This window comes from Rhinatrema bivittatum, unplaced genomic scaffold, assembly GCF_901001135.1.
Source record: "Rhinatrema bivittatum unplaced genomic scaffold, aRhiBiv1.1, whole genome shotgun sequence".
In the NCBI taxonomy this organism is placed as follows: domain Eukaryota; kingdom Metazoa; phylum Chordata; class Amphibia; order Gymnophiona; family Rhinatrematidae; genus Rhinatrema; species Rhinatrema bivittatum.
In genome coordinates, this window is record NW_021820775.1 from 30,002 (window position 1) to 102,090 (window position 72,089).

Sequence of the window (72,089 nt, forward strand, 5' to 3'; positions counted from 1 at the left end):
TTCTGCTATAAATGACACGAATAAAGTTGCTCTATTTTCTATTAAATCTATTGATTCCTCTAGAAAAGTTGTTATACCCAAAGTTGGATCCTTTGTATTATCCCTATGCTGTTCAGAATTTTTTTAAGCCTTTTTGGGAAAATAATATCTCTTTGATAATTTAGAAATGTCTTCCTTTTTATATCCTAATATTTCCTTTAAGAATTTTTTTAACATCTCAATAGGGGATAATAACCGAGTTAAAGGGAAATTAAGTATTCTCAAATTCTTCACTCTTAATAAATTTTCAGTAAGTTCAATTTCCCTATGGATAATTAAATTATCTCTCATAAACACATCTCCAGAATTAGATATTAATTGTACTTTTGTACTTAATCCCTTTATTTCTTTTTCACATTTATCTATCTTTTCTACTTGTTCTAGCAAGGCAGTTCTGTTATCATTAATCACAGATGACAAGGTACTATTCATCATAGTTATACTTCTGTCAAGCTTAGAGATCATTTGCCATAAATCAAGTAAAGTAATATTATCCGGAATAATTCCAGACTTAATACCACTTTCTAAAGATTCCTGAGGTAGGCCAGTAAATTGATTTCCTAGAGGTAAAACATTTAACACACTGGGAACTTCTGTCTGAATACACAGGCCTAAGTCCCGTCGATCTGGTCCTACCATATCTGTAGCCTTCTCAGTCGATGGGTAACTGCTTGGCTGAGGTGGAGATGTCGGACCTTCGCCTGGACTTAGGGAGGCCTGAGATATTCCTCCCAAACTGTCCGTTGTAGGCGTTTCCATCTGTCGTACAACATGATGGTTCATCGGGCTGGTCCTTTGATGTAATAATGGAGAAGAAGTGAAGATCTTCGCCTTTCTTTTCCTCCCCATCAGAGAACTTGATGGTGAAGAAAAGGTTCTGTCCAGACTCCAGACTACTCCGGACTAAGCCGGTCTAAGCCGGACCAAGCTACATGCGCCCCTTCGGCGCGCGCGGCAGCTGCAGTGTGCCACTGCCCCCACCGAGGTTAAAGGGAGTAACCCCGCCTCCTCGACGTCCCCAGCCGGCACCAATCTTCGTCTCACCTGTAAGGTATCACAAACACGGTCTCCACAGCTTGGTAAGCTTGGTTTTGGACAAGCAGCCCTCTCCACTTCCTTCCCTCGTCCCCAAGTATGCGTTGCTGCCTCCGCCGAAGTTAAATGGAGTAATCCCGCCTCCTCGATGTCACCAGCCGGCGCCGATCTTCGTCCCACCTGTAAGATATCACAAACAGGGTCTCCACAGCTGGGTAAGCTTGGTTTTGGACAAGCAGCCCTCTCCACTTCCTTCCCTCATTCCCCTTTATCTACCATTTTGATGCCCAATTTTCCAGTCTCACAAGGTCTTCCTGCAATTTATCACAATCTGCTTGTGATTTAACTACTCCGAACAATTTTGTATCATCTGCAAATTTTATTACCTCATGCGTTGTATCCCTTTCCAGATCATACATAGTTCATCTCAGTTTTCAGTTTTCTGTCCGCTTCCTGCCTTTATCTCCTCTGCAGCCTATGCTATTTCCCCTTCCAACACCCCTGTTCATTGTATTTCCTTTCCTCCTTTTTTAGTTCCAATGTAAACCGGCATGATGTTTGCATACTAATGCCGGTATATAAAAGCCTTAAATAAATAAATAAATCATTTATATAAAGATTGAAAAGTAAGGGTCCCAATACAGATCCCTGAGGCACTCTACTGTCCACTCCCTTCCACTGAGAAAATTGTCCATGTAATCCTACTCTCGGTTTCCTGTCTTTTAACCAGTTTGTAATCCACGAAAGGACATCGCCACCTATCCCATGACTTTTTATTATTCCTCAAAGCCTCTCATGAGGAACTTTGTCAAACGCCTTCTGAAAATCCAAGTATACTACATCTACCGGTTCACCTTTATCCACATGTTTATTAACTCCTTCAAAAAAGTGAAGCAGATTTGTGAGGCAAGACCTGCCTTGGGTAAAGCCAAGCTGACTTTGTTCCATTAAACCATGTCTTTCTATATGTTCTGTGATTTTGATACTTAGAACACTTTCCACTATTTTTCCTGCCACTGAAGTCAGGCTAACTGGTCTGTAGTTTCCCGGATCACCCCTGGAGCCCTTTTTAAATATTGGGGTTACATTAGCCACCGTCAAGTCTTCAGGTACAATGGACGATTTTAATGATAGGTTACACATTTTTTCTAATAGGTCTGAAATTTTATTTTTTAGTTCCTTAAGAACCCTGGGGTGTATACCATCTGGTCCAGGTGATTTACTACTCTTCAGTTTGTCAATAAGGCTACCACATCTTCTAGGTTCACCGTGATTTGTTTCAGTCCATCTGAAAAGTTTTTACTGTGAGGAGTTTTTGCCTCTACGGCCAACTTCTTTTCAAATTATCTCTTAGCCTGTCTTATCAATGTCTTACATTTAACTTGCCAATGCTTATGCATTATCCTATTTTCTTCTGTTGGATCCTTCTTCCAATTTTTGAATGAAGATCTTTTGGCTAAAATAGCTTCTTTCACACTGTGATCCCCATAGAGGAGGCTGTGCAGGAATACAAGGTGTGTGTCAGTATCTTTATTATCACAGTGTGTCCCGGGGTCACAGATCTCACACCGTGACCCCCATACAGGAGGCTGTGCAGGAATACAAGGTGTGTGTCAGTATCTTTATTATCACAGTGTGTCCCGGGGTCACAGATCTCACACTGTGATCCCCATACAGGAGGCAGTGCAGGAATACAAGGTGTGTGTCAGTATCTTTATTATCACAGTGTGTCCCAGGGTCACAGATCTCACACTGTGATCCCCATACAGGAGGCAGTGCAGGAATACAAGGTGTGTGTCAGTATCTTTATTATCACAGTGTGTCCCGGGGTCACAGATCTCACATTGTGATCCCCATACAGGAGGCAGTGCAGGAATACAAGGTGTGTGTCAGTATCTTTATTATCACAGTGTGTCCCGGGGTCACAGATCTCACACCGTGACCCCCATACAGGAGGCTGTTGTTGCGACCGTCGCTGCTCAACACCCTCACTCCGCCCTCTTTACCTCTGTGGCGACTCCCTCCGGGTGTGATGGACATCTGGCTGCTGCGGTGTCTCCATGCCGTCTCCCTCCGGCGTTCCCGGACCGGCTCGACGTTTCTGATCCACCATGTTGCCTGACGACCTAGGGAGCGTGCTCTGATTGAAGTACCAGCAACGGTGCGAACCTCAGGGGCGTCCCCCTGAGATGACATCATCTGCTTCCAATATTTAAAGGTCTCTAATTCACTATCTAGCTGAGTTAGCAAGGAGAGGATTTGGTTCCAGTTAGGATTCCTCCAAGCTACTCTGCCTCCTTGGACTTACCAGAGGTACCCGCTCTCAGGGGCCTCGCTCTTTTCTTTACTTTCAGATTACAGGTAGGAACCGGTACTCGCTCCTCGAGGGCCCATATTCCTGGACACTCTGAAAATTCTCTACTGCCTGGAAGCTATCGCTGCTGCAAACAATTGTGAGTTACCATCGCGCTCTCAGAGCTTTCCCTGGAACCAGGTACTCGCTCCTTGAGGGCCTAACCCTTTCCAGCTCCTGAGCTTCCTCGAGACCTTATGTGAGTTTTGTCATTTAGTTCTATTCATGAACTTTGTCTACTCTGCCTACTCACTTTTCTACAGTTTCTGAACAGCTCAGCCATCCTGGATTGCGGTTCCAGTACCTGAGGGACTACAGCCCTGCCGGGCATATCAGCTCACTACTGCCACCTCTGGTGGTTTCAAAAACCTGTTTAATAAAAGAACTAATGTGTGTCTGACTCCATACTCAAGCCTAGCCGGTGGTCCCTCTCAGGACATCCTCTCGGGGGTGTGGTCAACTGCCACCGGCCTAGGGATTTACCTACAACTATCTCAGATTCATTACAGATTGCTACTCCTTAGCAAGACGATATCTGAGACATTACAAGATCGCTGACTCCTCCTTCTTAGGATCCATTCATACAGATTTCTCCTCCCAGCTTTCTTACAGATCCTGAACAGCTGTGCAGGAATACAAGGTGAGTGTCAGTATCTTTATTATCACAGTGTGTCCCGGGGTCACAGATCTCACACCCTGATCCCCATACAGGAGGCTGTGCAGGAATACAAGGTGTGTGTCAGTATCTTTATTATCACAGTGTGTCCCGGGGTCACAGATCTCACACCGTGACCCCCATACAGGAGGCTGTGCAGGAATACAAGGTGTGTGTCAGTATCTTTATTATCACAGTGTGTCCCGGGGTCACAGATCTCACACCGTGACCCCCATACAGGAGGCTGTGCAGGAATACAAGGTGTGTGTCAGTATCTTTATTATCACAGTGTGTCCCGGGGTCACAGATCTCACACCGTGATCCCCATACAGGAGGCTGTGCAGGAATACAAGGTGTGTGTCAGTATCTTTATTATCACAGTGTGTCCCGGGGTCACAGATCTCACACCGTGACCCCCATACAGGAGGCTGTGCAGGAATACAAGGTGTGTGTCAGTATCTTTATTATCACAGTGTGTCCCGGGGTCACAGATCTCACACCGTGATCCCCATACAGGAGGCTGTGCAGGAATACAAGGTGTGTGTCAGTATCTTTATAATCACAGTGTGTCCCGGGGTCACAGATCTCACACTGTGATCCCCATACAGGAGGCAGTGCAGGAATACAAGGTGTGTGTCAGTATCTTTATTATCACAGTGTGTCCCGGGGTCACAGATCTCACACTGTGATCTCCCATACAGGAGGCTGTGCAGGAATACAAGGTGTGTGTCAGTATCTTTATTATCACAGTGTGTCCCGGGGTCACAGATCTCACACCGTGATCCCCATACAGGAGGCTGTGCAGGAATACAAGGTGTGTGTCAGTATCTTTATTATCACAGTGTGTACCGGGGTCACAGATCTCACACCGTGATCCCCATACAGGAGGCTGTGCAGGAATATAAGGTGTGTGTCAGTATCTTTATTATCACAGTGTGTCCCGGGGTCACAGATCTCACACCGTGATCCCCATACAGGAGGCTGTGCAGGAATACAAGGTGTGTGTCAGTATCTTTATTATCACAGTGTGTCCCGGGGTCACAGATCTCACACCGTGATCCCCATACAGGAGGCTGTGCAGGAATATAAGGTGTGTGTCAGTATCTTTATTATCACAGTGTGTCCCGGGGTCACAGATCTCACACTGTGATCCCCATACAGGAGGCTGTGCAGGAATACAAGGTGTGTGTCAGTATCTTTATTATCACAGTGTGTCCCAGGGGTCACAGATCTCACACTGTGACCCCCATACAGGAGACTGTGCAGGAATACAAGGTGTGTGTCAGTATCTTTATTATCACAGTGTGTCCCGGGGTCACAGATCTCACACTGTGACCCCCATACAGGAGGACTGTGCAGGAATACAAGGTGTGTGTCAGTATCTTTATTATCACAGTGTGTCCCGGGGTCACAGATCTCACACTGTGATCCCCATACAGGAGGCAGTGCAGGAATACAAGGTGTGTGTCAGTATCTTTATTATCACAGTGTGTCCCGGGGTCACAGATCTCACACCGTGATCCCCATACAGGAGGCTGTGCAGGAATACAAGGTGTGTGTCAGTATCTTTATTATCACAGTGTGTCCCAGGGTCACAGATCTCACACTGTGATCTCCATACAGGAGGCTGTGCAGGAATACAAGGTGTGTGTCAGTATATTTATTATCACAGTGTGTCCCGGGGTCACAGATCTCACACCCTGATCTCCATACAGGAGGCTGTGCAGGAATACAAGGTGTGTGTCAGTATCTTTATTATCACAGTGTGTACCAGGGGTCACAGATCTCACACTGTGACCCCCATACAGGAGGCTGTGCAGGAATACAAGGTGTGTGTCAGTATCTTTATTATCACAGTGTGTCCTGGGGTCACAGATCTCACACTGTGATCTCCATACAGGACACTGTGCAGGAATACAAGGTGTGTGTCAGTATCTTTATTATCACAGTGTGTCCCGGGGTCACAGATCTCACACTGTGATCCCCATACAGGAGGCTGTGCAGGAATACAAGGTGTGTGTCAGTATCTTTATTATCACAGTGTGTCCCGGGGTCACAGATCTCACACTGTGACCCCCATACAGGAGGCAGTGCAGGAATACAAGGTGTGTGTCAGTATCTTTATTATCACAGTGTGTCCCGGGGTCATACATCTCACACTGTGACCCCCATACAGGAGGCTGTGCAGGAATACAAGGTGTGTGTCAGTATCTTTATTATCACAGTGTGTCCCGGGGTCACAGATCTCACACCGTGACCCCCATACAGGAGGCTGTGCAGGAATACAAGGTGAGTGTCAGTATCTTTATTATCACAGTGTGTCCCAGGGTCACAGATCTCACACTGTGATCCCCATACAGGAGGCTGTGCAGGAATACAAGGTGTGTGTCAGTATCTTTATTATCACAGTGTGTCCCGGGGTCACAGATCTCACACTGTGATCCCCATACAGGAGGCTGTGCAGGAATACAAGGTGTGTGTCAGTATCTTTATTATCACAGTGTGTCCCGGGGTCACAGATCTCACACTGTGATCCCCATACAGGAGGCAGTGCAGGAATACAAGGTGTGTGTCAGTATCTTTATTATCACAGTGTGTCCCGGGGTCATACATCTCACACTGTGACCCCCATACAGGAGGCTGTGCAGGAATACAAGGTGTGTGTCAGTATCTTTATTATCACAGTGTGTCCCGGGGTCACAGATCTCACACCGTGACCCCCATACAGGAGGCTGTGCAGGAATACAAGGTGAGTGTCAGTATCTTTATTATCACAGTGTGTCCCAGGGTCACAGATCTCACACTGTGATCCCCATACAGGAGGCTGTGCAGGAATACAAGGTGTGTGTCAGTATCTTTATTATCACAGTGTGTCCCGGGGTCACAGATCTCACACTGTGATCTCCATACAGGAGGCAGTGCAGGAATACAAGGTGAGTGTCAGTAACTTTATTATCACAGTGTGTCCCGGGGTCACAGATCTCACACCCTGATCCCCATACAGGAGGCAGTGCAGGAATACAAGGTGTGTGTCAGTATCTTTATTATCACAGTGTGTCCCGGGGTCACAGATCTCACACCCTGATCCCCATACAGGAGATAGTGCAGGAATACAAGGTGTGTGTCAGTATCTTTATTATCACAGTGTGTCCCGGGGTCACAGATCTCACACCGTGATCCCCATACAGGAGGCTGTGCAGGAATACAAGGTGTGTGTCAGTATCTTTATTATCACAGTGTGTCCCGGGGTCACAGATCTCACACTGTGATCTCCATACAGGAAGCAGTGCAGGAATACAAGGTGTGTGTCAGTATCTTTATTATCACAGTGTGTCCCGGGGTCACAGATCTCACACTGTGATCCCCATACAGGAGGCTGTGCAGGAATACAAGGTGAGTGTCAGTATCTTTATTATCACAGTGTGTCCCGGGGTCACAGATCTCACACCCTGATCCCCATACAGGAGGCTGTGCAGGAATACAAGGTGTGTGTCAGTATCTTTATTATCACAGTGTGTCCCGGGGTCACAGATCTCACACCGTGACCCCCATACAGGAGGCTGTGCAGGAATACAAGGTGTGTGTCAGTATCTTTATTATCAAAGTGTGTCCCAGGGTCACAGATCTCACACCGTGACCCCCATACAGGAGGCTGAGCAGGAATACAAGGTGTGTGTCAGTATCTTTATTATCAAAGTGTGTCCCAGGGTCACAGATCTCACACCGTGACCACCATACAGGAGGCTGTGCAGGAATACAAGGTGTGTGTCAGTATCTTTATTATCACAGTGTGTCCCGGGGTCACAGATCTCTCACTGTGACCCCCATACAGGAGGCTGTGCAGGAATACAAGGTGAGTGTCAGTATCTTTATTATCACAGTGTGTCCCGGGGTCACAGATCTCTCACTGTGACCCCCATACAGGAGGCTGTGCAAGAATACAAGGTGTGTGTCAGTATCTTTATTATCACAGTGTGTCCCGGGGTCACAGATCTCTCACTGTGACCCCCATACAGGAGCCTGTGCAGGAATACAAGGTGTGTGTCAGTATCTTTATTATCACAGTGTGTCCCGGGGTCACAGATCTCTCACTGTGATCTCCATACAGGAGGCAGTGCAGGAATACAAGGTGAGTGTCAGTAACTTTATTATCACAGTGTGTCCCGGGGTCACAGATCTCACACCCTGATCCCCATACAGGAGGCAGTGCAGGAATACAAGGTGTGTGTCAGTATCTTTATTATCACAGTGTGTCCCGGGGTCACAGATCTCACACCCTGATCCCCATACAGGAGGTAGTGCAGGAATACAAGGTGTGTGTCAGTATCTTTATTATCACAGTGTGTCCCGGGGTCACAGATCTCACACCGTGATCCCCATACAGGAGGCTGTGCAGGAATACAAGGTGTGTGTCAGTATCTTTATTATCACAGTGTGTCCCGGGGTCACAGATCTCACACTGTGATCTCCATACAGGAGGCAGTGCAGGAATACAAGGTGTGTGTCAGTATCTTTATTATCACAGTGTGTCCCGGGGTCACAGATCTCACACTGTGATCCCCATACAGGAGGCTGTGCAGGAATACAAGGTGAGTGTCAGTATCTTTATTATCACAGTGTGTCCCGGGGTCACAGATCTCACACCCTGATCCCCATACAGGAGGCTGTGCAGGAATACAAGGTGTGTGTCAGTATCTTTATTATCACAGTGTGTCCCGGGGTCACAGATCTCACACCGTGACCCCCATACAGGAGGCTGTGCAGGAATACAAGGTGTGTGTCAGTATCTTTATTATCAAAGTGTGTCCCAGGGTCACAGATCTCACACCGTGACCCCCATACAGGAGGCTGAGCAGGAATACAAGGTGTGTGTCAGTATCTTTATTATCAAAGTGTGTCCCAGGGTCACAGATCTCACACCGTGACCACCATACAGGAGGCTGTGCAGGAATACAAGGTGTGTGTCAGTATCTTTATTATCACAGTGTGTCCCGGGGTCACAGATCTCTCACTGTGACCCCCATACAGGAGGCTGTGCAGGAATACAAGGTGAGTGTCAGTATCTTTATTATCACAGTGTGTCCCGGGGTCACAGATCTCTCACTGTGACCCCCATACAGGAGGCTGTGCAGGAATACAAGGTGTGTGTCAGTATCTTTATTATCACAGTGTGTCCCGGGGTCACAGATCTCTCACTGTGACCCCCATACAGGAGCCTGTGCAGGAATACAAGGTGTGTGTCAGTATCTTTATTATCACAGTGTGTCCCGGGGTCACAGATCTCTCACTGTGATCCCCATACAGGAGGCTGTGCAGGAATACAAGGTGTGTGTCAGTATCTTTATTATCACAGTGTGTCCCAGGGTCACAGATCTCACACTGTGATCCCCATACAGGAGGCAGTGCAGGAATACAAGGTGTGTGTCAGTATCTTTATTATCACAGTGTGTCCCGGGGTCACAGATCTCGCACCGTGACCCCCATACAGGAGGCAGTGCAGGAATACAAGGTGAGTGTCAGTATCTTTATTATCACAGTGTGTCCCGGGGTCACAGATCTCGCACCGTGACCCCCATACAGGAGGCAGTGCAGGAATACAAGGTGAGTGTCAGTATCTTTATTATCACAGTGTGTCCCGGGGTCACAGATCTCTCACTGTGATCCCCATACAGGAGGCTGTGCAGGAATACAAGGTGTGTGTCAGTATCTTTATTATCACAGTGTGTCCCGGGGTCACAGATCTCTCACTGTGATCCCCATACAGGAGGCAGTGCAGGAATACAAGGTGTGTGTCAGTATCTTTATTATCACAGTGTGTCCCAGGGTCACAGATCTCACACTGTGATCCCCATACAGGAGGCAGTGCAGGAATACAAGGTGTGTGTCAGTATCTTTATTATCACAGTGTGTCCCGGGGTCACAGATCTCGCACCGTGACCCCCATACAGGAGGCAGTGCAGGAATACAAGGTGAGTGTCAGTATCTTTATTATCACAGTGTGTCCCGGGGTCACAGATCTCTCACTGTGATCCCCATACAGGAGGCTGTGCAGGAATACAAGGTGTGTGTCAGTATCTTTATTATCACAGTGTGTCCCGGGGTCACAGATCTCACACCCTGATCCCCATACAGGAGGCTGTGCAGGAATACAAGGTGTGTGTCAGTATCTTTATTATCACAGTGTGTCCCGGGGTCACAGATCTCACACTGTGATCCCCATACAGGAGGCAGTGCAGGAATACAAGGTGTGTGTCAGTATCTTTATTATCACAGTGTGTCCCGGGGTCACAGGTCTCACACTGTGATCCCCATACAGGAGGCAGTGCAGGAATACAAGGCGAGTGTCAGTATCTTTATTATCACAGTGTGTCCCGGGGTCACAGATCTCTCACTGTGATCCCCATACAGGAGGCAGTGCAGGAATACAAGGTATGTGTCAGTATCTTTATTATCACAGTGTGTCCCGGGGTCACAGATCTCACACTGTGACCCCCATACAGGAGGCTGTGCAGGAATACAACGTGTGTGTCAGTATCTTTATTATCACAGTGTGTCCCGGGGTCACAGATCTCTCACTGTGACCCCCATACAGGAGGCTGTGCAGGAATACAAGGTGTGTGTCAGTATCTTTATTATCACAGTGTGTCCCGGGGTCACAGATCTCACACTGTGACCCCCATACAGGAGGCAGTGCAGGAATACAAGGTGTGTGTCAGTATCTTTATTATCACAGTGTGTCCCGGGGTCACAGATCTCACACCGTGATCCCCATACAGGAGGCTGTGCAGGAATACAAGGTGTGTGTCAGTATCTTTATTATCACAGTGTGTCCCGGGGTCACAGATCTCACACTGTGATCCCCATACAGGAGGCTGTGCAGGAATACAAGGTGTCTGTCAGTATCTTTATTATCACAGTGTGTCCCGGAGTCACAGATCTCTCACTGTGACCCCCATACAGGAGGCTGTGCAGGAATACAAGGTGTGTGTCAGTATCTTTATTATCACAGTGTGTCCCGGGGTCACAGATCTCTCACTGTGATCCCCATACAGGAGGCTGTGCAGGAATACAAGGTGTGTGTCAGTATCTTTATTATCACAGTGTGTCCCGGGGTCACAGATCTCACACCGTGATCCCCATACAGGAGGCTGTGCAGGAATACAAGGTGAGTGTCAGTATCTTTATTATCACAGTGTGTCCCGGGGTCACAGATCTCACACCGTGATCCCCATACAGGAGGCAGTGCAGGAATACAAGGTGTGTGTCAGTATCTTTATTATCACAGTGTGTCCCGGGGTCACAGATCTCACACTGTGATCCCCATACAGGAGGCTGTGCAGGAATACAAGGTGTGTGTCAGTATCTTTATTATCACAGTGTGTCCCGGGGTCACAGATCTCACACCGTGATCCCCATACAGGAGGCTGTGCAGGAATACAAGGTGTGTGTCAGTATCTTTATTATCACAGTGTGTCCCGGGGTCACAGATCTCACACTGTGATCCCCATACAGGAGGCTGTGCAGGAATACAAGGTGTGTGTCAGTATCTTTATTATCACAGTGTGTCCCGGGGTCACAGATCTCACACCGTGATCCCCATACAGGAGGCTGTGCAGGAATACAAGGTGTGTGTCAGTATCTTTATTATCACAGTGTGTCCCAGGGTCACAGATCTCACACCCTGATCCCCATACAGGAGGCTGTGCAGGAATACAAGGTGTGTGTCAGTATCTTTATTATCACAGTGTGTCCCGGGGTCACAGATCTCACACCGTGATCCCCATAGAGGAGGCTGTGCATGAATACAAGGTGTGTGTCAGTATCTTTATTATCACAGTGTGTCCCGGGGTCACAGATCTCACACTGTGACCCCCATACAGGAGGCTGTGCAGGAATACAAGGTGTGTGTCAGTATCTTTATTATCACAGTGTGTCCCGGGGTCACAGATCTCTCACTGTGACCCCCATACAGGAGGCTGTGCAGGAATACAAGGTGTGTGTCAGTATCTTTATTATCACAGTGTGTCCCGGGGTCACAGATCTCTCACTGTGATCCCCATACAGGAGGCTGTGCAGGAATACAAGGTGTGTGTCAGTATCTTTATTATCACAGTGTGTCCCAGGGTCACAGATCTCACACCCTGATCCCCATACAGGAGGCTGTGCAGGAATACAAGGTGTGTGTCAGTATCTTTATTATCACAGTGTGTCCCGGGGTCACAGATCTCACACCCTGATCCCCATAGAGGATGCAGTGCAGGAATACAAGGTGTGTGTCAGTATCTTTATTATCACAGTGTGTCCCGGGGTCACAGATCTCACACTGTGACCTCCATACAGGAGGCAGTGCAGGAATACAAGGTGTGTGTCAGTATCTTTATTATCACAGTGTGTCCCAGGGTCACAGATCTCACACTGTGACCCCCATACAGGAGGCTGTGCAGGAATACAAGGTGTGTGTCAGTATCTTTATTATCACAGTGTGTCCCGGGGTCACAGATCTCACACTGTGATCCCCATACAGGAGGCTGTGCAGGAATACAAGGTGTGTGTCAGTATCTTTATTATCACAGTGTGTCCCGGGGTCACAGATCTCACACTGTGATCCCCATACAGGAGGCTGTGCAGGAATACAAGGTGTGTGTCAGTATCTTTATTATCACAGTGTGTCCCGGGGTCACAGATCTCTCACTGTGACCCCCATACAGGAGCCTGTGCAGGAATACAAGGTGTGTGTCAGTATCTTTATTATCACAGTGTGTCCCGGGGTCACAGATCTCTCACTGTGATCCCCATACAGGAGGCTGTGCAGGAATACAAGGTGTGTGTCAGTATCTTTATTATCACAGTGTGTCCCAGGGTCACAGATCTCACACTGTGATCCCCATACAGGAGGCAGTGCAGGAATACAAGGTGTGTGTCAGTATCTTTATTATCACAGTGTGTCCCGGGGTCACAGATCTCTCACTGTGATCCCCATACAGGAGGCTGTGCAGGAATACAAGGTGTGTGTCAGTATCTTTATTATCACAGTGTGTCCCGGGGTCACAGATCTCACACCCTGATCCCCATACAGGAGGCTGTGCAGGAATACAAGGTGTGTGTCAGTATCTTTATTATCACAGTGTGTCCCGGGGTCACAGATCTCACACTGTGATCCCCATACAGGAGGCAGTGCAGGAATACAAGGTGTGTGTCAGTATCTTTATTATCACAGTGTGTCCCGGGGTCACAGGTCTCACACTGTGATCCCCATACAGGAGGCAGTGCAGGAATACAAGGCGAGTGTCAGTATCTTTATTATCACAGTGTGTCCCGGGGTCACAGATCTCTCACTGTGATCCCCATACAGGAGGCAGTGCAGGAATACAAGGTATGTGTCAGTATCTTTATTATCACAGTGTGTCCCAGGGTCACAGATCTCACACTGTGATCCCCATACAGGAGGCTGTGCAGGAATACAAGGTGTGTGTCAGTATCTTTATTATCACAGTGAGTCCCGGTGTCACAGCTCTCACACTGTGACCCCCATACAGGAGGCTGTGCAGGAATACAACGTGTGTGTCAGTATCTTTATTATCACAGTGTGTCCCGGGGTCACAGATCTCTCACTGTGACCCCCATACAGGAGGCTGTGCAGGAATACAAGGTGTGTGTCAGTATCTTTATTATCACAGTGTGTCCCGGGGTCACAGATCTCACACTGTGACCCCCATACAGGAGGCAGTGCAGGAATACAAGGTGTGTGTCAGTATCTTTATTATCACAGTGTGTCCCGGGGTCACAGATCTCACACCGTGATCCCCATACAGGAGGCTGTGCAGGAATACAAGGTGTGTGTCAGTATCTTTATTATCACAGTGTGTCCCGGAGTCACAGATCTCTCACTGTGACCCCCATACAGGAGGCTGTGCAGGAATACAAGGTGTGTGTCAGTATCTTTATTATCACAGTGTGTCCCGGGGTCACAGATCTCTCACTGTGATCCCCATACAGGAGGCTGTGCAGGAATACAAGGTGTGTGTCAGTATCTTTATTATCACAGTGTGTCCCAGGGTCACAGATCTCACACCCTGATCCCCATACAGGAAGCTGTGCAGGAATACAAGGTGTGTGTCAGTATCTTTATTATCACAGTGTGTCCCGGGGTCACAGATCTCACACTGTGATCCCCATACAGGAGGCAGTGCAGGAATACAAGGTGTGTGTCAGTATCTTTATTATCACAGTGTGTCCCGGGGTCACAGATCTCACACCGTGATCCCCATACAGGAGGCTGTGCAGGAATACAAGGTGTGTGTCAGTATCTTTATTATCACAGTGTGTCCCGGGGTCACAGATCTCACACCGTGATCCCCATACAGGAGGCTGTGCAGGAATACAAGGTGTGTGTCAGTATCTTTATTATCACAGTGTGTCCCGGGGTCACAGATCTCACACTGTGATCCCCATACAGGAGGCAGTGCAGGAATACAAGGTGTGTGTCAGTATCTTTATTATCACAGTGTGTCCCGGGGTCACAGATCTCACACCGTGACCCCCATACAGGAGGCTGTTGTTGCGACCGTCGCTGCTCAACACCCTCACTCCGCCCTCTTTACCTCTGTGGCGACTCCCTCCGGGTGTGATGGACATCTGGCTGCTGCGGTGTCTCCATGCCGTCTCCCTCCGGCGTTCCCGGACCGGCTCGACGTTTCTGATCCACCATGTTGCCTGACGACCTAGGGAGCGTGCTCTGATTGAAGTACCAGCAACGGTGCGAACCTCAGGGGCGTCCCCCTGAGATGACATCATCTGCTTCCAATATTTAAAGGTCTCTAATTCACTATCTAGCTGAGTTAGCAAGGAGAGGATTTGGTTCCAGTTAGGATTCCTCCAAGCTACTCTGCCTCCTTGGACTTACCAGAGGTACCCGCTCTCAGGGGCCTCGCTCTTTTCTTTACTTTCAGATTACAGGTAGGAACCGGTACTCGCTCCTCGAGGGCCCATATTCCTGGACACTCTGAAAATTCTCTACTGCCTGGAAGCTATCGCTGCTGCAAACAATTGTGAGTTACCATCGCGCTCTCAGAGCTTTCCCTGGAACCAGGTACTCGCTCCTTGAGGGCCTAACCCTTTCCAGCTCCTGAGCTTCCTCGAGACCTTATGTGAGTTTTGTCATTTAGTTCTATTCATGAACTTTGTCTACTCTGCCTACTCACTTTTCTACAGTTTCTGAACAGCTCAGCCATCCTGGATTGCGGTTCCAGTACCTGAGGGACTACAGCCCTGCCGGGCATATCAGCTCACTACTGCCACCTCTGGTGGTTTCAAAAACCTGTTTAATAAAAGAACTAATGTGTGTCTGACTCCATACTCAAGCCTAGCCGGTGGTCCCTCTCAGGACATCCTCTCGGGGGTGTGGTCAACTGCCACCGGCCTAGGGATTTACCTACAACTATCTCAGATTCATTACAGATTGCTACTCCTTAGCAAGACGATATCTGAGACATTACAAGATCGCTGACTCCTCCTTCTTAGGATCCATTCATACAGATTTCTCCTCCCAGCTTTCTTACAGATCCTGAACAGCTGTGCAGGAATACAAGGTGAGTGTCAGTATCTTTATTATCACAGTGTGTCCCGGGGTCACAGATCTCACACCCTGATCCCCATACAGGAGGCTGTGCAGGAATACAAGGTGTGTGTCAGTATCTTTATTATCACAGTGTGTCCCGGGGTCACAGATCTCACACCGTGACCCCCATACAGGAGGCTGTGCAGGAATACAAGGTGTGTGTCAGTATCTTTATTATCACAGTGTGTCCCGGGGTCACAGATCTCACACCGTGACCCCCATACAGGAGGCTGTGCAGGAATACAAGGTGTGTGTCAGTATCTTTATTATCACAGTGTGTCCCGGGGTCACAGATCTCACACCGTGACCCCCATACAGGAGGCTGTGCAGGAATACAAGGTGTGTGTCAGTATCTTTATTATCACAGTGTGTCCCGGGGTCACAGATCTCACACCGTGACCCCCATACAGGAGGCTGTGCAGGAATACAAGGTGTGTGTCAGTATCTTTATTATCACAGTGTGTCCCGGGGTCACAGATCTCACACCGTGACCCCCATACAGGAGGCAGTGCAGGAATACAAGGTGTGTGTCAGTATCTTTATTATCACAGTGTGTCCCGGGGTCACAGATCTCACACCGTGATCCCCATACAGGAGGCAGTGCAGGAATACAAGGTGTGTGTCAGTATCTTTATTATCACAGTGTGTCCCGGGGTCACAGATCTCACACTGTGATCTCCATACAGGAGGCTGTGCAGGAATACAAGGTGTGTGTCAGTATCTTTATTATCACAGTGTGTCCCGGGGTCACAGATCTCACACCGTGATCCCCATACAGGAGGCTGTGCAGGAATACAAGGTGTGTGTCAGTATCTTTATTATCACAGTGTGTACCGGGGTCACAGATCTCACACCGTGATCCCCATACAGGAGGCTGTACAGGAATATAAGGTGTGTGTCAGTATCTTTATTATCACAGTGTGTCCCGGGGTCACAGATCTCACACCGTGATCCCCATACAGGAGGCTGTGCAGGAATACAAGGTGTGTGTCAGTATCTTTATTATCACAGTGTGTACCGGGGTCACAGATCTCACACCGTGATCCCCATACAGGAGGCTGTGCAGGAATATAAGGTGTGTGTCAGTATCTTTATTATCACAGTGTGTCCCGGGGTCACAGATCTCACACTGTGATCCCCATACAGGAGGCTGTGCAGGAATACAAGGTGTGTGTCAGTATCTTTATTATCACAGTGTGTCCCAGGGTCACAGATCTCACACTGTGACCCCCATACAGGAGACTGTGCAGGAATACAAGGTGTGTGTCAGTATCTTTATTATCACAGTGTGTCCCGGGGTCACAGATCTCACACTGTGACCCCCATACAGGAGACTGTGCAGGAATACAAGGTGTGTGTCAGTATCTTTATTATCACAGTGTGTCCCGGGGTCACAGATCTCACACTGTGATCCCCATACAGGAGGCAGTGCAGGAATACAAGGTGTGTGTCAGTATCTTTATTATCACAGTGTGTCCCGGGGTCACAGATCTCACACCGTGATCCCCATACAGGAGGCTGTGCAGGAATACAAGGTGTGTGTCAGTATCTTTATTATCACAGTGTGTCCCAGGGTCACAGATCTCACACTGTGATCTCCATACAGGAGGCTGTGCAGGAATACAAGGTGTGTGTCAGTATATTTATTATCACAGTGTGTCCCGGGGTCACAGATCTCACACCCTGATCTCCATACAGGAGGCTGTGCAGGAATACAAGGTGTGTGTCAGTATCTTTATTATCACAGTGTGTCCCAGGGTCACAGATCTCACACTGTGATCTCCCATACAGGAGGCTGTGCAGGAATACAAGGTGTGTGTCAGTATATTTATTATCACAGTGTGTCCCGGGGTCACAGATCTCACACCCTGATCTCCATACAGGAGGCTGTGCAGGAATACAAGGTGTGTGTCAGTATCTTTATTATCACAGTGTGTACCAGGGTCACAGATCTCACACTGTGACCCCCATACAGGAGGCTGTGCAGGAATACAAGGTGTGTGTCAGTATCTTTATTATCACAGTGTGTCCTGGGGTCACAGATCTCACACTGTGATCTCCATACAGGACACTGTGCAGGAATACAAGGTGTGTGTCAGTATCTTTATTATCACAGTGTGTCCCAGGGTCACAGATCTCACACTGTGATCCCCATACAGGAGGCTGTGCAGGAATACAAGGTGTGTGTCAGTATCTTTATTATCACAGTGTGTCCCGGGGTCACAGATCTCACACCGTGATCCCCATACAGGAGGCAGTGCAGGAATACAAGGTGTGTGTCAGTATCTTTATTATCACAGTGTGTACCAGGGTCACAGATCTCACACTGTGACCCCCATACAGGAGGCTGTGCAGGAATACAAGGTGTGTGTCAGTATCTTTATTATCACAGTGTGTCCCGGGGTCACAGATCTCTCACTGTGATCCCCATACAGGAGGCTGTGCAGGAATACAAGGTGTGTGTCAGTATCTTTATTATCACAGTGTGTCCCGGGGTCACAGATCTCACACTGTGATCCCCATACAGGAGGCAGTGCAGGAATACAAGGTGTGTGTCAGTATCTTTATTATCACAGTGTGTCCCGGGGTCACAGATCTCACACTGTGATCCCCATACAGGAGGCTGTGCAGGAATACAAGGTGTGTGTCAGTATCTTTATAATCACAGTGTGTCTCGGGGTCACAGATCTCACACTGTGATCCCCATACAGGAGGCTGTGCAGGAATACAAGGTGTGTGTCAGTATCTTTATTATCACAGTGTGTCTCGGGGTCACAGATCTCACACTGTGATCCCCATACAGGAGGCTGTGCAGGAATACAAGGTGTGTGTCAGTATCTTTATTATCACAGTGTGTCCTGGGGTCACAGATCTCACACTGTGACCCCCATACAGGAGGCAGTGCAGGAATACAAGGTGTGTGTCAGTATCTTTATTATCACAGTGTGTCCCGGGGTCATACATCTCACACTGTGACCCCCATACAGGAGGCTGTGCAGGAATACAAGGTGTGTGTCAGTATCTTTATTATCACAGTGTGTCCCGGGGTCACAGATCTCACACCGTGACCCCCATACAGGAGGCTGTGCAGGAATACAAGGTGAGTGTCAGTATCTTTATTATCACAGTGTGTCCCAGGGTCACAGATCTCACACTGTGATCCCCATACAGGAGGCTGTGCAGGAATACAAGGTGTGTGTCAGTATCTTTATTATCACAGTGTGTCCCGGGGTCACAGATCTCACACTGTGATCCCCATACAGGAGGCTGTGCAGGAATACAAGGTGTGTGTCAGTATCTTTATTATCACAGTGTGTCCCGGGGTCACAGATCTCACACTGTGATCCCCATACAGGAGGCAGTGCAGGAATACAAGGTGTGTGTCAGTATCTTTATTATCACAGTGTGTCCCGGGGTCATACATCTCACACTGTGACCCCCATACAGGAGGCTGTGCAGGAATACAAGGTGTGTGTCAGTATCTTTATTATCACAGTGTGTCCCGGGGTCACAGATCTCACACCGTGACCCCCATACAGGAGGCTGTGCAGGAATACAAGGTGAGTGTCAGTATCTTTATTATCACAGTGTGTCCCAGGGTCACAGATCTCACACTGTGATCCCCATACAGGAGGCTGTGCAGGAATACAAGGTGTGTGTCAGTATCTTTATTATCACAGTGTGTCCCGGGGTCACAGATCTCACACTGTGATCTCCATACAGGAGGCAGTGCAGGAATACAAGGTGAGTGTCAGTAACTTTATTATCACAGTGTGTCCCGGGGTCACAGATCTCACACCCTGATCCCCATACAGGAGGCAGTGCAGGAATACAAGGTGTGTGTCAGTATCTTTATTATCACAGTGTGTCCCGGGGTCACAGATCTCACACCCTGATCCCCATACAGGAGGTAGTGCAGGAATACAAGGTGTGTGTCAGTATCTTTATTATCACAGTGTGTCCCGGGGTCACAGATCTCACACCGTGATCCCCATACAGGAGGCTGTGCAGGAATACAAGGTGTGTGTCAGTATCTTTATTATCACAGTGTGTCCCGGGGTCACAGATCTCACACTGTGATCTCCATACAGGAAGCAGTGCAGGAATACAAGGTGTGTGTCAGTATCTTTATTATCACAGTGTGTCCCGGGGTCACAGATCTCACACTGTGATCCCCATACAGGAGGCTGTGCAGGAATACAAGGTGAGTGTCAGTATCTTTATTATCACAGTGTGTCCCGGGGTCACAGATCTCACACCCTGATCCCCATACAGGAGGCTGTGCAGGAATACAAGGTGTGTGTCAGTATCTTTATTATCACAGTGTGTCCCGGGGTCACAGATCTCACACCGTGACCCCCATACAGGAGGCTGTGCAGGAATACAAGGTGTGTGTCAGTATCTTTATTATCAAAGTGTGTCCCAGGGTCACAGATCTCACACCGTGACCCCCATACAGGAGGCTGAGCAGGAATACAAGGTGTGTGTCAGTATCTTTATTATCAAAGTGTGTCCCAGGGTCACAGATCTCACACCGTGACCACCATACAGGAGGCAGTGCAGGAATACAAGGTGAGTGTCAGTAACTTTATTATCACAGTGTGTCCCGGGGTCACAGATCTCACACCCTGATCCCCATACAGGAGGCAGTGCAGGAATACAAGGTGTGTGTCAGTATCTTTATTATCACAGTGTGTCCCGGGGTCACAGATCTCACACCCTGATCCCCATACAGGAGGTAGTGCAGGAATACAAGGTGTGTGTCAGTATCTTTATTATCACAGTGTGTCCCGGGGTCACAGATCTCACACCGTGATCCCCATACAGGAGGCTGTGCAGGAATACAAGGTGTGTGTCAGTATCTTTATTATCACAGTGTGTCCCGGGGTCACAGATCTCACACTGTGATCTCCATACAGGAGGCAGTGCAGGAATACAAGGTGTGTGTCAGTATCTTTATTATCACAGTGTGTCCCGGGGTCACAGATCTCACACTGTGATCCCCATACAGGAGGCTGTGCAGGAATACAAGGTGAGTGTCAGTATCTTTATTATCACAGTGTGTCCCGGGGTCACAGATCTCACACCCTGATCCCCATACAGGAGGCTGTGCAGGAATACAAGGTGTGTGTCAGTATCTTTATTATCACAGTGTGTCCCGGGGTCACAGATCTCACACCGTGACCCCCATACAGGAGGCTGTGCAGGAATACAAGGTGTGTGTCAGTATCTTTATTATCAAAGTGTGTCCCAGGGTCACAGATCTCACACCGTGACCCCCATACAGGAGGCTGAGCAGGAATACAAGGTGTGTGTCAGTATCTTTATTATCAAAGTGTGTCCCAGGGTCACAGATCTCACACCGTGATCCCCATACAGGAGGCTGTGCAGGAATACAAGGTGTGTGTCAGTATCTTTATTATCACAGTGTGTCCCGGGGTCACAGATCTCACACTGTGACCCCCATACAGGAGGCAGTGCAGGAATACAAGGTGAGTGTCAGTATCTTTATTATCACAGTGTGTCCCGGGGTCACAGATCTCGCACCGTGACCCCCATACAGGAGGCATGTGCAGGAATACAAGGTGAGTGTCAGTATCTTTATTATCACAGTGTGTCCCGGGGTCACAGATCTCTCACTGTGATCCCCATACAGGAGGCTGTGCAGGAATACAAGGTGTGTGTCAGTATCTTTATTATCACAGTGTGTCCCGGGGTCACAGATCTCTCACTGTGATCCCCATACAGGAGGCATGTGCAGGAATACAAGGTGTGTGTCAGTATCTTTATTATCACAGTGTGTCCCAGGGTCACAGATCTCACACTGTGATCCCCATACAGGAGGCAGTGCAGGAATACAAGGTGTGTGTCAGTATCTTTATTATCACAGTGTGTCCCGGGGTCACAGATCTCGCACCGTGATCCCCATACAGGAGGCAGTGCAGGAATACAAGGTGAGTGTCAGTATCTTTATTATCACAGTGTGTCCCGGGGTCACAGATCTCACACTGTGATCCCCATACAGGAGGCTGTGCAGGAATACAAGGTGTGTGTCAGTATCTTTATTATCACAGTGTGTCCCGGGGTCACAGATCTCACACCTGTGATCCCCATACAGGAGGCTGTGCAGGAATACAAGGTGTGTGTCAGTATCTTTATTATCACAGTGTGTCCCGGGGTCACAGATCTCACACTGTGATCCCCATACAGGAGGCAGTGCAGGAATACAAGGTGTGTGTCAGTATCTTTATTATCACAGTGTGTCCCGGGGTCACAGATCTCACACTGTGATCCCCATACAGGAGGCAGTGCAGGAATACAAGGTGATGTGTCAGTATCTTTATTATCACAGTGTGTCCCGGGGTCACAGATCTCACACTGTGATCCCCATACAGGAGGCAGTGCAGGAATACAAGGTGATGTGTCAGTATCTTTATTATCACAGTGTGTCCCGGGGTCACAGATCTCACACTGTGATCCCCATACAGGAGGCTGTGCAGGAATACAAGGTGTGTGTCAGTATCTTTATTATCACAGTGTGTCCCGGGGTCACAGATCTCACACTGTGACCCCCATACAGGAGGCTGTGCAGGAATACAAGGTGTGTGTCAGTATCTTTATTATCACAGTGTGTCCCGGGGTCACAGATCTCACACTGTGATCCCCCATACAGGAGGCTAGTGCAGGAATACAAGGTGTGTGTCAGTATCTTTATTATCACAGTGTGTCCCGGGGTCACAGATCTCACACCGTGATCCCCATACAGGAGGCTGTGCAGGAATACAAGGTGTGTGTCAGTATCTTTATTATCACAGTGTGTCCCGGGGTCACAGATCTCACACTGTGATCCCCATACAGGAGGCTGTGCAGGAATACAAGGTGTGTGTCAGTATCTTTATTATCACAGTGTGTCCCGGGGTCACAGATCTCACACTGTGACCCCCATACAGGAGGCTGTGCAGGAATACAAGGTGTGTGTCAGTATCTTTATTATCACAGTGTGTCCCGGGGTCACAGATCTCACACTGTGATCCCCATACAGGAGGCTGTGCAGGAATACAAGGTGTGTGTCAGTATCTTTATTATCACAGTGTGTCCCGGGGTCACAGATCTCACACCGTGATCCCCATACAGGAGGCTGTGCAGGAATACAAGGTGTGTGTCAGTATCTTTATTATCACAGTGTGTCCCGGGGTCACAGATCTCACACCTGTGATCCCCATACAGGAGGCTGTGCAGGAATACAAGGTGTGTGTCAGTATCTTTATTATCACAGTGTGTCCCGGGGTCACAGATCTCACACTGTGATCCCCATACAGGAGGCTGTGCAGGAATACAAGGTGTGTGTCAGTATCTTTATTATCACAGTGTGTCCCGGGGTCACAGATCTCACACTGTGATCCCCATACAGGAGGCTGTGCAGGAATACAAGGTGTGTGTCAGTATCTTTATTATCACAGTGTGTCCCGGGGTCACAGATCTCACACTGTGATCCCCATACAGGAGGCTGTGCAGGAATACAAGGTGTGTGTCAGTATCTTTATTATCACAGTGTGTCCCGGGGTCACAGATCTCACACCCTGATCCCCATACAGGAGGCTGTGCAGGAATACAAGGTGTGTGTCAGTATCTTTATTATCACAGTGTGTCCCGGGGTCACAGATCTCACACCGTGATCCCCATACAGGAGGCTGTGCAGGAATACAAGGTGTGTGTCAGTATCTTTATTATCACAGTGTGTCCCGGGGTCACAGATCTCACACTGTGATCCCCATACAGGAGGCAGTGCAGGAATACAAGGTGTGTGTCAGTATCTTTATTATCACAGTGTGTCCCGGGGTCACAGATCTCACACTGTGACCCCATACAGGAGGCTGTGCAGGAATACAAGGTGTGTGTCAGTATCTTTATTATCACAGTGTGTCCCGGGGTCACAGATCTCACACTGTGATCCCCATACAGGAGGCTGTGCAGGAATACAAGGTGTGTGTCAGTATCTTTATTATCACAGTGTGTCCCGGGGTCACAGATCTCACACTGTGATCCCCATACAGGAGGCTGTGCAGGAATACAAGGTGTGTGTCAGTATCTTTATTATCACAGTGTGTCCCGGGGTCACAGATCTCACACTGTGATCCCCATACAGGAGGCTGTGCAGGAATACAAGGTGTGTGTCAGTATCTTTATTATCACAGTGTGTCCCGGGGTCACAGATCTCACACTGTGATCCCCATACAGGAGGCTGTGCAGGAATACAAGGTGTGTGTCAGTATCTTTATTATCACAGTGTGTCCCAGGGTCACAGATCTCACACTGTGATCCCCATACAGGAGGCAGTGCAGGAATACAAGGTGTGTGTCAGTATCTTTATTATCACAGTGTGTCCCGGGGTCACAGATCTCGCACCGTGACCCCCATACAGGAGGCAGTGCAGGAATACAAGGTGAGTGTCAGTATCTTTATTATCACAGTGTGTCCCGGGGTCACAGATCTCTCACTGTGATCCCCATACAGGAGGCTGTGCAGGAATACAAGGTGTGTGTCAGTATCTTTATTATCACAGTGTGTCCCGGGGTCACAGATCTCACACCCTGATCCCCATACAGGAGGCTGTGCAGGAATACAAGGTGTGTGTCAGTATCTTTATTATCACAGTGTGTCCCGGGGTCACAGATCTCACACTGTGATCCCCATACAGGAGGCAGTGCAGGAATACAAGGTGTGTGTCAGTATCTTTATTATCACAGTGTGTCCCGGGGTCACAGATCTCACACTGTGATCCCCATACAGGAGGCTGTGCAGGAATACAAGGTGTGTGTCAGTATCTTTATTATCACAGTGTGTCCCGGGGTCACAGATCTCACACTGTGATCCCCCATACAGGAGGCTGTGCAGGAATACAAGGTGTGTGTCAGTATCTTTATTATCACAGTGTGTCCCGGGGTCACAGATCTCACACTGTGATCCCCATACAGGAGGCTGTGCAGGAATACAAGGTGTGTGTCAGTATCTTTATTATCACAGTGTGTCCCGGGGTCACAGATCTCACACTGTGATCCCCCATACAGGAGGCAGTGCAGGAATACAAGGTGTGTGTCAGTATCTTTATTATCACAGTGTGTCCCGGGGTCACAGATCTCACACTGTGATCCCCATACAGGAGGCTCGTGCAGGAATACAAGGTGTGTGTCAGTATCTTTATTATCACAGTGTGTCCCGGGGTCACAGATCTCACACCTGTGATCCCCATACAGGAGGCTGTGCAGGAATACAAGGTGTGTGTCAGTATCTTTATTATCACAGTGTGTCCCGGGGTCACAGATCTCACACTGTGATCCCCATACAGGAGGCTGTGCAGGAATACAAGGTGTGTGTCAGTATCTTTATTATCACAGTGTGTCCCGGGGTCACAGATCTCACACCTGTGATCCCCATACAGGAGGCTGTGCAGGAATACAAGGTGTGTGTCAGTATCTTTATTATCACAGTGTGTCCCGGGGTCACAGATCTCACACTGTGATCCCCATACAGGAGGCTGTGCAGGAATACAAGGTGTGTGTCAGTATCTTTATTATCACAGTGTGTCCCGGGGTCACAGATCTCACACTGTGATCCCCCATACAGGAGGCTGTGCAGGAATACAAGGTGTGTGTCAGTATCTTTATTATCACAGTGTGTCCCGGGGTCACAGATCTCACACTGTGATCCCCATACAGGAGGCTGTGCAGGAATACAAGGTGTGTGTCAGTATCTTTATTATCACAGTGTGTCCCGGGGTCACAGATCTCACACTGTGATCCCCCATACAGGAGGCATGTGCAGGAATACAAGGTGTGTGTCAGTATCTTTATTATCACAGTGTGTCCCGGGGTCACAGATCTCACACTGTGACCCCCATACAGGAGGCTGTGCAGGAATACAAGGTGTGTGTCAGTATCTTTATTATCACAGTGTGTCCCGGGGTCACAGATCTCACACTGTGATCCCCATACAGGAGGCTGTGCAGGAATACAAGGTGTGTGTCAGTATCTTTATTATCACAGTGTGTCCCGGGGTCACAGATCTCACACTGTGATCCCCATACAGGAGGCTGTGCAGGAATACAAGGTGTAGTGTCAGTATCTTTATTATCACAGTGTGTCCCGGGGTCACAGATCTCACACCTGTGATCCCCATACAGGAGGCCTGTGCAGGAATACAAGGTGTGTGTCAGTATCTTTATTATCACAGTGTGTCCCGGGGTCACAGATCTCACACTGTGATCCCCATACAGGAGGCTGTGCAGGAATACAAGGTGTGTGTCAGTATCTTTATTATCACAGTGTGTCCCAGGGGTCACAGATCTCACACCCTGATCCCCATACAGGAGGCTGTGCAGGAATACAAGGTGTGTGTCAGTATCTTTATTATCACAGTGTGTCCCGGGGTCACAGATCTCACACTGTGATCCCCATACAGGAGGCAGTGCAGGAATACAAGGTGTGTGTCAGTATCTTTATTATCACAGTGTGTCCCGGGGTCACAGATCTCACACCGTGATCCCCATACAGGAGGCTGTGCAGGAATACAAGGTGCGTGTCAGTATCTTTATTATCACAGTGTGTCCCGGGGTCACAGATCTCACACCGTGATCCCCATACAGGAAGCTGTGCAGGAATACAAGGTGTGTGTCAGTATCTTTATTATCACAGTGTGTCCCGGGGTCACAGATCTCACACTGTGATCCCCATACAGGAGGCTGTGCAGGAATACAAGGTGTGTGTCAGTATCTTTATTAGCACAGTGTGTCCCGGGGTCACAGATCTCACACCGTGATCCCCATACAGGAAGGCTGTGCAGGAATACAAGGTGTGTGTCAGTATCTTTATTATCACAGTGTGTCCCGGGGTCACAGATCTCACACCGTGATCCCCATACAGGAGGCTGTGCAGGAATACAAGGTGTGTGTCAGTATCTTTATTATCACAGTGTATCCCGGGGTCACAGATCTCACACTGTAACCCCCATACAGGAGGGTGTGCATGAATACATGGTGTGTGTCAGTATCTTTATTATCACAGTGTGTCCCGGGGTCACAGATCTCACACTGTAACCCCCATACAGGAGGGTGTGCATGAATACATGGTGTGTGTCAGTATCATTATTGTTACATTCCCCGCCTGCGGCCGGCCTCTACACGGTGTCTCTCACCCTTCAGATTCCGGGAAGCCTTCCCCTGCTGCCGCTGCTAGCTCATCTAGGACCCGACGCTCTGCTATAACTAAGGCTACTCTCTTGGGAGACCGGAAGATTCGCGGCAGACTTACCCAAACGCCTGTTCCAGCAGTGAATATTGAGTGATGTGGGCAGGCGTAGACTGTAAGTGACCAGACCCAGCTGGTGAAGTACAGGAAAAGGCCCAATGTATCTGGGAGTGAAACGGGTTGAAGGCAGTTTCAAGCGAATAAAGCGAGTGCTGAACCACACCTTGTCTCCAGGGATAAACTATGGAGCTGCCCGATGATGGGCATCGTAGAACTTCTTTGACTTCTGGGCGGCTTGCTGTAGAAGTTGTTTGGTGTGATCCCAAAGTTGATGTAACTCTTGTGCAGTAGCCTGTGCTGCTGGAGAAGACACAGACAGAGGTAGTGGAAGAGGAGGCAGAGGCTGGCGTCTGTATACTACTTGAAAGGGTGATGACCCGGTAGATGCAGACTGGTAGGAGTTTAAGGCGAACTCAGCCTAGGGTAGTAAGTCGGACCAGTCATTCTGCCGAGAGTTTACATACGCTCGAAGAAATTGTTTCAGGGTTCGGTTCGTCTCTTTGTCCATTGGCCTGCAGGTGATAGGCCGATGTGAGGTCCAAGGCAATATCTAATTTTTTGCATAGTGACCTCCAAAACCTGGCCATAAATTGTACACCTCAATCAGAGAGTATGTGTTTCGGGAGTCCGTGGAGGCAAAAGATGTGGCAAATGAACAATTTTGATAATTCCGGGGCTGAAGGAAGACCAGGTAATCCCACAAAGTGAGCCATCTTCGAAAATCGGTCCAAGGTAACCCAATGGTGGTGTTGCCACTGGAAGAAGGGAGGTCCACAATGAAATCTGTGGCTATAGTGTCCACAGCTCACTGGGTGCAGGAAGAGATTGTAGGAGACCCCAAGCATGGCCCACAGGCGGCTTCTGATGAGTGCAAGTGGGACATGATTCCACATACGATTAAGCATCTTTCTTCATAGTTGGCCACCAATAGAATCTCTTTAGAATGGAAAGAGTTTTAGCTTGTCCGAGGTGGCCTGCCAGCAAGGAATCATGTGCACAGTGGAGGATTTTCTTCCGAAGTGGTTGGGGAACCACCGTCTTCCCAGATGGCACTGTGAGTGAGGTGGAGAGGAGTACATTAGTTGGATCAATGATGTGCTGTGGAACATCTTCCATGGTGAATAAACAAGAGAGTGCATTGGCTCGAGCATTCTTATTGGCTGGCCGCTGGATGCCGTGAAGGAGGAGCAGGACGGCTCCCCCTGCAGCAAGCAGCTCTCGAGGCCGCGCAGGAGCGACGGCCCGAATCGGAGCCCTCCCCCGGGGCTCCCGCGGCGAAGGAACGCCGCAGCCAAGGTAGGAGACGCGGTCTTGGGGCGCCACGGCCGTGGAACACAACAGTACCCCCCTCTTTAGGGCATCTCCCCGGAGGCCTGGGTTTAGCTGGATGGTCCTTGTGGAACTGCTCCAGCAAATTCCAGTCCAGAATATTAGCCAGTGGTTCCCAGGAGTTCTCTTCAGGGCCGAAGCCTTCCCACGCTATCAGGATCTCCCATTTCCTCCTGTGTTTCCTCACATCTAGAACCTCTCGGACTTGATAGGTGAGGTCATCTTCAGAGGCAACAGGTTGCGGGGTCGGAGGCGTGCTGGAAGGCCATGACAGTACCAGAGGCTTCAGTAGGGAGATGTGGAGCGTGTTGTGAATCTTGAGAGACAGAGGGAAACGAAGTTGGTACAAGACAGCACCCACCTGCCGGATGATGGAAAACGGTCTGATGAATCGCGGGGCCAGTCGCACTGAGGGCAGCTTCAACCAGATGAACTGCGTGCTCAACCAAACCTTTTGGCTCGGCTTGAGAGGCGGGTACGGCCTTCTGTGCTGGTCCGCATACCTCTTAGCTGCCTGGCCAGCCCTGATCAGGGCGCGTTGCATGGATATCCACAGACGATGCAACTCATCGGCGGAGAGTTGAGCTGTCGGAGATGCAACCGTGATGGGGACCGGCAGTGGTGGGCGTGGCTGCTTCCCATACACTATCTGAAACGGGGAAGACCCTGTAGCTGCTGAGATATGGGAATTCAGCGCAAATTCGGCCCAGGGTAGCAGGCCGGCCCAGTCATCTTGTTTTTCATTAACGTACAGATGAAGGAATTGCTTTAAGGTCTGGTTTGTTCTCTCTGCGAGGCCGTTGGTTTGTGGATGGTAAGCAGACATGTAATCTAGGGTGATGTCGAACTTCTGGCAAAGGGCCTTCCAGAATTTGGCGGTAAATTGAGGCCCTCGATCAGACAGGATGCCTTTAGGTAGGCCATGTAGCCGGAAGATGTGCTGGATGAATAGCTGAGCCAGCTGTGATGTGGACGCATAGTGAAGGATAAAAGACCGGTAATAGTTTGCGAAACACAGAAACCTTTGGAGTGCCTTGAGCCCGGACGGCTGTGGCCATTCCCGAATGGCACTTAGCTTTTGCGGATCCATGCAGAATCCCTGATTGGAGACTATGTATCCCAGGAAGGGAAGAGACTCCTGCTCAAACAGGCACTTTTCGAGCTTCGCATACAGCTTATGTTCCCTGAGATATTGTAAGACTTGGACGACGTGCTGGCGGTGGGCGGTCAAAGAATCGGAGAAAATCAAGATGTCGTCCAAATATATTACCACACATTGGTACAGGAGGTCGCAGAATATTTCATTCATGGTATTCTGGAATACTGCGGGGGCATTCCAAAGCCCGAACGGCATCACCAAATACTCATAGTGGCCATCCCGGGTATTGAAGGCCTTCTTCCACTCATCACCCTCCTTAATTCGAATGAGGTTGTAAGCCCCTCGAAGGTCCAACTTGGAAAAGATCCTCGCCCCTTGCAAGCGGTCAAAGAGTTCAGAGATGAGGGGCAAGGGATAGCGATCCTTGACCGTTATAGCATTCAAGCCCCGATAGTCTATGCAGGGGTGGAGTGTTCCATCCTTCTTCCCGACGAAGAAGAATCCAGCCCCTGCAGGGGAGTTTGACTTCCAGATGAAGCCCCTCTCCAGGTTTTCCTTGATATATTCATTCATGGCCTGCGTTTCTGCAGGCGACAGGGCGTAGGTGCGACCACAAGGAGGCTCAGTGCCAGGAAGTAGATTGATGGCGCAATCAAAGGATTGATGAGGAGGAAGAATCTCGGCCTTTTGCTTCGAGAACACATCCGCGTATGAAGCATAGGGTGCTGGCAAGCCTGGAAGACCGGTGGAGGCCACAGAGTAGGAGACTGGGATTACTGATTGGAGACATTTACCATGACAGCTCGGGCCCCAACAGGTCAGCTGTAAAGTCTTCCACTCGAACTGGGGACCGAGTTCTTGGAGCCACGGGAGGCCCAAGACTACTGGGTGCATCGAGTGCTCCAAGACGTGGAACGACATCTCTTCACGATGAAGGAGCCCGACCCTTAGTGGGGTAGGTGTTGCAGTCTGGGAAGCTGCAGTCCAGGTGTGAACCCTTGAGCCGAACTACCCTGAAGGCAGAGTAGGTCGGGAGGCGGAGCCACAGGCAAAGGTCTTCACCCGGGAACCAGGAACCCCCCAGGAGGAGCCCGTAGGGTCCTAGAACCTTGGGACTTAGGAGCACAGTAACAGTCTCTATAGAAAGAAGGCCTGGGCAAGGAGTAAACCACAGAGTCCAGTAAACAGGGAGCTGGAAGGCCCGGCGAGAGCGGGGCGGTAGAAGACCAGATAGAGTCTCTAGCTTGCTGAATAGAAGCAGTCTGTGAGCAGGCCCGGGGTCTGTGGTATGCCGTGGAGCGGAGCAGATAGATAACAGGAACAGAGTCTGTAGCGCATTGTGGGCTGTAACCAGCTGAAAGCAGGACTGGAGTCTGTAGCGTGCAATAGCGCTGGAACGGGTGGTGAGAAGGAACGGAGACGAACCCAAGTCAGGCTGGCAGCCAGTAGAAGCAGTCTCAGGAACAGGCAAAGGTCGGAGGCTGGCGGCAAGCAGGAGCGGAATCGGGCACAAGCTGAGGTCAATGGAAGGCGGCAGGCAGAAGCGGAGTCAGGAACAAGCTGAGGTCAATGGCAGGCGGCAGGCAGAAGCGGAGTCAGGAACAAGCTGTGGTCAACCGGAATGCAGAACAGAAGAAGCGCAACTAAGAACTACAAACAGTAGCGACCCTCGTTGCAAGGCAATGAGAAGGTAGGCGAACGCCGGTTAAATCAGGCTTGGGGCGTGGCGTCGTTAACCCAGGCGGGGCCAGACTTCCGGCAGCCGTGCGTCCATAATGCGCGTCGCAGCAGAGAGATGATCTGGCAATGGCGGACGCCCTGAAGGCCTAGCGGAGCCGCGGGAGCGGCGTTCCCACCACTGGAGGTGAGCACCAAGCACAGCAGATAGGGGGGAAGCGGTGGAGACCGCAACAGTAGGTTCTGTCATATGGGTCACGCGACCTTGGAGGGGACTCCCTTGGATGGAAGAGATGACCAGTGGAGCAGGGATGCGGACCAGAGGAATCTCCAGGTGCTCCACCAATTTCTGCATTATGAAATTGCCGCCGGCACCTGAGTCAACCAGGGCTAACGTATGGAACTCACCCACGGGTGACGTTAGCGCCACTGGAACAGTTAGTGGAGGTGCAGATGAAGTTGAGCCTAGGAAGAGACCTCCCCCTGGTCCTAGGCACGGGAGTTTTCTGATCACGCAGGGCATGCAGCTATACGGTGACCCGCTGCACCGCAATAAAAACAGAGGTCCTTCTTTATTCGCCGACGGTGTTCGCAGGAGGACAACTTCCCATGTCCTACATCCATGGGTTCATCGGGTAGCGACCTGGGGGTTCCCGACCTACCCTTGGGTGAGGGCGAATGTCGAGGGCGTCTGGACGGAGTTGCGGCCTTAGATGTCATCTGGGTCTCTTGGCGGCGCTCCTGGTGGTGCCGATCTTTGCGGCCTGCCAAGTTGATCAAGGTGTTTAAGGACCTCAGTATCTCTCGCCCTTAATTCGGGGGCTCAGCCCCTGATAGAAAATGGTGTGGAGGCAGTCGGAGCCCCAGCCAAGCTCAGAGGAGAGGGCCCGAAAGTCGATGGCGTATTCCGCCAATGTCCTCGAGCCTTGATGTAACTGCAGTAGTCTCAGACCTGCCGAAACTTCTTGAGCCGGATCCCCGAAGTTTATTCGGAACAACTCCCAAAACTCCCTGAGGTTCCTTAGAACGGGATCGTCCCGCTCCCATAGGGGAGAAGCCCATTCTAGGGCCTTCCCTTCAAGAAGAGCCAGGATGAAGGTGGTCTTGGTGGCGTCATCTGGAAAGAGTGCAGCCTGCAGGCGGAAGTGCATGTTGCACTGGTTCATAAAACCCCTGCAGGCCCGAGGTTCCCCGGAGAACCGTGGCGGTGTGGGCAGGCGGATGACCGGCCGACCCCTAGAAGCCATATGCGGGGAAGGCAGTGTAGGGTTCATCAGACCCAACGCATCAAAGCGCTGGTTTAAACTCTGCACTGAGGAAACCAGGTCGTCCAGGGTTTTCTGCTGGTCCACCAGTCGTTGGGCCATTTCTGGAATGGCCTGGCGGGTGGAGGCCTCTGCCGGGTCCATGGACTTGGCAATCTGTTATGCTCAGGCTTCTGAACCCTTGGCCAACGAGAGGATGGTATACTTTTTGGATGATCCGTAGGTTCTCTCGTCGGGTGGCGAGACAAAGCAGGAGACGGGACAGGCTGACCCTGGGCACTAGAGGCTGATGCAACTGTGGAGGCGGATGAAGAAGCGGGAAGCAGAGCTGCGTCTTCACCCCTGGAAGTCTGTGGTCCCCCCAGGAGGAGCCCGTAGGGACCCAGACCGCTGGGACTTAGGCAGACCTTTGAGAGGTCAGGGTGACGGTGCAAGGGCTGACTGGAGCTTCGCCCTGGAAGCCCACGGTCCCCCCGGGAGGAGCCCATAGGGACCCAGGCCGCTGGGACTTAGGCGGGCCCTTGGAGTCGGTGGTCTGGAAGGAGACCTAAGTCAAGTGCCAGAGGGTCGTCGCTCACCAGTCCGAGGTCACACACCGAAGGATCACCACTTGCCAGTCCGAAGTCACACACCAGAGAATCACCGCTTGCCAATCCGAAGTCGTACACCAGAGAATCACCGTAGGCCAATCCGAAGTCAGGAACCGGGAACATCAAGACGAAACAGGAACAAGATCCAAAGCTCAAGGAACTCACCGAAGAAAAGACTAGACTACATAGAAACATAGAAACATAGAAATGACGGCAGAAGAAGACCAAACGGCCCATCCAGTCTGCCCAGCAAGCTTCACATTTTTTTCTCATACTTATCTGTTTCTCTTAGCTCTTTGGTTCTATTTCCCTTCCACCCCCACCATTAATGTAGAGAGCAGTGATGGAGCTGCAACCAAGTGAAATATCAAGCTTGATTAGTTATGGGTAGTAGGGGAAGTAACCGCCGCAATAAGCAAGCTACACCCATGCTTATTTGTTTCACCCAGACTGTGTTATTCAGCCCTTATTGGTTGTTTTTCTTCTCCCCTGCCGTTGAAGCACTACGTGGAACGGTGCCAAGTCACTGGATGAGCAGAGGAAGCTGCCTTTATACTTCCCCTGCTCTAGCTGATAGAGAACAGGTGAAGCCATTTAAAGGGATTAGGTCCCTTTAAATTTGTAAAGGAGGCGTGGCCTCATGCCTAACGATGGCAGCGGCCATTTTTAATTTTGCCCCACGAGGGGGGAGCAGGTCGGCCCGAATCGGAGCCCTCTCCCGGGGCTCCTGCGGCGAAGGAACGCCGTGGCCAAGGTAGGGGGCTGCGGTTGTGGGGCGCCATGGCCACGGAACACAACAACTGTTGCTAGTAATAGTGGCTATTTTATAAGCCAACTTAATTAATAGCAAGTAATGGACTTCTCCTCCAAGAACTTATCCAATCCTTTTTTAAACCCAGCTACACTAACTGCACTAACCACATCCTCTGGCAACAAATTCCAGAGTTTATTTGTGCGTTGAGTGAAAAAGAACTTTCTCTGATTAGTTTTAAATGTGCCACATGCTAACTTCATGGAGTGCCCCCTAGTCCTTCTACTATCCGAAAGAGTAAATAACCGATTCACATCTACCCGTTCTAGACCTCTCATGATTTTAAACACCTCTATCATATCCCCCCTCAGTCGTCTCTTCTCCAAGCTGAACAGACCTAACCTCTTCAGCCTTTCCTCATAGAGGAGTTGTTCCATTCCCCTTATCATTTTGGTTGCCCTTCTCTGTACCTTCTCCATCACAATTATATCTTTTTTGAGATGCGACGACCAGAATTGTACACAGTATTCAAGGTGCGGTCTCACCATGGAGCGATACAGAGGCATTATGACATTTTCCATTTTATTCACCATTCCCTGCCTAATAATTCCCCACATTCTGTTTGCTTTTTTGACTGCCGCAGCACACTGCACCTCAATACAAATATATATGGCCTTTATTATTATTTATTTGCTCATGAAATTGGCTCCCTAAAATATAGGATATAAATATAATATCAGTTTGCAACCTCGAGAGCATAAATGCCAACACCACTTGCTTCTCAGAAAAAAAAGATATGGACAGGAAGCCTAATAAAGTGTCTTCATTGAAAGAATAATTTTACAAAAGCAAAATGTGCCTTTTTTTCACATAAGAAGAGGTGAAAACCAAACTCACAGAAAACAAAGTTTAGATTTAAGATGAGTTAAATCAGAGATTCCTCTTCTATTGGTGTCTTACCCCCTGGCGCAATTATTGAGCGCTTCGAATGCCCACAGCTGTATGAAATGGGGCTTAAGCAGAGATCGTGAGTACCAACCTCTCCTGAAGAGCTTTCTCAACAAGCTGCCTGCCTTAGGGGGTCATTTATCAAAATGTGCTAAGGCGTTTTCGCTTACATTAAGCGCCGTTAATGCATGCGAAGAGGGCCGTACCGCAGATTGCGATGCAAATTTTTAAAACGGGAGGAATAGAGGAGGAGTTGGGGGAGGTCTAATGTAAAGTAGGAGTTGCTGTCGCTGTTTGCGATAGATTTTGGGCCTGATTTACTAAGGCTTTTCTCCCATTCTGTGTCTATGGCAAAACTGCTTAGTAAATGGAGCCCTTTGTCCATTATCGCAGGCCATTAAAGCTGAAAATAACTTCACCTTTTTTATTTGCGCTAAGGACAGATTGCATGCGATATCGCGTACCGTGCTATTTATCACGGCGTATACCGCGTGCGATAAAAACTCTAAACAGCTACCTAGCCTTCCTGGACCAATAAAACTGCTTGGTTTTTGTAGGTGAGCCTTCCTGAGACCATTTGCTTACTGTCAAATGTATTTATACACCACCACCTCATGCCTCGCCAGTCCCATCGCAGACCACAGCATGTGGAAGCAGGAGAACCTGAACAACAGGCCAGGCAACATCCAAGATGTCACAGGGAGTTACCAGTAGCGCAGGCAGAGGCTGCACTCCTGCAGGATCACAGGCCTGGTCAGCGCCGGGCACATGCCTGGGCCCAGCCGAGGATAAATAGGGACCGTATATTCCCTCCACGTACTTCCTTGGAGGGCAAGCCTGAGGACTTAGTGGTGAGCAGGTATCGTCTCAGCTCTCAGGCTGTACATGAGTTATATGAAGACCTGCGAGTTGATCTGGATCCTGCGACCACCAGGTCCCACGCCGTCCCTGGCATGATCAAGCTGTTGGCTGCAGTCCATTTCACTGCCAGCGGCTCCTTCCAAACCACAGTAGGAGTTGTGGGAGGAATGTCTCAGAGCACATTTCCACGCTGCCTGGATCAGGTCATTGAAGCAGTCATGGCCCGCATTCATCGCTACATATACTTTCCTCACAATAGGCAGGACTTGAGGGACTTGAAGAGAGCTTTTTATGCCTTTGCACACTCCCCCAATGTAATTGGAGCTATTGACTGCACCCATGTGGCCATCATTCCCCCACGTGAACGGGAGGCAGCGAACCGCAACAGGAAGCTCTTCCACTCCCTCAATGTGCGAATGGTCCGTGATGCAGGAATGCACATTCTGGAGGTGGTGGCCAGGTACCCGGGAGGAGCGCATGACTCCTTTATACTAAGGCAGGCGGGCCTTTTTGACAACTTTGAGGCTGGCCTGACGGTGATGCTTGGCTTGTAGGTAACAGACTTTATCTTTTCTCTATTCCGTATCATGCATTGTGGATGTGTGCAATATCACCCAGAAGGGGGGTAATAGTTGTGGGCTTGCCATGGTCTTGTCAGGGGTCCTAAGTAAGTGATAAAGTTAATGTATGGCTTTTGAACAGCCTTGTTCACTGTCCTGCTGCAGTTCTGTGGGCAAAGGAGTCAGTAATGTAGTGAAATAGTAAGATGTATCTAGGTTCCTAGTATGTTTTATACATATGTATCTTGTCCTTTTATTGCCTGTGGTGCCTGCACACTGCAGCCACACTAGCTGTATGTGTGATTATATACCAAGCCATTTAGCACCTTGGCAGCTAGTGTAAATGTGTACCCTTGCCCTCCTGTACTCCAGGGATTGTGCCCTGCATGTTGCTGGCCTCTGGTCTTGCCTCTATAGGCTATTGTGCCACAACCTGTGAGACAGCACAGCCTGCACTCCTGCAACGCACAATCACCATAACAACATAAGCAACGGTCAATCCTTTCACTGCAGGTCTCACAGCTGTAATGTTGGTCTGTACAGTTGTCTGGCAGCTACACCTCAGTATGATGAGAAGGGCCAGTTAGGCCACCCGTGCCACATGCACATCCAATGCTGTACTGATGAACATATCAGATGGTTAGCGCAATAGGTGACAACTCCTAACTCTACTGCAGTCACGCGACACTAATGAGCTGTGTTTTCTGCTGGTATTCGGAAAGCACCTTCAGACAGCTTTATGATCTAAAAGGCAAATTTATTGATAGCAATACAAAGACAATATAGACAATTTAGAAAGAGGAACAAGGAAAGAGGAAGTCGTTGTTTCTCTGGAGACGCAGGTCAGTGGCAACTGGGCATCAGGCTTGCTTCTCAGCGCTGGACTGCTCGGGTTGAGACTTTTAAACTTTTTTCATTGTCCAATAGAAATACATTGATGCACATCCTGGGTGTATTAATTTCTTCTAATATCCAATTATGAACGTAGCTTTATTGTCCAATCAGGCACCGTCTCTGGGGTGTTGCCTTCTTCCGGTAATGAGCTTTGCCAAAGCACATGGTGGTGAAATATGTTGCCAGCAGAATCAGGAAATACACATTCAGGCTTAAGGCCTATGTACATTCCCCCCTTGAATCGTTTGGGAACGATTCACAAATGAAAGGCTGAGATTGTATTTCCTGGAATGAAATGGTCATAGCATCAATTTAGTATGACCCACCTTTTGGACTGTTAAAAATGGCTTCCATATTCTTTATGGTGTTGAATCATTCTTTTTATACAACTCACACTCACAATCACAATCACAATTGTTCAGGCATACTCATTTTGTACTTTGTTTTATTGGCATTCAATCTCATATTCATTCTTCATTCAGGTAATGTTCTGGCCTTCTTCCAGTTGATCCAAGATTCTGTAATGTGGTCCTATTAGCAGCATATAAATCAATAAATCTACTTAATGATTGATTATTGATTGTAAACGAATGGTTAGAATAGTTGAAGCAATAATCCATCATTCTACTCAGGGTTAATGCCACTGTCTTAGGTTGCCCAGGGTACGCAATCCTAATGATTTGCTACCTGGTGCTTACCCGTCATCGTTAAGCATAACAGCCTGAGGAAGTAACATTGCTGCTGGTAAATGAAAGGCTTCCTTTAATATGGTATAGGAGTTCATAGTTGTCTTCACAGTAATGCAGGATGATGTCGTAGGCCATTAAAATAACAAACTTCATCCATTCTCACAATTAACCATTGCAAACTCACTTAGAAATGTAAGCCACTTTAAACTGTGTTTCCCATCAATTAAACCAAATTCTGTGGAAATGCAATCTTTTCCCTTGGAAAATCTCATTCATTAGTTTCAGAAAGGGATTCAATCATGCTCATCATTAGATGTTGACTAACTGCGGTGACTTGAGAGTAACTTGAGAGTATTTGAGACATAGCAGAAGCAATAGTTATAATTAATTAATAGGAGCAAAACCATGCTTGGGAGTACTATTGCTTATGTCTTAGCCTATCATACATTTGAACATTTTGGGAATATAAACAAATGCTTCAAATCTGAATTAGGAGTAGGATGTCGAAGGAAACATCCATATGGATGAGGGATAAGAAATCTCTGTAACCAATGGGATGGTATCTGCAAACTCTACTAAATGTGATGTTTAAGAATAGGGAAATCAAATGAATGTCATAATTCTGTCTTCAATCACCAAGAATAACTATATAAACATTTGGGACTACATTAAACCTTTAAACTTACTAAACATACTTGAATTGAAGAGGACATACTTGTCTGCACAGCCTATCCACATGAGCTGCCCAAGAACGGTGTGAAGGCTGAAATGACAAACCATGTTGCGGCACACCGCGCCGGTCTTTCACTGACACGCAGATGTCTGAACAAGTCTGGACTAAAAAGGGCAGAGTATATCAACTGGAGATGAATATAACGTGGAAAGCAATAATGAAATCATAGATGGTAAGTCAAACCAGTTATCTATGGGACCTAGAGATAATCATATAATGGATATGAGAGAACTGGGAATAGCAGCAAAACTTTAGTATTTTAAATTAATGTGGTGTGTAACATGTTGGTGTATGTAGATGTATGTAGATATCCAAATCATGGCATTTGCAAAATGGCATATGGGCTTGGAGTATATGGCAATCAATTATCATTGACATTTGACAAAGCATATTGTGGTGTAATGTATAACAATTAGTCTTTGTGTAAAGAGCTGACAATAATTGGGAATGGATCTAATCTGATCAGGGCAATAAGATTCACACAATCATGAGAACTGCATTAATGTAGAGTACAACAGCATAAAGGCAAAATATAATCAAGCAAGAGTAGTAAAGTTCAATGATGAGTGGAAGATGAATTCTGTGTTAAGGCTGAGACTTCCATAGAAGGGATGGGAAGAATGGAGTGAGTCCCATAAATGTTGTTTTCACGCTTTCAGTGAGATGTATCAACTTTTCATTCATCACGGCCTAATGAGGATATGTGCTTCTTTAATAGTTTCAGATACCTAATATGGTAAAGTAGCATAAAAGCAAATTAAGCATTTAAAGAAAAGTAATCTGTGGTAAGCTGAACCACAAATAACGAATATTTCAGACATTACATTAAACATATGTCACGCTGGACTGACATACACTCATCCATCCAACAAATGTACATTCCTTGTCTTCATCACAGAGGACGAACAACAGATAACATATAATTTGAGCTCAAAATTCATATCAAAAAATGTATCAAAGGAAAGTGAATTAAAAATCAAAAATTCAAAAATGTGTATGAAAAATAAAAGTTCAGAATTCTGTCAAAAAGGTAGAAGTCCTATCCAAAAGGTAGAAGTCCTTGAAGACCTGAAAAGTAAATACTAGCATACAATTGAAATATCAAATTAACAAATATTGTACATATAGATTTCCAACCAATAATATTAAATAAATTTAATCAATAATGTTCTGAGCTTATAGTCAATGTATCATATCAAATAATTAAAATAATTAGAACTCAAATATCAAATAACTAATACTTAAATATGCTACATTTTAAACTAGAAACTATTTCTCCTTTTTTTTTCTTTCTTCCGTTCGTAGCACAGCTAGTGCTGGCAGAACAGATAAGCTGTACTCTGCAGGTTTGCAAGAGACAACTTCCCTTTTTTTTTTGTTAAGATACAGTTTGACTCTTTAGTTAAAATGTCCTTTCAAATTCATAATTCTCCTCTCAGAATCATAATTCAGCAGCTCAGACTCTAAATTCTAACACTAGTATATGTTCTTGTCAGTACTCAAGTTCAGTATTAAAGGAATGTGAAGTCAGTAACGTAATAAAGAATCAGTATGTAAAGTTGAGAGCAAAGGGGATTTATTTTGGTGGGAGGTGTATCTCGCCCCCCCCCCCCTTGATCCCTCTTTAACCACAAATGTACAGTTTAAAGCAGAAAGGGAATAACATGTTACAAGAGGAAGGTATCGCATGCGCTTGGTGAACACCTTAATAAAAATACATTCACATTGAAAAGAGGAACTTACACTTAAAACTTAAAACTATATGGTACCGTTTAAAAATTAACTTACTTATACTAAACATGCTTACACTAAAATATACCTGCAAATGGTAACACAAATAAATCTTAATAGCTTAAACAATAAGACCAGCAAATACATTAACATGGGAAGCCTAGCAACCTGTTATATCTGTCCACAAGCTTATTACTTTTAGGGCGTTTAACATATGTGATGGCACTACAAAAGTTCTCAATCAGATAACAACTGACTGACCACATGCATCTGATCCCAGTGCACGGCTGCTGTCTTCTGTAGTAGGGACAGCACGTAATTAGTCAGACAAAGTCTATAGAGACATATCTATTTATTTTTGGATTTTATATACCGGAGGTTCCTGTATGCAACGCGTGTCACTCCGGCTTACGTGACAGACATCGGGAAGGCTGGCAAGGATTTACTAGTCTTATGTACACAAATATCCTAGGTAAGCAAATTCTTATTTTAGCTTCTTTATCCTGAAATGAATATTGCAGTAAAGCAAGCAATAGCTATAAAAGTAAGGCTCAGAATAAGGAGATCATCCTAAAGGATGGTCGTATTAAATGTGGTTCCATTTAAAACTGTGTTTTATATTAAGTTCACACTGTGTTCTGTCCAAGCTTCACTAAGATGGCAATGTAAGGTCCTACATACGCAGATACCTTCTCTGATAGGTGTGAACTCACTTTATCTGGGGACATGTATGTTGGCTATTAAAGCCTGGCGTCATTGTGATGGAGGGACGTATTGGCTCCGACTGCCACTGCTCCTCCAGTGATTAGGGTCAAATTGTGGTGGTGGTGGTGGTCTGCTCGGTCCCCCCCTTGCAGCATATCTGCCTCTAATATTCCCTCTGGGAAATGAAGAGTGATTGTTAGACCGATAGTGGCAATCCCTACTATAATGACCATATTGTCCACACTGATAGCACTGTATGCCAAGATGATAATGACAATCTTTACTGTAATGGCCAGGTTTTCCACACTCATAACAATTTTTGGACAGACGACGTTGTGGTGTGGGCCAATCAGGGTGTGGTGTCTCCTCAGGAGATGCTGTAGGAATTAAATGGAAGTATCCTACTGCGGTCATCGCCTTCTCCAAAGGTGGAGAGGGTCCTGTACTCTGCACTAGACATCTGGAGGCAGTGTCAGCAGTCCTATAAAGGGGCGGTGATGTGAATTTCTTACTAATTTCTTCCTCTTTTTCTAAAAAGGCCTTTGTCATGACAAACCACCTATAAATTTGGACATGGTTTGCCAGTGTTCTTACATCTTGCCCATTAGATTTACAATACTTGTTTTCCAGAAATGTCATAAGCTGTACGAGCAAGGGCGTGTCAAAGGAGCCTCCTGCTGGCCATGCAAGGGAAGCATCCTTCTCTGCCCACGCTACCCACTTAGAATGGTATTTACGAATCAACTTCTCATTGGGTTTAAGCAGGGCAATGACTTTGTTCAGGGGACATGACTCACTAACCTCTCCTACCATCTTGGGATCTCTCAATATTGCAGACCAAACTACGACACAAGTATTAATAATAAATTTCGTGTAGCCACTCCCTTATGAGAAAGAGTGGTTCAACCTTACCTTAATTGTAGTTTTCACCGTACCGTGAATTCACGCTTCCGGTGTGCTGTACTTCTTCAAACACGAAGGTATTCACAGCGGGACTAGGGAGAGATAGCCTGCAGACAGACGAGTACTGAAGACCTATCTACTCCTTTCCGTTCGACTGGTTACCGGTTCCTACTTAAATTACTTGGGCTCCAGTGCGTTACCGCCGAAACAACCGGGATAGGGCCAAAAGGCAGCGTCAAGTCTGCCAATTGTTTTCGAACTTATTAGTACACTAACGGAAAAACCTATGACTCACTCGTATAAGACAAGTTTTTACTTACCTTTCCAGTCAGCTCCACGTATGTTTGCCCGTGGAATGCTTGATCTGAAGGCTTCTAATCTTGCGTGCTTAATTTTAGCTACGTTTTCGTGTGGGGCCCACCTGACTACTCCGTCCCTGTATCATGTTCCCTCGGGGGTTCCAGGCAAGAGTCCCAGGTAGTTGTGTCGCAGTATTCAGCTTGGGGTAACTGATTGGTACTGTACAAGATCTGCCAGATAGCAGTGCGCGCCAAGGTCTAAGAGATAATAAAAGTAACTGAGCAGTTTTATTTTTTTTTTTCTTTTGAGAGTAAGACTTACTTCCTCAAAGTGGTTGCTGAAGTGCTTCAGGTCTCAAAAATCTCAAAGTAGATTCAGGATGCTTCAGGGCGGTTTTCCACTCCCGATCAATGGCACCCTCACTTCCTTCGATGCTGGCAATGAGGTATCCCTGAAGGTGTGCTAGCCCGCGATACCCGCATCAGGCGTTAGGCTTTCTTTTCCGTTTTCCGGCTCGAAGGACCATATGTTTTCTGCTGGTATTCGGAAAGCACCTTCAGACAGCTTTATGATCTAAAAGGCAAATTTATTGATAGCAATACAAAGACAATATAGACAATTTAGAAAGAGGAACAAGGAAAGAGGAAGTCGTTGTTTCTCTGGAGACGCAGGTCAGTGGCAACTGGGCATCAGGCTTGCTTCTCAGCTCTGGACTGCTCGGGTTGAGACTTTTAAACTTTTTTCATTGTCCAATAGAAATACATTGATGCACATCCTGGGTGTATTAATTTCTTCTAATATCCAATTATGAACGTAGCTCTATTGTCCAATCAGGCACCGTCTCTGGGGTGTTGCCTTCTTCCGGTAATGAGCTTTGCCAAAGCACATGGTGGTGAAATATGTTGCCAGCAGAATCAGGAAATACACATTCAGGCTTAAGGCCTATGTACAGCTGTTAAGGCCCAGCAATGTTCCAGGCTATCTTGCACTGTGTTACTGGATGCTGTGGGTAGGCAGTCACATGTGGCTATAACATAATTTACATTAATGTGTTTCTTATGTCATTGGTGTAGGAGATTTAGGTTATGGTTGCTGGCCATGGCTTCTCACCCCCATACACATGCCTAATACACCTGCAGAGATGAGATACAACGAGGCTTTATGTGCTACCCGCACAGTCATTGAACGCACCTTTGGCCTTCTTAAAAGCCGCTTTTGCTGTTTGGACAAGACGCAAGGAGCTTTAATGTGTGACCCAGACAAAGCTGCCAGGATTATCCTGCTGTGCTGTGCTTTCCATCATGTGGCAGTACATCATGGACTAGCAATGGATATACGTCCCCACCTCCCACAGGATCCCGCACGTGTCAATGCCCGAGCCCAGGAGACCCTAGCGATTGGCAGCCAGATTCACCAGAACCTTATAGTTTCACACTTTGCCTGATGGCCCTGGCCTATGGAATTTACTTGCATTGGTAGTTCTGGCTGAAGATTATGAGCAGCGCTTCCACTCATTACACATTTTTGTTGTAAATGTTTATGCCCAAGTATCAGGCCAAATTTCATTTATGTCTTGATTATGGACCCTTGCACTGTCGTTGGAATAAAAGCTGTGCTGCCAATGTAACGTTTTTAACATGGTGTAGCCTCCTTCTGTTCTGCCTGCATCTCACAGAAAAAGAGGCTGCTCTGTTAGCACCGTCTGTCGCCTACCTAGAACCATGTGGGGTGACAGCCATCACGGGTGCACTTCTCACTCTTATGGAAATATGCATGTCACAGTGTTATAACAGTTGAAATGGAGAACATGCTTCAATACCATGCACGGTGATAGTTGTACATTTGTTGTGTGTCTGTGTGTATTGACAAGGACCTTCCCAGATAATGTGAAACCTGGGCTTCCTCACATTACCTGTGATGTCTCACATGCATGAAGATCTGCATAACACTTAGCTGTGTACATACAGGTACACATCCTATTCCCTACATGTGTACAGGTTCAGAAAGTGTGGGTATAATAAACCTTGAGCAGACAGTGCATCATGTACTTTGGAAGTGTGTACCATGGGTGCCCACAAAACAGCACACATCACACAGCTTTGCTCTCTCACCTTTCCTTATAAGCAGGCTGAAGGTCATGGTGCTATTAGTGTCAGGTTTAACCATTCCTAGTTCTACTATTAATGTACATAGAGGTAGCATATATATGTTGGATAGTGTAGCTGAGAGTGCTGACCTCTAGGGGACACCTGTGTCAGTTGGCAAAGTGTCAGATAAGTGATTGTCTAATTTGACTTGGAATGATCTATCTGCTAGTAAGGATGAGAATCAATGACCTTTCCGTCTATTCCAATGTTTCTCAAGTGATGGCACAGCAGGGTGTGGTCTATGATGTTGAAGACTGCTGTTAGATCAATTAGTATCAGGATATAAGATTCATCAATGTCAAATCTCTATAGTACTGGGTCGGTAAAGGAAATGAGTAGGGTTTCTGTTGAGTGATCTTTTCTGAAACTGAATTGGTTGGGTAGAGAATATTATTGCCTTCTAAGTAGCTTTCTAATTGTGATAGCACTGCTTTTTCTAGACTTTAGTAAAGAAAGCTAGGTTGGATATTGGTCGATAATTGTCCCAATCATCAATTCTGCCAGTTTTATTTTTTAGGATTGGTTTAATCACAACTTGTTTTGCTCTATCTGAGACCAAGCCTTCTGACAGCAAGTAGTTGATCATAGTTTTGATTGTTGGAGTTATTACATCATATACTGTTTTCAGGGAAGAACATAAGAACATAAGAAAATGCCATACTGGGTCAGACCAAGGGTCCATCAAGCCCAGCATCCTGTTTCCAACAGTGGACAATCCAGGCCATAAGAACCTGGCAAGTACCCAAAAACTAAGTCTATTCCATGTAACCATTGCTAATGGCAGTGGCTATTCTCTAAGTGAACTTAATAGCAGGTAATGGACTTCTCCTCCAAGAACTTATCCAATCCTTTTTTAAACACAGCTATACTAACTGCACGAACCACATTCTCTGGCAACAAATTCCAGAGTTTAATTGTGCGTTGAGTAAAAAAGAACTTTCTCCGATTAGTTTTAAATGTGCCCCATGCTAACTTCATGGAGTGCCCCCTAGTCTTTCTACTATCCGAAAGAGTAAATAACCGATTCACATCTACCCGTTCTAGACCTCTCATGATTTTAAACACCTCTATCATATCCCCCCTCAGTCGTCTCTTATCCAAGCTGAAAAGTCCTAACCTCTTTAGTCTTTCCTCATAGGGGAGTTGTTCCATTCCCCTTATCATTTTGGTAGCCCTTCTCTGTACCTTCTCCATCGCAATTATATCTTTTTTGAGATGCGGCGACCAGAATTGTACACAGTATTCAAGGTGCGGTCTCACCATGGAGCGATACAGAGGCATTATGACATTTTCCGTTTTATTCATCATTCCTTTTCTAATAATTCCCAACATTCTGTTTGCTTTTTTGACTGCCGCAGCACACAGAACCGACGATTTCACTGTGTTATCCACTATGACACCTAGATCTCTTTCTTGGGTTGTAGCAGCTAATATGGAACCCAACATCGTGTAATTATAGCATGGGTTATTTTTCCCTATATGCATCACCTTGCACTTATCCACATTAAATTTCATCTGCCATTTGGATGCCCAATTTTCCAGTCTCACAAGGTCTTCCTACAATTTATCACAATCTGCTTGTGATTTAACTACTCTGAACAATTTTGTGTCATCTGCAAATTTGATTATCTCACTCGTTGTATTTCTTTCCAGATCATTTATAAATATATTGAACAGTAAGGGTCCCAATACAGATCCCTGAGGCACTCCACTGTCCACTCCCTTCCACTGAGAAAATTGCCCATTTAATCCTACTCTCTGTTTCCTGTCTTTTAGCCAGTTTGCAATCCACGAAAGGACATCGCCACCTATCCCATGACTTTTTACTTTTCCTAGAAGCCTCTCATGAGGAACTTTGTCAAACGCCTTCTGAAAATCCAAGTATACTATATCTACCGGTTCACCTTTATCCACATGTTTATTAACTCCTTCAAAAAAGTGAAGCAGATTTGTGAGGCAAGACTTGCCCTGGGTAAAGCCATGCTGACTTTGTTCCATTAAACCATGTCTTTCTATATGTTCTGTGATTTTGATGTTTAGAACACTTTCCACTATTTTTCCTGGCACTGAAGTCAGGCTAACCGGTCTGTAGTTTCCCGGATCGCCCCTAGAGCCCTTTTTAAATATTGGGGTTACATTTGCTATCCTCCAGTCTTCAGGTACAATGGATGATTTTAATGATAAGTTACAAATTTTTACTAATAGGTCTGAAATTTCATTTTTTAGTTCCTTCAGAACTCTGGGGTGTATACCATCCGGTCCAGGTGATTTACTACTCTTTAGTTTGTCAATCAGGCCTACCACATCTTCTAGGTTCACCGTGATTTGATTCAGTCCATCTGAATCATTACCCATGAAAACCTTCTCCATTACGGGTACCTCCCCAACATCCTCTTCAGTAAACACCGAAGCAAAGAAATCATTTAATCTTTCCGCGATGGCCTTATCTTCTCTAAGTGCCCCTTTAACCCCTCGATCATCTAACGGTTCAACTGACTCCCTCACAGGCTTTCTGCTTCGGATATATTTTAAAAAGTTTTTACTGTGAGTTTTTGCCTCTACAGCCAACTTCTTTTCAAATTCTCTCTTAGCCTGTCTTATCAATGTCTTACATTTAACTTGCCAATGTTTATGCTTTATCCTATTTTCTTCTGTTGGATCCTTCTTCCAATTTTTGAATGAAGATCTTTTGGCTAAAATAGCTTCTTTCACCTCCCCTTTTAACCATGCCGGTAATCGTTTTGCCTTCTTTCCACCTTTCTTAATGTGTGGAATACATCTGGACTGTGCTTCTAGAATGGTATTTTTTAACAATGACCACGCCTCTTGGACATTTTTTACTTTTGTAGCTACTCCTTTCAGTTTTTTTCTAACAATTTTTCTCATTTTATCAAAGTTTCCCTTTTGAAAGTTTAGCACGAGAGCCTTGGATTTGCACACTGTTCCTTTTCCAGTCATTAAATCAAATTTGATCATATTATGATCACTATTGCCAAGCGGCCCCACCACCGTTACCTCTCTCACCAAGTCCTGTGCTCCACTGAGAATTAGATCTAAAATTGCTCCCTCTCTCGTCGGTTCCTGAACCAATTGCTCCATAAAGCTATCATTTATTCCATCCAGGAACGTTATCTCTCTAGCGTGACCCGATGATACATTTACCCAGTCTATATTGGGGTAATTGAAGTCTCCCATTATTACTGCACTACCAATTTGGTTAGCTTCCCTAATTTCTCTTAGCATTTCACTGTCCATCTCACCATCTTGACCAGGTGGACGGTAGTATACTCCTATCACTGTAGTCTTCCCTGACACACAAGGGATTTCTACCCATAAAGATTCGATTTTGTATTTAGTCTCATGCAGGATGTTTATCCTGTTGGACTCTATGCCATCCCGGACATAAAGCGCCACACCTCCTCCCGGGTGCTCCTCTCTGTCATTGCGATATAATTTGTACCCCGGTATAGCACTGTCCCATTGGTTATCCTCTTTCCACCATGTCTCTGAGATGCCAATTAAGTCTATGTCATCATTTACTGCTATACATTCTAATTCTCCCATCTTACTTCTTAGACTTCTGGCATTAGCATACAAACATTTCAAAGTTTGTTTTTTGTTTGTATTTTTATTCTGCTTTTTAATTGATAGGGATAAGTTAGAATTTTTTAGCTCAGGTGAGTTTTTAGTTACAGGCACTTGGACTACTTTTCTAATTATTGGAACCTCACTGTCAGGATGCCCTAATTCTAATGCATCATTAGTATCCTTTAAAGATACATCTCTCCGAACCATGCGCTGCTGAGCGACTGTCGGCTTTCCCCTTTGTTCTAGTTTAAAAGCTGCTCTATCTCCTTTTTAAAGGTTAGCGCCAGCAGTCTGGTTCGACCCTGGTTAAGGTGGAACCCATCCCTTCGGAAGAGACTCCCCCTTCCCCAAAAGGTTCCCCAGTTCCTAACAAAACTGAATCCCTCTTCCTTGCACCATCGTCTCATCCACGCATTGAGACTCCGGAGCTCTGCCTGCCTCTGCTGACCTGTGCGTGGAACAGGGAGCATTTCAGAGAATGCTACCCTGGAGGTTCTGGATTTAATCTTTCTACCTAAGAGCCTAAATTTGGCTTCCAGAACCTCCCTCCCACATTTTCCTATGTCGTTGGTGCCCACGTGTACCACGACAGCCGGCTCCTCCCCAACTTGCAGAGATTGGGACCAGTGGGTGGATAGATTTAATTTTTGTAATTATTTAGATAATTTCAAGTTTTTATGCTGTATCAAATGTGTTCCATTTTGTTTGCACATGTTTTTCTTCCTGTTCATTCACCTGGTAGAGAACTGTGTTTTCATCCTATTGATTTTCCCTAGTAGCGATGTAGCAAATTCATTGCAGGAGTTCTTTGTAAAGTTGTGGTTATTCAAGATTGGTGTTGATGGGTCCTTGATTAGGTTTTTTTTACTGTTTTGAATAGTAACTTTGAGTTAAATATTAAACAATGAATCTCCTTAGCATAATAGTCTTTTTTTGCTTTATTGATTTGTCACAGTATTTTGCTAGGAGGGATCTGTCTTTTTCTAGGGATTCTGTAGACTGGCATTTCCATTGCTTTTCAGATTTTCTCAGGGTTTGCTTAGTATATCTTAGTTCTTCATTATATCAAGGTTTCTTATGTTTGGAAGTGCTGCATTCTTTTTGGAACCTTTTTTTCTGGACTGGGCGTAAGGTATTGGCTATTTCATTGATGATATTATCCAAGGAGTCAAAGGCTGAGGAGGCATTATCAAATTTAAGATTGGTTATCTTATTTTGAATAATCTCTTCAAGTATTTTCGATTCTATCTTTCTTCTGTATGCGAATGATTTATTAATATATGATATTGATTTCTGTGCACTGAGGAGGGATATTTCTGCTTTCATTAGTCGGTGGTTAAACCAGGGTAGTATGTGGTGGGATGAATTGATTGTGCAGTTATTGTGATCGGCAAATATTAGATCAAGGATGTGTCCTGCTTTGTTTGTTGGGTTGGTCATAAATCATGACCATCCCATTCCTTCCATAGTATCTAAGAAGATTTCACTTCCTGTTGTTTTAGGTATGCTGTCTACATGTAGGTTAAAGACTCCAACTATTATTGTGGATTCAGGTGATAGAAACGCTTTTGTGAAAATTTCAATTAGGGGTGAGCAGTCTTTTTGGAGTGTTTCAGGTGGGCAATAGATAATTCTTATATTTAATTGTGTTGATCTTAGTATTGCCAGCTCGTATTGGGGGGGGGGGGTATTCTCTACTTTGTAGGGTTTATTTTTTTTTTTTTTTTACTGATTATTAAGACTCTCACCTTTATGTTTGTGTCTGGGGATGTGAAAGATATAGTTGGGGTGATCAGTTTGATTTAATAGAACATTATCAGTCTTTCAGCCATGTTTTAGTGATGCAGAAGAGAGGATGTTTTTGTCTTCTAGTAGATCATTAGTCAATGGGATTTTGTTTGTCAGTAGGAGAGACTCTCCCTATGCACACTCCCAGACCTCTAAGGTGCTCACATGGTTCCTCTATTACAATGCTGGTGACAAAAGACATCAGAAGAATGGACCCTTGATGACAATCCTTCTTGGGAGCAACTCCTGCCTTATGGAACTCCCTCCTAGAAGAGCTCTGCCAAATAAATACCCACTCCCATTTCAGGAATCAAACACAAGCTTGGCTTTTTCCACCAGTCCTTTAATGCAGACTCTCCTCCTGTGGAAATGTGCACTGAGAATACTGCAATGAACTGCCAACTCGCCACTTACAGCCTGAACATGCTGCAAGAAAAAGGACTCATTAAAGATCACATTTTTGGCAGTCATTTACACACACTTTGTGAACGTGAACATACTACAGTGCCCCGGTTTGAAAGGCTGTGTATAGAAGCTGTTGAAAAACAGGGTTTTGATGCTGATGGGATATACAGAGTGAGTGGCAATTTGTCAACAATAAAGAAGTTACAATTTATTGTTAACCAAGCTCCAGCAGGTCCCCCCGGGACTGATCCTGCCTCACCAACCATCCTGAGGCTGCTGATATCACTGCTCACCTGCCTAATTCCTCCAGCTCTACCTGGACTTCTCTCATGCAGTCCCGTGAGGGCTAGCTCCTCTCCCATCATCATCTTCCGGCGCGGGCTTAAATACAAGGGCCTGTGATGGGGCTTCAGCTCCACCAGGTCCCCCTTAGTGTGTCCCTTTGTGCTCCCGCTTTGTGCCCCTTTTCACTCAAGCCTCTCTTTTTTGAAAGGATCTGTTCTTTAGCCACATCCTATTGTAGTAGGTTATATTACTGTCATACGCGTTTATTACTACTAAGATGGATATGAATTGTATTAATATGATTATGAACCAAGGCAGATATCAAACTGGTTATAAAAGCCATGTAATCAAAAGACATCATAATATCACTCCAATTCCATTACTATCCAGTATGCAGTTACTTGCTATGACAGCAATATTGTTATTCTTAATCTTTGCTCAGTCTTTAGTTAAAAAGGTCATGTTAATTGTTGACTTCATTATAGATAACCAGCCTATCTGCCGTATAACAGAAATATGGCTTAAAAGCACTGATTTAATTATGATTAATCAGCTCCCTAGAAATCTATATAGTGTTTTTTTCCATTCCAAGGGCTAACAAAAGAGGTGGTGGTTTGCTATTGTTAGCAAAAAAGAAACTGAATTTACTGCATGAACCAATTGATATAGTTTCCCCTTTAGAAATCGGATTCTTTAAAAGTAGTTCCATACAATTTGTTTACTTTATGCACCTCCTAGTCTCCTCAAACATATTGCGTCACTACTGACCAAATTTTTATATGAGGTTCTTAACATTGTTTTACTTTTACCATTTTATTAATTTGGTGTAATATTTTTTTTTGTGTTTTATTGATTTAATTTTATGATTTTTAATGTATTTATGATTTATTGTATTTATATTTATGTTCATTTATAGCCCCTGAGGCAGCCACTGGAATGTGGTGAAACTCGGCACGAGTCGGGCTATTTTAACAATTAACATATGTCTCCACCAATTAAAGATTCGGAAAAGACCCTTGGGCATCTATTCTTTTGTTGTTTCCAAATTAATTGTAGACAATGTTAATATGGATCTACCAGTTATAGTATTAGATGATTTTAATTTACACGTTGATGTAAAACCACTGTCCTCTTATTGTGAGACACTTTTAGCTACTATGCATGCCATTGGTTTTCTACAGATTGTTGATCAGCTGACACACAAAGCTGGTCATACCCTTGACCTTATTTTTGTAAACTCCCATTTTAATAACATAGTTATCCCCCAATTGCTCTCCTGTGCCAAGGTCTGACCACAGACTGATTCATTCCTCATTGTCCCTTAATCTGCCCTATAGCAACCCACCTGTCGCAGATGTTATTTTTAACTCTCGTAAACCTTTTAAACTTGAAGAACTAACAGAGGCCTTACCAGTCACTCTTAAGGACCTGGATGGTAATGATATTGAACCGCAGTCACATCATGGAATTCTGTTACTTCTGATCTTGCAGACAATTTATGCCCCAGTTCTAGAAAAGTGATAAAGCCTTGTTCTAAGATGAATGCCCTGTGGTATACACAAGAGTTGAAGTATCTGCAGGTAAATGCAGATACCTGTTGATTGGCTGAAAGTAACCCTTTATAATGTTATGCACGCATGTTAGAGCACTGAGTAGGCTTGAGCGTACAACCATTGCTTTGTATTGCTTGCTGCTCCAAAGAAAAGATGCATTTCATTATAATAAACTTCTCACTGTTTAGACTCTTAAAGCTGGTCTTTACTGGTCTTATTGGTCTGAGGTTTAAACATATGGTGCATGTGACTCAGATTCTGGGAGGCTTTGATCACGCCCCCCTAGGGATATCCGTGTCCGGCACCGGGCTTCAAGTGCAGCGGCTGCCCAAAAGCTGCCAATGATTGCCAGACGCTCCGGGCGTCTGTGGATAGAGAACATTTCATAAGAGGAGGTAGGGAGTTGGTTGATGAGGACAGTGTCTGAGTCTTTAAACCACATCTCAGTGACAACACAGATGTCTGGTTTGCAATCGATTAGGAGATCATTAAGAATGGGTGTCTTTTTAGATAAGGATTGTGCATTAAAGAGTATTATGGAGAGGGTGGTGAGGCCTAAGAGTTGTGTTAGGGGAGAGATAAGGATGGGGATTAGGGTTTTGCGAAGGGGGGGTGGATGGAGGGCATGGGAGGGGGGTAGTCTGGAGAGGGGATAGTGAATACGAGGGATGGGGTAGGATACCATTGGGGACAGTTGGTAATGATGGAGGGGATGGACAGTATGGGGTGTAACAGAGGAGAGAGGCTGAGGAAAATATGTTAGATACAATGAGAGGGTTGTGGGTAGAATGCAAAATGGTACAGCAAGTAAACACAGTGAGAGCTCTTTAGAGTTGAGTAATGAAGAGTGAGGGGCTGTGAAAAGCACAGATAGTAGTTACAGTTGGTGGAGGGAAAAGTCCAGTTAAAAGCCATCCGGTCTGTCGATGCGGGGTTCATCGTTGGTTCTGTGGTGAAAAGGTGCTCACTAAGGGGCAGGTCCCTTTGTTGCGCTCCTTAGGTGCGCGATGCCTGTATGCTACTTCTCCAATGAAGTATTGTTCGAATTACATTACGTTAGTGACATGATCGGTGGGCGTTGCTTTCAACAGGGAGGGAGTGGACCATTGTTTCTCAGAGAGTTGCTGGTCGCTGCCTCTGATGTTGTCGAGGGGGCGGGCTCTTCGGCCGCATGGGGGAGGACCGGCGAGAGGCGTCCTCAGGACCCCGGAAAGGGCATCGGGGAACTCAGGTTCAGGGACCCCGGTGGGTCAGGGCGCCGAATGCGCTGAGCCATAGGCAAAGGAGAGCTGGCGAAAGAGGAGGGAAGCAGGTAGGAGCGTTTTCTTTCCCTGCAAGTCGCTGCCTCTGACGTCATCGGGGGGGGGGGGGGGGGGGCGGGCTCTTCGGCTGCGTGGGGGACGACGGCGAGAGGCGTCCTCGGGACCCCAGAAAGGGGGGTATATGTATTACTTAAATTTATGTTTTAAAAATTTGTTCAATATTGCAAAAATGTCAATTTGTTTAGGCTAAATATGAAAGTTTGAAAAGAAAGAATTAAAAAAAAAAAAGAAAGAACCTAAAAACTTGGCTCTTCCAGCAGGTTTTGGTGGACATAAATGACATCTAAGATCCCAATAGGCTTTTCTTTTTTAAGCCTTTTCATGGTGTGTTTTATAAGCTGGTGTGTTTTTTATTATATGTTTTATTTTGTTTTATCTAATACTTTTTTTTATCAACATATGCATGTTTTATGAATTGATGTTTTGTTTTTTATATTAAATGTTTTATCTCATTTCCCTATTTTATTTACTGCATTTTTATTGTTATATATGTATTTTACGTTTTATGTGACATTGATGATATTATTTTACTATTGCTGCTGTTTTATGAACCTTACTTTCATGTAAACCGGTATGATATTTTAGGAATATCGGTAAATAAAAGCAAATAAATAAATAAAACCATAACATTTGGTTTCAGAGCCCTGAGCATTGAGTGTAAGTTACGTTTATTGTGTCATTGTATATATATCTAACAAACAGGTCTATCCAGTACCGAGCGGTAGGAAGAGCTGCGTTAGTGCCTATGTCACCCGCAGTTGCCGCACGCACAGTGCAGCTCACCTACCGCTCGATCCTGAACACTAATTTTATTTAAATGTAAACCGCGTCCGAAAAGCCTTAGGCCCGCGCAACCCATTTTACTGGATAGAGCGCCTATACAGGATCCTGGGTGCGCGGGCCTAAGGCTTCACGCCACGCTGGTATCTGTCATTTCAAATGTCATTTGAAATGACAGACACCAGGAAGTGAAAAAACCAAAAGCAAAAAGTAAGTCGCTTCGCCGCTTCACTCTTCCCTCCTCCCGGAGCAGGGCGCGAAAAGCAGCCTTGCTCCGGGAGGAGGGAAGCGGCGAAGCGACTTACTTCTTGCTTTTGGTTTTTTTGCTTCGCCGCTGTCAGTGTCTTCCCTCCCGAAGCCAAAAAAAAAAAAAGTGAAAAAAGCGAAAAAAACGTTGCAGCCCCCCTCCGATGTCCAGACTGGGGCTGCCAGGGAGCTGCAACGGCGAAGCACAACGGTGAAGCAAAAAAAAACCAAAAGCAATTTTGGTTTTTTTTTTCAAAAGCGACAATTTTGTTTTTTTTCCAAAAGCGACTTACTTTTGGGATCTGTCAAGATCCCAAAAGTAAGTCGCTTTTGGACGCCTGCCAACTTACTTTTCTGAAGCCATCATCAGGAACACATTGCGATCGGAGCTCCTCCCGACGAAGACAAAGATGGCCGCCTGCACGGGGGGAAGCGTACAATTGGCCGCTCAAGACGTGGCGTCACATCCCGTGACGCCAAACGTCGTGACGTCACGTCTTCAGCGGCCAATTGCATGCTTTCCCCGTGCAGGCGGCCATCTTCGTCGGGAGGAGCTACGATCGCAATGTGTTCCTGCTGATGGCTTCAGAAAAGTAAGTTGGCAGGCGTCCAAAAGCGACTTACTTTTGGGATCTTGACAGATCCCAAAAGTAAGTCGCTTTTGGAAAAAAAACAAAATTGTCGCTTTTGAAAAAAAAAAAAAAAAATTGCTTTTGGTTTTTTTTTTGCTTCGCCATTGCTTCGCCGCTGTCAGTGTCCCCCCTCCTCTCGGAGCAAGGCTGCTTTTCGCGCCCTGCTCCGAGAGGAGGGGGGACACTGACAGCAGCGAAGCAAAAAAAAAACGAAGTCGCTTCGCCGTTGCTTCGCCGCTGTCAGTGTCTCCCCCTCCTCCCGGAGCAAGGCTGCTTTTCGCGCCCTGCTCCGAGAGGAGGGGGGACACTGACAGCGGCGAAGCAAAAAAAAACGAAAAGTCGCTTCGCCGTTGCTTCGCCGCTGTCAGTGTCTCGCCCTCCTCCCGGAGCAAGGCTGCTTTTCGCGCCCTGCTCCGAGAGGAGGGGGGACACTGACAGCGGCGAAGCAAAAAAAACCCGAAAAGTCGCTTCGCCGTTGCTTCGCCGCTGTCAGTGTCTCCCCCTCCTCCAGGAGCAAGGCTGCTTTTCGCGCCCTGCTCCGAGAGGAGGGGGGACACTGACAGCGGCGAAGCAAAAAAAACCGAAAAGTCGCTTCGCCATTGCTTCGCCACTGTCAGTGTCTCCCCCTCCTCCCGGAGCAAGGCTGCTTTTCGCGCCCTGCTCCGAGAGGAGGGGGGACACTGACAGCGGCGAAGCAAAAAAAACCCGAAAAGTCGCTTTGCCGTTGCAGTCTCCGTGGCAGCCCCAGTCCGGACATTGGAGGGGGGCTACAACGTTTTTTTCGGTTTTTTTTTTTTTTGGCTTCGGGAGCAGGGGAGAGGACTGGGGCTGCCACGGAGACCGGCACCCATGATCGCGGCCGGGGCAGGTGAGCAGGGGCTGGGGGAAAGCTTGCCATCTACCCTTACCCCTGCCTCTACCGTAGGCGGTAAGTTTGCAGGTTAAACGCGCGACAAAACGGCAGGGAAAACTAGCGATAGTCGGGGCGCGGGTTACGGGATGCTAGGGAATAGCTAATTCGCTCGTTTGCATGCAATATACATGCCGCGTGCGGAAGGGGTTGCCCGGGGAATTTAGGACGCGGTAGGAGTAGGTTAAAGGGGATTCGGGATCGCAGGAAGGGCTAACGCAGCCGGAAAGTGAGTAAAAAGCGGCTTAGGAGCAGGGTAAACGCGGCCGCACTTTACAGGATAGACCTGAAAGGTATTAATGCTGATTTAAAGTTGAGACATAATGCTGTGCCCCTTATTCTATGTCAAGCTGCAAATAATCCTGGATTATGTGTTGCCAGTTTATTTGCTGTACCCTGGGTACAACAAGAATTTCTTATTCAGTAAAGTGGCTAATAAATGCAAAGAACAAACAAATAAAATGTATGCCTGCGCTTTTATTAAATGAGTATTGGAATTATGTAGTTCCCTGCATTGGAAGAATGCGTGTGCACAGAGATGTGCTGTACTTAGAAACACTGTGGCTCCTGCCACATAAGTCACACAATAAACCCAAATAAAAAGCAAATAAAATATATGTCTGTGCTTTTATAAAACGTGTATTGAAATTATGTGGCTCCCTGCATTGGAAGAATGTGTGTGGGAGTGTAATTTAGAGTAGAGATGTGTTGCGGTTCTGGCTGCGAGCGCCGCGACCAGACCCTTACCTCCGAGTTTCTGGACCTGTTCCCGCTTTCGCTGGCCTAGTTCCTCTCCTGTTCGGAGGCGCCCCGGCGAGGGCCGCACCGCCGGGAAGCCCTCTATGGACGCCCTAACTCTAGGCTTGGGCGCTTTTCTAGGCCGTTTCCCGCCAGTGGTGACTCCGCCCAAATCCTGACATCAGACGCCGCGGCCTTGATAAGCCGGCTGCGGTCACTCAGTCTTTGCCTTGCAACGGGTTTACCTCCCAGTTCTCTGTTGTGTTGTGCCCCGGAGCGACCTGCCTTGCTATATCGCTCCGTTCCTGCTACAGTACCGCTTGGTTCCTGTTTACCTGCTACAGTACTTGCTTGGTTCCTGCCTGCCAGCTACAGTGCCTGCGAGGTTCCTGCTTTTCAGATACAGTGTGTGCGAGGTTCCTGCTTGTCAGCTACAGTGCCTGCGTGGTTCCTGCTTACCAGCTGCTGTGCCGGCATGGTTCCTGCTTGCCGGCTACAGTTCCTGCCTGGTTCCAGTATCCGAGCCTTGCTACAGTTCCTGCCTGGTTCTGATCTGCTGCAACTCCGACAGAGGGTTCGCTCCTTGGCAGATTATGCTATGGAGTTTCGGACTTTAGCCCAAGAAGTAGGTTGGCCATCTTCTTGGAGGGTCTGTCCGGACACATAAAGGATGAGATTGCCGCTCGAGATCTGCTGGAGGACCTCAACGCCTTGATAGAGATGGCTGCTCGCATTGATCGCCGCCTACAACAATGGGCCAAGGAGCAGCGCTCCTCTCGCCATAGTCCTGCCCGTGGGCTAGCGAGACCTGAATCCTCTCCCAAGATTTCTCGTCCAGATGTTCCCTCCTGCGAACCCATGCAGCTGGGACATGCCCCGCTTTCTGCTGAAGAAAGGCAACGTCGCCGTTCGTTGAGGTTGTGTTTATATTGTGGTCAGAAGGGCCACTTCCTGGCACGCTGCCAGGAGCGTGCAGAAAACGCCAAAGCCTAGGAGGTCAGGAGGAGCTCCTCCTAGGCTGTGCTACAGGCTCCTCAATGTACCGTCCCTGTTACCCTGGAATATCTTGGAGGATTGTTTGAGACGATGGCGTTCCTGAATTCGGGAGCCGGAGGTAATTTCATCCTGCAGGACCTAGTCTCACAGTTGCGAATCCCTACGCAGAGACGGGAGGTCCCGTTACGAATTACCTCTATCCAGGGGATGCTCCTTCCAGGACCTGTCTCGATGTCCATGGCACCCATTACTATCCATTCAGAGGAGATAGCCTTCCTAGTGTTGGATAAGGCTGTCCACCCCTGTGGTGCTAGGGTTGCCGTGGTTACAGAAGCATTCACCCACGATTCAGTGGGATACCTTACAGATTGTCAACTGGAGTCCTTTCTGTCTAGCTAATTGTATGAAAGTGCCTAAGAGTCCTGCACTTCCGTTGATGCACTCTGCCTTAGGTCCTCCTGCACCTCATGAGAAATTTACGGACGCATTTTCCAAGACCAAGATGGAGATCCTTCCGCAGCATCGCCCGTATGACTGTGCTATGGACCCGTTATCTGAAACCCGGGCCAAGACCCGGGCCAAAACCGGGTGCATTTCAGAAAGTTGGCCACGGGTGCCCACCCAAGTTGCCTGCAGGGGCAGGCTCCTTCCTGGTTAGCGAGCAAGACGGCTCGTTGAGACCGTGCTTAGACTATCAAGGCCTAAATTTCATTACTAAGCGGGACCGATACCCGCTCCCGTTATTCCCGGAGCTCCTCAATAGGCTCCAGGGAGTGAAGATTTTCACAAAGTTGGACGTACATAATACTCCGGTGGTGTCCCAACACCTTACAAATGAGGTATTAAGGGATCTCCTGAACTCCTGCGAAATCTGTTACCTCGACGAAGTGTTAGTCTACTCCCAAGATCTGTCTTCACATTGTCAACATGTGCGTCAAGTGCTCCAAATACTTAGGGAGCATGGTCTGTATGCAAAACTGGAAAGAGGTACCCTTGAGAAGACATCCCTGCCGTTCCTGGGCTACATAGTCTCTGCAACCGGCTTGCAAATGGATCCTGAGAAAGTGGCGGCAATTAAGAATTGGCCCCGGCCTAAGGGCCTTAAAGCGTTGCAACGCTTCCTCGGTTTTTCCAATTTCTACCGTCACTTTATCCCTAGCTACTCCCGCATCGTGGCCCCATTGACTGCTCTCACCCGAAAGGGGGCCAATGCGGTGGATTGGTCTGTTCCCGCCTGCCAAACTTTTGAGGCCCTTAAAGAAGCCTTCTTGTTAGACACCTGCTTCGTCATCCGGTTCCCAGCCGGCCCCTTGTGGTGGAAGTTGATGCCTCCAATGTGGCTGTGGGGGCCGTGCTGAGCTAGTACTCAGATTCCGGACAATTGCTACCCTGTTCATATTTCTCAAAGAAACTCTCTCCGGCAGAGAGCAACTACTGTGTTGGAGATAAAGAGTTGCTAGCCGTGAAACTTGCCCTGGAGGAATGGAGACAGTGGTTGGAAGGAGCTAACCACCCGGTTACGATTTACACTGATCACAAAAACCTAGCATTCTTGAAGCAAGCCCAATGCTTGAACCCAAGACAAGCCCGGTGGTTGTTGTTTTTTGACCGGTTCAACTTTACCTTATGTTACCGACCCAGCTCTAAGAATGTTGGAGCCGATGCGCTCTCTCGCTCTTCCGAGGTCGAAGAGACCCCGGACACACCTCAGTTTATCTTGGATCCTGTGAAAGTCAGTCTAGCAACAACCTTGGTGTCCTCCCAAGGGAAGACCGTCGTTCCACGTCGCTCCCGGAGAGCAGTTCTCACTTGAGCCCATGACTCCCATATGGGGGGCCATGCTGGCTGTAAAGAGACCTTAGACTTGTTGAACAGATTCTACTGGTGGCCGATGGTGAGACAGGATGTCCAGGCTTTTGTGAGCTCGTGCCCGACCTGCACCGTGCAAAAGCCGCTCATCGGGAAGCAACTCCGACCACCCTTGCCTTCACCTGAACCTAGTGCACTCCCGGTCGTGCAACTTTCAGTTCGCCAGCTTCTTTCCTTGTGGGCGTTTATCCAGGGAAAAATCCATAAAGCCGCCCAATCCGCCAAGAAAGGGGCGGATAGACATCATCAGCCAGCACCTATCTTTCTCCCAGGAGACCATGTCTGGCTAAGTACTAAAAATCTACAGCTACGTATCCCATCTCGAAAACTAGCTCCAAAATTCTGTGGGCCGTTTTGAGTCGCCGAACGAGTGGGAGCAGTCTCGTACCGACTACGCCTATCCTCCTCCATGCACATACATGACGTGTTCCATGTATCATTGCTGAAGCCTCTTGTTTTGTCCAGGTACCACTCCCAGGTTCCTGAACCTTCGGACCCTTCAGTCCCGGACGAGGTCACGTATCAAGTGCATGAGGTCTTGGATGTCCGGTTTCACCAACGCCGATGGGAGTACTTGCTTGCCTGGGAGGGTTGTGGACCCGAGGACAATTCTTGGGAACCGGCCCATAATATCCTTGACAAGGACTTATTACGGCAGTTCCATCTGGACCACCCGAGTAAAACTGGACCAGCAAGGAGGGGGCGTAAGAGGGGAGGTACTGTTGTGGTTCTGGCCGTGAGCGCCGCGACCAGACCCTTACTTCCGAGTTTCTGGACCTGTTCCCGCTTTCGCTGGCCTAGTTCCTCTCCTGTTCGGCGGTGCCCCGGCGAGGGCCATGCCACTGGGAAGCCCTCTATGGACGCCCTAACGCTAGGCGCTCGTGCCACTTGGGCGCTTTTCTAGGCCGTTTCCCGCCAGTGGTGACTCCGCCCAAATCCTGACATCAGACGCCGCGGCCTTGATAAGCCGGCCGTGGTCACTGAGTCTTTGCCTTGCAATGGGTTTACCTCCCGGTTCCCTGTTGTGTTGTGCCCCGGAGCGACCTGCCTTGCTATATCGCTCCGTTCCTGCTACAGTACCTGCTTGGTTCCTGTTTACCTGCTATAGTACCTGCTTGGTTCCTGCTTGCCTGCTACAGTACTTGCTTGGTTCCTGCCTGCCAGCTACAGTGTCTGTGAGGTTCCTGTTTGTCAGCTACAGTGTCTGTGAGGTTTCTGCTTGCCAGCTACAGTGCCTGCGTGGTTCCTGCTTGCCAGCTGCTGTGCCGGCGTGGTTCCTGCTCGCCGGCTACAGTTCCTGCCTGGTTTCAGTATCCGAGCCTTGCTACAGTTCCTGCCTGGTTCCCGTACCCGAGTCCTGCTACAGTTCCTGCCTGGTTCCAGTATCCAAGCCTTGCTACAGTTCCTGCCTGGTTCCAGTACCCGAACCCTGTTACAGTACTGACCTACTGTCCTAGTCTGGTTCCAGTTCCCAGTCCTGGTCCACTATCGCTTAAGTCCCAGCGGTTGGGCTCCTACGGGCTTCTCCCGGGGGAGTGCCAACTTCCAGGGTGAAGAGCACCTGTATGTCCAGCCTGAACATCTTCCTCCTGGCCTGCGGTATATTAGAGACTTTTGAACACCTTTCCCAGTCTCCTGCAGGTCGGCCCAAGGGTCCACTAAACTGAGTCTTCCCTAACAAAGATGTGCTGTATTTAGAAACACTGTGGCTCCTGCCACATAAGTCACAAAATAAACCCAAATAAAAAATATATAATATATATGTGTGTGCTTTTATAAAATGAGTATTGAAATTATGTGGCTCCCTGCATTGGAAGAATGCGTGTGGGAGTGTAATTTAGGGCAGAGATGTGCTGTATTTATAAACTCACAATACTGCTGTCACTTTACATACAGCGACTGATACTCACTCTTAGGGTCCCGCAGGCATAGATAATGCAGGTTTCTGCTCCTACTGTTAGTAACCAGTCCCAGCTATTTACACACACCCAACAAACCAAGCTATTTACACACACTCCCGATAAAAGAAGCTAAAAAATGCTTTTATTAATCACAATGCTGACATCTTTGTTTCAATGTGGATCCTTCAGGGCATTCTTTATGCACCAAGAACCTGTCTGGTTACATTTTTCCTTCTCTTCACATTGTGGTGACGTGAACGCTCTTCAGGTTTATCTAGAAATGTTTGCAAAGTTTTTACAAAAGAATGAGATGCAGGTGACGTCAGAAAATTAAGTTCCCAGCATTTCAAGATTTTCATCTATCTTCACCCCATTTTAATCAATTGATTTATTTCCTTTTGAGTCCGTCCACAGAAATACAGAACAAGGCAAACAGTAAATGAGGAAAACTCCTAAGTGGTCCATCCAGTCTGCCCAGCAAGCTTTTTTATTTAAGTGTTATTCTTAGGGTAATCTTTGCTCTGTGCAGGATCCCCATAAACCCCATCTAATCTGCTCAATTTCCTGGTGCAATGCTGTCCCTGGACTCTTTATTTATTTGGATTTATCTTGATGGTTTTTCATTCATAATAAAAAGCTAAAGCATAAGAAAAACAGACTTAGCACTAAAATACCAGACATACAAATAAACGTCCCAACACAGTAACCTAAAAACAGACAAATGCAGCATTAAAAACGTTTGTAGGAAGGCTTTGCTCTCAGTACCAAATCCCTTTCCTAGAGGCAGTATTCAGGGGGCTTTTAGTGCAGTTCCCCCCTGCAGCCTTGGTCTTCCCCTGTCTGGGAGAGGCTCAGTCTCCTATAAAATGGGGGGGCTGAGCAGGCTTAGTTTAGATCTCCCCGGGATCTCACTGAGAGGAGGAGGAGTTCTGAGGGCTCCCTGGCCTGCAGAGAGAGACTAAGCAGAGAATAGAGAGGGAGAGAGGAGGCAAACCCAAAAGGAGGGGATTTCTGCTCTGGCTGAGAAGAAGAGGCATTTTTTGGTTTCACTGAGCAGCATCCAGATCAGTGAGGTAGATGTTCCCCACCAGAAGGGTCTGGCCCTACGTCTGAGAATGGGTTGATCCAGCTGTTGAGAGTTTTGAGTAGAGCTTGGATGTTTTGGTAGAGCATTTTTCCAGTGGATTCTTGTGCAAGAGGACCATCTCCCTACTCTCTAATGGGAAGGATTTTCAGATACTGATTCAGACTCTAGCGAGAGAATACCAAGAAGGAAGTACATGGAGAAAGAGATCATTGTATTTCTACTTTTGTTCATGATTTTTCAATCCTCAGTTGGATCTTAATTTTTCAATCTGAAGTAAAGATTTTTTCCTTTTTTTGTTGATCATCAACAAAGGACTCTTGGCCGATGTATTTTTGCACAGAGATACATTTGGGTAGATTTTCAAAGACCTACACGCATGTGTAAGGCAGGCATGCGCTCATAAAATTTTGCACAAGTGGCATTTGTACGTGTGTGTTTGTGAGTGCACAAACTTGTGTGCATAAAAAAGGGGCGTGTCCAGGACGGATACCAGACTTACGCACGTATGACGCATTTTATAAGGGACGCGTGCAGATGAGACAGCGCGTTCAGACAATCTCACACGCGTATATTTCCTACTGCCTGTAGACACAAGCGACTGCTTACTTTCAGATTTCCTCAGGTGTTTTCCGTTTGTTTTGCTCCTCGCTCTGGGTCACTGAAGCAAGGCAGAAGGAGGGAGTGAGAGCTTGTGGGACTTACTGGTGGTAACTGGGAAACTGTAAAGCTAAGCTACTATCCCATGGCTAGCAGGGTTACAAGGTGGGTTTCAAAGGACTAAGGCCTGGGATAAAAGATTGCACTGTTGATTTTTTTATAACAGAAAGTGACTGGAATAGGAGGTGAGAAATATTGCGAGGGATATTCATATTTACGGTTCTACACCACGATTAGATCTGATTACCCATGCAGCTATTACAAATGGCTCAGAAGAGAAAAAGAGAGGAGAAGCAGAATGCAGAGGAGAAGGAGGTACCCCTTATGCAGAGTTTAGAGGACTCGGATACATTTTCTGGATCTCTCTGAGGAGGAAGTAATGCGCAGGTTCAGATTTAATAAGGAAACCACACTGTACCTCTGCCAAATGTTAGAGCCTGACCTGCAACCTATAACCCAAAGGGGCCATGCCTTGCCCATACTCATCAAGGTGACTACTGCCATGGCCTTTTTGCTACTGGCACTTTCTAAACACCGCTCGGAGTTACATCTGGAATCACTCAGTCTGCCACCTCAAGGTGTCTAGACCAGGTCCTGGCTGCCTTGCTCCAGAAAACACAACACTTTATCTCCTTCCCCTTCAGAAGACAAGAAGAACAAATAATGACAGATTTCTATCAAATTGCAGGCTTCACCTCAGTCTGGAGCTATTGATTGCACTCATGTCCCCCATAAGGGCACCAGCAGGAGATAAGGCCACCTAACGCAACCGCAAGGGACACCACTCCCTAAACATGCAAGTGGTCTGCAACGCCAAGGGCCTCATCATGAATGTGGTGCCCTGCTTTCCAGGATCCACGCACGATGCCTGCATCATCTCTCAATCCAGAATTCATGACCACTTCCAGCAAGCAGACATCACTGGGGGATGGCTCCTAGGTAGCAGGATTCCCACCACTTCTAACACACCCCTTTCCAGGCTTTATTTTGGTCACCCTTATATTTAGGGTGCCACTGTAGGGCTGCTCTAAACTAGCCCTGTGAGCTGTGGCACTCTGAAACCCAGCAGGTAGATGTAACCCAGATTTTCTGTGTCTTCTCCTACAGATGTCAGAGGCTTTCCACTGAAAACCTGGCTCATGATCCCCATTGCTACCTCAGGGACTGCCGCTGAGGCTCGCTACAACAGGGCGCACCGTAGGACCAGGGCTGTCACAGAGCGAACCTTTGCCTTACTTAAATCACGATCCCACTCTCTGGATAGATCTGGAGGACGCCTTCTTTACAGCCTCCCTAATGTGGGTGAGATCTTTCTAGCCTGCTGTTTGCTACATAACCTTACACTTAACAGACACAAGCCTTCTCCTGAGGAGGGACATCGAGAGAATGAGAAGGAGGAGCATCTGATGCGGGATGAATTGCAAGAAATCCATCGCTCGAGTCAAAGGAGCACTCTCATAGTTAATTATGTTCTTGCTGTGCGGTGATCATCTGTAATCTACGCTTTGATTATGTGCATTATTTGTTTCTTTATATTATTTGTGCAGTTCTTTAACCATATACACGTTCTTGTATAATGGCTTATAATGCGTGCATTCTGAATAAAAATTATATTGAAAAAAAAAAAAGAAAGCCATTTCAGAAGGTGATAGTGGATTTATTTACAATAAAGTGCTTTTATGTACAAAAAAGTGTAGCAAAATAAAGGATAAAAAACTAAAATATCACTTCCTTGGTCGTCCTCCCTTTCTGGCTTCAGGAAGCTTAGGCTGCCCCAACCTGGAGCTCCTGCGCAGTGGACTCCTGCTAGTGCTGACGCTGCCCTCAGAGGGTGGAGGAGGTTGGGGCAGTCCTAGTTCATGGCTGCAGGAAGGTAAAGCTGGAGGCAGCAGCGGCTCTGGTGGTGGTGGTGGCGGCAGAAGCCTGACTGGTGGTGCAGGTGGGGGTGGTGGTGCCATCCATAGATAACCTGGTGCTGGCTGAGGTGCAGGTGACTGGGCCACAGAGGGATCTTCTGCACAGGCAGGTGCCATACATGGGAAGGATGCCCCATAGGTGGAGGGTAATGCATCCAGGGCACCACAAAAGGCCATGGGGCCACTGGTGGCTGCGGCTGCACAGGGGGCATCCACTGCAGCATCTCCCTGACTCCCTCTACACTTCAGTTTGTTCATCTGTTGCCCAGCAAAGGTCCTGTATCGCCTGATGTATCATGGAGGGACTCTGCTTCCTACCTCACCTCATCAGGCAGGCTTGAGATCTTCTCCAAGCATCTGGTACTTTGCTGTATTAACAGACTCTCAGCTTGACAGGCAACTATTTCAGATTCAGGTTAGTCAGATGCCCCCCTCTCGGGGGAGGTGACGGAGTTGGAGGAGTGCCTCGGCGATGCCGAGGGAACGGGAGGTGAGCCGACTGTGCTTCTCGAGTACGAGGAGAAGAAGCTGGCCCTGCCATCTCGAAGAGCAGCGAGGATGTGGGGCCTATGTGAGGTCGCGCGTCCAGATCCTATGGGAGATGGATCGCGGCACACCCTTCTTCTACAGGCTGGAGAGGCGGAGGGGCAATCGGAATCAGATAGCGTGTCTGCTGGCTGCCGACGGGACCCCCTTCGCTGAGCTGGGTAAGATCAGGGCGGAGGTCCATAATTTCTACGCGTCTCTCTTCTCACCGGACCCGGTCGATCCAAATGCCTGTCAAACTCTGTGTGAGGGGCTGCCGGTGGTGAGCGGGCTCGGCTTGACCTGCCCTTGGGCCTGGGAGACCTCGTTGAGGCTCTGAGCCGGTTGCCAAGAGGGAAGTCCCCAGGCATGGAAGGGCTCACCACCGAGTTCGTCTCTTTCTTTTTTGATGTCCTAGGGCCCGACCTCCTGCGGGTCCTAAACGAAGCCCTTGAGACGGGCTGCCTGCCCCTCTCCTGCAGGCGCATGGTGCTCACCCTCCTGCCCAAGGAGGGGGACCCGCACTGCTTCAGGAACTGGCGCCCCATCTCCCTGCTCTGCACGAATTATAAGATCCTGGCCAAGGCGCTCTCCCTGCGGCTGGCTTCCGTGCTTGCGGAGGTGGTCCACCCCGACCAGACCTACATGATCCCCGGACGCCCCATTTTTGATAATATCTTTTTGGTCCGGGATCTCATTCATCTGGCCCGTAGGTCCAGTCTGTCACCGGCCTTTTTGTCCCTCGATCAGGAGAAGGCCTTCGACAGGGTGGATCACAGATAACTCATGGGTACTTTGCAGGTGTTCGGCTTTGGTCCCGGGTTCGTGGGACACCTCCGCCTCTTGTACTTGAGGGCAAAGTGCCTCGTCAAAGTCAACTGGTCCCTGATGGCGCCTCTGGCATTCGGGCGTGGGGTACGTCAGGGGTGTCCCCTCTCGGGTCAGCTGTACGCGCCGGCCATCGAGCCTTTCCTGTGCCTGTTGTGCAGGAGACTCGGTGGTCTAGTGCTGCACGAGCCTGAGATGTGGGTCACTCTTTCAGCTTACGCCGATGACGTGCTCCTCACGGTTCAGGACCCGGTCGACCTGGAGAGGGTGAGTGATTGCCAGCAGGTCTATTCCGTGGCGTCCTCTGCCAAGGTCAACTGGGCCAAGAGCTCCGGCCTTCTCGTGGGTCCACAGAGGGTGGATGCACTCCCTGACCTGTCGTGGGGCAGGGAGACCCTTAGGTACCTGGGAGTCCACCTTTCCGTCACTGAAATCAAGGCCCCCATCAACTGGAACGAGCTCTGAGAGAAGCTTGAGGCGTGCCTCAGGGCGTGGAGGGGTCTGCTGCGACTGGTGTCCCTCCGAGGTCGGGCCCTGGTGGTGAACCTGCTGCTGGCCAGCATGCTGTACCACCACCACCTCACCACCTTGAGCCCGACTCAGGAGTTCCTCGCCCGCACACAGAAGAAGCTGCTGGACTTCTTCTGGGGTGGCAGGCAGCCCTGGTTCTCCGTGGGGATCCTGGCTCTCTCGTCGGGAGTGGGCGGACACGGGCTCGTGTGCCTAAGGAGTCAGGTGCACACCTTCCGTCTACGGGCCCTGCAGAGATACCTGTACGCGGACCCCGCTCCACGATGGTGCCTGCTGGCGACGCATTTCTTCCGCCAAGCGGGCAACCTGCGGTATGACTGGCAGCTGTTGGTGCATACATATACAGTGCAGCTCACTGTTTCAACGGCAGGGGGGATGAAGAAAAGAGGAATTATATTAAGACAACCAATAAGGACTAAATTGCACAGGCTGTGTAAACAAATAAGCGTGGGAGTAGCTTGCTTATTGCGGCGGTTACTACCTCTAACCAATTAGGCTTGATACTTCACTTTTATGCAGTTCCAGCACTGCTCTCTACATCAATGGCAGGGGTGGAAGGAAAATTAGAACCATAAAGTTACCAATAAGGGCCCTGACCTCAGCGGTCAGAGTAACAGATAAGTATGAGAAAAATAACTGTGAAAGTTTGCTGGGCAGACTGGATGGGCCGTATGGTCTTCTTCTGCTATCACTTCTATGTGATAGACTCGAGAAGCTTTACCCCCAAGCAACTCTCGAGGCTCTGAGCCGGATGCCAAGAGGGTTGTCCCTGGGCATCAACGGGCTCACCACCGAGTTTGTCTCTTTCTTTTTTGACATCTTGGGGCCCAACCTTCTGCGGGTCCTAAACAAAGCCCTCAAGACAGGGTGCTTGCCCCTCTCCTGCAGGCATGCGGTGCTCACACTCCTGCCCAAGGCGGGGGACTTGCGCTGCTTCAGGACTATAAGATCCTGGCCAAGGCGCTCTCCCTGCAGCTGGCATCCCTGCTGGTGGAGGTGGTCCACCCTGACCAGACCTACACGATCCCCGGATGCACAATTTTTGATAATATCTTTTTGGTCCAGGATCTCGTCCATCAGGCCCATAGGTCTAGTCTGTCGGCGGCCTTTTTGTCCCTCGATCAGGATAAGGCCTTCAACAGGGAGGATCACAGATATTTCATGGGTACTTTGCAGGCATTCGGCTTCGGACCTGGGTTCTTGGGGCACCTTCACCTCTTGTAGTCAAGGGCAGACTGCCTCGTGAAAGTCAACTGGTCCCTGACTGTGCTTCTGGTGTTCGGGCGTGAGGTGCGTCAAGGGTGTCCCCTCTTGGGTCAGCTGTATGCCTTGGCCATCGAGCCGTTCCTGTGCCTGTTGCACAGGTGGCTCATTGGCCTGGTGCTGCGCGAGCTCAAGATGTGGGTCACCCTCTTGGCTTACGCCGACAACATGTTCCTGGCGGGACTGACAGCAGGTCTATTCGGCGGCATCCTCGGCCAAGGTCAACTGGGCCAAGAGCTCCGGCCTTCTTGTAGGACCGCAGAGGGTTGACACTCTCCCTGACATGTCGTGGGGCCGGGAGACCCTTAGGTACCTGGGAGTTCACCTATCCATCACGGAAACCACAGCCCCCGTCAACTAGAGTGAGCTCGGAGAGAAGATGGAAGCTCGCCTCGGGGCGTGGATGGGTCTGTTGCGTTTGGTGTCCTTCCACGGTCGGGCCCTGGTGGTGAACCAGTTGCTGGCCAGCATGCTCTACCACCGCCTCACCGCCTTGAACCCGATTTAGGAGTTCCTCGCCCGCACCCAGAGAAAGTTGCTGGACTTCTCCTGGGGTGGTAGGCAGCACTGGGTCTCCGCGGGGGTCCTGGCACTCCTGTCGGGAGAGGGTGGTCAAGGGCTTGTGTGCCTGAGGAGTCATGAGCACACCTTCCATCTACAGGCCCTGCAGAGATACTTGTACACGGATCCCGCTCCGCGATGGTGTCCACTGGCGACGCATTTCTTCCGCCAAGTGGGCAACCTGCGGTACGACTGGCAGCTGTTGGTGATAGACCCGAGCAGCTTCACCACCAAGAAGCTCTTGTGGCTGCCGGGATTCTACAGAGAAGTGCTGAGAGCTTGGGCGGTGATAGGACTGATCAGGGGTTTGCCGAGCAGGCCAGGTGACCTCCTGGAGGAACCTCTCCTGCACAACCACGCTCTGTGTTTGGTGGGGCTGGAGGAAGACCCGATCCTGCGATGCTACCTGGTCAATACCCAGGTGCCCAGGGTCTGCAACTTGCTAGAAGCCCTGGCCCACGTCGTCGGGCACCTCCTCACGAAGGAGCCTGATGCTCTCTGTCTTCTAGTCCGACTGCACCCCCCCCCCCCCCACCCCGGGCCTGCTGGTAGGGCCTAGGTTTTCCGACGGGATCGGGCCCCCTTGCAGAGCTGACGTTCCTCCTTGCGCCCACAATCTTAGTAGGCTGTGGGAATTGCCCGTAGAGGACTTCCGGACCATGTCCCAGAAGGTTCTGGGCCAGCTGTTGGTGCATATCATGCACCACCTCACCCTCGCTCTGAGGCCCGACACACCCTGGCTGGAGGTGTTTGGTCCGGGGGCAGCCCCCGCTGTGGATCGTTCTATTCAGGGATGATCCCCAGTTACGAAGGGGACCGCTCCTGGAGGTTGGTGAATGGGGCCGTGGCCTCCAGCGGGTTCAGGGCACGCGCATTGCGGGCGGGAGGAGGACGTTTTCCACCTGGGGCTTCAATGCCCCAGGCTCACCCCCTTCCTGTCCTTTTTGAAGGGTTTGTTTTTGGGGTTTTGGTTGAATTTCACCCCGCACCTCCTGCTTTACGGGCATGCACCCAGAAGGAGACCCCTGAGCCAGAGGGACGACCTGGTCAACTATCTCCTGTCCACTGCCAGACACTCAGTCTGGCGGTCACGACAGGAGATGTTGGCTAAGGGGCGGTCCCTCAGGTGCGCGCCCGGCTCAAGGCAGAGCCCTTCTGCGCGCTGTCCACCGGGCGGGTGGAGGAGTTTGCCTGCCGGTGGGCAGTGAACGGGGTGCTCTACTCCCCTCCCTCCCCTCCCCTTTTTGAGTTAATCCTTCATATTTGAGTTCTTTGTGTTGTAGTTAATATTTTACTTTGTGCACATTTTGGGTGTCCCCCCCCCCCTTTTCCTTCCCCCTCACCCCTCGCTCAGGAACAAAGCAGTAAAGGGTCCCCCCTTATTTTGATCAGCGACCCTCCCCGCCCCATTCCCCACTCAGATGGTGATGGCATGCAAGCCCCCTAGCCTGAGGTTGTTCCCCCCCCCCTCCCCCCCATTTTGCTCCTACAGGAATAGGTGGACACTGGAGAATGATGCAGTACCAGGCATTGCGGGTCTTGCCTTCTCCCCTGCCCATCACACAGAGGATGCCAGAACTGCGCACAGGTAAGAGGAGAGGGCGTGTTTGACCACAGGACATCCTGTGGCCTTCTATTTAAGGCTCCCTTCCTCCCCTTCCCTTACTTTCAAATTTGTCTCTAGTGCCCTCACTAGGGGGTGCCAGAGAATGGAATCAAACTCTCACTTTTGTCATTGTTCCCACCTTCTACTTTAAGGGGGTGGGGCGGAGCAGCCTTTTGCCGCCCCCACCCCCTTCCCCAGCCTTAAAATAGGCTCCACCCTTTATTTCCCACACCTGCAGTTTTCTCTCTCTATGGTTACAGGTGGAAGGAACCAGTGTGCATCCTTGACTCTGTGTCAATGGGTTTTTCTTCCCCCCCCCCCCCCCCCCCCTTTCTAGGATCTTTGGTTACTGGGGCTTTGGCCTACCTTCCTGGGTTGGAACATAGTCCCTGTCACAAGGTGATTGTTCATTGTAGCTGTGCAGTATGCCAAGCCATGAAAAAAACTCCTATAGTGGGAATAACGCAGGCCTGCAACATGCAGTGCAGAATACTTGTGGTACAGGTGTCCAAGGCTACACATATAAATCCCACGTGTATTGTGTATGAGTATAGTGATAGGGATATACTACCATCCAACTGGACAAAATGGTCAGACAGATGATGAAATGCTAAGAGAATTCAGGGAAGCAAACCAATTTGGCAGTGCAATAATAATGGGAGATTTCAATTACCCCAATATTGACTGGGTAAAGGTAACATCAGGACTTGCTAGAGACATAAAGTTCCTGGATGTAATAAATGATTGCTTCATGGAGCAATTGGTTCAGGAACCAACAAGAGAGGGAACTATTTTAGATTTAATTCTTAGTGGAACGCAGGATTTGGTGAGAGAGGTAACGGTGGTGGGGCCACTTGGCAACAGTGATCATAACATGATCAAATTTAAACTAAAAACTGGACGGGGGGATGGAGCCCAAGATGGCGGCATGACCAGTTGCAGGATGAGGCACTGCTACTCTGAGCTAATTTCCACTTAAAGATGCCTCCGAAAAGAAAAGGCAAGATTAGAACCTTTCCCCCAGAATCGTACTTACCTTTTGGACAGAGAACAATGCCATCCTTTGCGATTCGAATGGTGGTGAAAGGGGGAGGAATCTCCGCTGCGGACTCGGGAGAGGGAGCTCCAGAGACGCTTGAGAAAACAACCCCCCCCCCCCCCCGATTGTCAGCCCCCATAGCTGCCAGTGATGAGCCATACAGCCCAAGGAGAGATGCAGGTTGATGACATCAGCCCCATGACGGGAGGGGGAACCCGAAATGGAGGTCTAAACCTGCTGTCGCAACTTTCATCTAGTATACTGGAAACAGCATTGCTGACAGAGGCTGCAGGACCCAAGCGGATACCTTCAACGGAGATTTCTCTGGAGGAGGAAGGGAAGATCATGGAGGCAATGGCACTGGACATCCCGAGTACGGTCACGGTAAGAAAGGGGGTGGAATTGTTTCAACCTCCCCCTAAACCTGCAATGAAGGAGGCGATGTGGGATCTGGTAGTAAGCTTGGGTGGCTTAGTAAAGGATTCCCAGAACAAATATGAAAGTTTAACTTTAAATATGCAACCTCTTAACTCAAAATTGGGTGGCCAGATACAAGAAATACAAAAACGGACTGAAAAGGTGGAGCAATCAACAACTCAAGTGTTGGCTTGTAACATAAAGTTGGTAAAAGTTTATGGATATCTATCAAGGAGAGTTGAACATTTAGAAAATCAAGCAAGACATTTAAACTTGCGATTCTTGAACTTTCCACAAGTATTCGGTGAAGAAATACATATTACCTTAAAAAGGTTTTTACTGAAATTCTGAAATATGAGAATGAGAAGATTCCAATGATAACGTTTTTTTAATTCCAAATACCAACAAAAGAGACAATCCAGACCAAATAGAAGCTCTTTCTAATTTGACGCAATTTCTTGA